Source organism: Coregonus clupeaformis, chromosome 33 (assembly GCF_020615455.1).
Source record: "Coregonus clupeaformis isolate EN_2021a chromosome 33, ASM2061545v1, whole genome shotgun sequence".
Classification (NCBI taxonomy): domain Eukaryota; kingdom Metazoa; phylum Chordata; class Actinopteri; order Salmoniformes; family Salmonidae; genus Coregonus; species Coregonus clupeaformis.
In genome coordinates, this window is record NC_059224.1 from 29,518,409 (window position 1) to 29,579,356 (window position 60,948).

Below are 60,948 nucleotides of genomic sequence, written 5' to 3' on the forward strand. Positions count from 1 at the left end.
GTTCTCTCAGGGCGCTGGGGTCATGGACAGAGGCTTGATCAAAAGTTAATAAGCAATGTCAATTGAAAGTATTTGCCTCAATGCAGAGTGTAATGGTTATCAACTGGAAATGAATTATTTACAATCTGAAAATTACTTTGCAGAGGAAGATTTATAGAACAGATTTAAAACTAACTGTATAGCATGCAAAGCTATCTTTATGTTAGTGCCTGTATACAAAATGAACTCTGGCCGCATATTGGTCCCGCAAAAACAATAACCAAACTTGAATTTATGTTCTCTTACTTATTCATCACGTTGTTTAATTATTACCCATCTCCAGTGTCTGACATCAACTGCAGGCTCCGTGGGTACCCTGAGTGCAATTTGAAGAATGTGTCATAAGAAAGGTTACAGAGCGCATAATATCCAGTAACCCACAAGTATTCCCAGTGACATAAAAACGTCACAGCTCAGAGGATGTGTTTATGTGTGTCCTGTGTTAGGTCTGTGTGACCCCTGCCCTGACCACCTCCTGGGGAGGCCACGTTTCCTGTGTGTGGCGGTGCGTGGTAGGTTGTCCCCGGTTACAGACGGGAGGAGAGGCTTCTGAGAGTGTACGGCGCCGACCCAGGTGAGCCACTTCAAAGACCCGGGGTTGTGACCTCCACCCTGGAGCCCCACTTCCACGTCCGGGTCGCACGCACGCATGACCCCTACTCTCCCCAGGAGCGTTGTCCTCTCTCTCTCAGACCTCCGCTGAGGGTCAGGAAACATTAGTCTTGGTCATGATGGGCACATTGGTTCACACAATAAACACACACACACACACACACACAACACACACATCATGGTGACAATGCCAAAACGGAGTGTAGTGTTACTGAAGAGTTATTTGACACTCTGGGGTGTTAATTTGTTTATATTGGGTTTACAGTTGAGTATTGAAAAGGTCAACTGAACACACATGTTCAATCTCATCTTTGTACAAATTCCCCACTGTTTCTTCTACAATTGTACTTTCTCACATAGTCTGTCTTCCAGTAGCACAGACATGGGTTGCAAACCAATCCATTTGGTCTGTATCTGACTGGTGTGACATCAACAAGTAGGACAGGAAATACACAGCATTAGATCAAATGACCAAAAAGCGTCTGTAACCCCATGTTCAGACGTTTTTCTCCCACACTTCTCAACATTGCCAATGTAAAAGAGGACATCTTCACAATAAATATATTCAGAGGTTCCTTTTGTCATTTTTCAGGACCTGATACAGTAAGTAGGTCTTAATAAGAAAGTGCTCTTGCTTTGTGCACAGAAAATGAGAAACAGTGAGAACACCAAAGTCCATTGGTAGAACAAAGAAGTAGGCTGGGACATAAAAGTGGCATTTCAGATGAGAGGAGTGTTGTTTCAGACATCAAACACTTAGTCTACAGTGTTACTTCAAATGGTACTTTTGGTCAAGGGCCCCTGATCTTAAAACATTAAAGCCATGCGCAGGCTGTGTGGGCGGTGTGTGTGTGTGTGTGTGTGTGTGTGTGGTGGCTACTGGCACCTGCTCTGCCAACACTACTGGCTCTCACCAAACCTGTCCTAATTTCCATCTCAAAGGGGCAAGTTGTGAGAGAAAAAACGTATTATCTGCTTTTTGGATCAGATCTTTGCTTGAAACCAAGAAGGGGCCCAGTTTTACCATTATACCAACCATTTTGACTACAGCCTCCAAACAGAGACAAAACCAGAGCCACAAGAGGAGGCTAGGTGAAAAAGAAAAAGTGTGATGGTGCTGGATGTGATGCAGGATATGAGGTCATGAATGTGTGGAAGCATCCACTCTGGGCCCAGTATAAACAGTCCTGTTCTGAGAAGTGCAGAAGCCATGAAACGTGTCAAGAGTCGGCTTCCGTTCCCCTCCATGGTCATTCATCTCAAACTGCAGTGGGTAGATATGACAGCCTTGACTTACCCCCCATTCCACCCTACTGGCCTCTCATCTCTGAGGGAAAGGGTTTAATTGAGGATAAATAGCCACAACAAACCTGAACACTGATGCCTCTACATTAGTCTTTTCTCAGCCAGGCCAGTGGAGTGGTCACATAGTGCCGGTGAGGAGGGGACCTTCTCTTAACCCCACATGGCCCGTTCCCTACAGGCCTTGGCTTGAGCTTGGCCGGGACCCGGAGCACACTGAGGCCCCTGTGTGTGGCGTGCCAGCGCTCTGTCACCGCCCGTTATTTACTCTGTCCCCTTGGCAGTCAGGCCCTGTCAGGTTACAGTCTGGGAGAGAGGAGAGGCTGTGGCTTCGTCTTCATCGGTGGACCTGAACCAAGACCAGCAACCAGATCCACGACAGGAAAACAAAGAGCGTGGTTACGAACAATGGCAGCGACGGCCATTGGCTTGGCGCCGGAGGCACACAGGGCTGCAGCACACCTCTGGGCAGCAAGCTTGGGTCCCATGGACTTCTCTCTACCAGTTAACCCTCCACAGATGTTTAGTCAATAAGAAGAATAGAGTGTGCCATTATGCCTCATAGATTTGTCAGCTTATCCTGTTGCCCGGTCTAACAATGGGCAGCCACTTCCAGGTCCATTCACTGCCCAAGTTTCACTGAGATCATGTAAATAGATTATTCCATGGGGCCACTAATCTTCTGGTCCCATATCCTTTTATGAGGTAAGCATTGCTGGTCAATACGTTCAACAGAAACAAATGAACAGATAAATCATTCATGCTATCTACAATCAAGCCAGTATTGTGTGAGTGGGCAATGTTGCTCTGGGGTTAGGGTCTTTTATATGATAAAACAGAACCAAGTCCTCTTTTAAAGCAACTTTAAAGACTTTTGAATATTCAAAAATGGCCTTGATGTCAAAGTAGTAAAACCTTAAATCATTGATTTTCTTTCCTTTCCCTCCCAGGTCGGTTTCTCATGCAGGATGATACACCCTCCTAGTCCAGGCACGTGATATACAGTGGGGAAAAAAAGTATTTAGTCAGCCACCAACTGTGCAAGTTCTCCCACTTAAAAAGATGAGAGAGGCCTGTAATTTTCATCATAGGTACATGTCAACTATGACAGACAAATTGAGGGAAAAAAATCCAGAAAATCACATTGTAGGATTTTTTATGAATTTATTTGCAAATTATGGTGGAAAATAAGTATTTGGTCACCTACAAACAAGCAAGATTTCTGGCTCTCACAGACCTGTAACTTCTTATTTAAGAGGCTCCTCTGTCCTCCACTCGTTACCTGTATTAATGGCACCTGTTTGAACTTGTTATCAGTATAAAAGACACCTGTCCACAACCTCAAACAGTCACACTCCAAACTCCACTATGGCCAAGACCAAAGAGCTGTCAAAGGACACCAGAAACAAAATTGTAGACCTGCACCAGGCTGGGAAGACTGAATCTGCAATAGGTAAGCAGCTTGGTTTGAAGATATCAACTGTGGGAGCAATTATTAGGAAATGGAAGACATACAAGACCACTGATAATCTCACTCGATCTGGGGCTCCACGCAAGATCTCACCTCGTGGGGTCAAAATGATCACAAGAACGGTGAGCAAAAATCCCAGAACCACACGGGGGGACCTAGTGAATGACCTGCAGAGAGCTGGGACCAAAGTAACAAAGCCTACCATCAGTAACACACTACGCCGCCAGGGACTCAAATCCTGCAGTGCCAGACGTGTCCCCCTGCTTAAGCCAGTACATGTCCAGGCCCGTCTGAAGTTTGCTAGAGTGCATTTGGATGATCCAGAAGAGGATTGGGAGAATGTCATATGGTCAGATGAAACCAAAATATAACTTTTTGGTAAAAACTCAACTCGTCGTGTTTGGAGGACAAAGAATGCTGAGTTGCATCCAAAGAACACCATACCTACTGTGAAGCATGGGGGTGGAAACATCATGCTTTGGGGCTGTTTTTCTGCAAAGGGACCAGGACGACTGATCCGTGTAAAGGAAAGAATGAATGGGGCCATGTATCGTGAGATTTTGAGTGAAAACCTCCTTCCATCAGCAAGGGCATTGAAGATGAAACGTGGCTGGGTCTTTCAGCATGACCATGATCCCAAACACACCGCCCGGGCAACGAAGGAGTGGCTTCGTAAGAAGCATTTCAAGGTCCTGGAGTGGCCTAGCCAGTCTCCAGATCTCAACCCCATAGAAAATCTTTGGAGGGAGTTGAAAGTCTGTGTTGCCCAGCGACAGCACCAAAACATCACTGCTCTAGAGGAGATCTGCATGGAGGAATGGGCCAAAATACCAGCAACAGTGTGTGAAAACCTTGTGAAGACTTACAGAAAACGTTTGACCGGTGTCATTGCCAACAAAGGGTATATAACAAAGTATTGAGAAACGTTTGTTATTGACCAAATACTTATTTTCCACCATAATTTGCAAATAAATTCATTAAAAATCCTACAATGTGATTTTCTGGAATTTATTTCCTCATTTTGTCTGTCATAGTTGACGTGTACCTATGATGAAAATTACAGGCCTCTCTCATCTTTTTAAGTGGGAGAACTTGCACAATTGGTGGCTGACTAAATACTTTTTTTCCCCACTGTATATCTGCCAGCCCATTGGGAAAGAGCAGAGCAGTGACTATCTGGGAGACGTCGTGGACACCTCTCCCTCTCCCTGTGTCTCTCTGTGGTGGTCAGTGTGAACAGCCTTAGATTCCTCTGGGTGATCCACAAGCCCGTTGATGACAGGTATTTTCCAGGCCTGGGCCTCTACAGCCACAGCTGCCCCTCCCAGTGTTTCCCGCGCTGAGTGTGTGAAGAGCCGCTGGACGTGTGGGTGATCAGGGCCTGCGAGCAACCAGCCACCCACCCTGGCCACCCCCCAGCTGCCCCCACGCACCCCGATAAGGGAGCTGACCCCTCTGTTGTCACATTCTCCAAGAGATTAGCCACGGTGGTTGGGGCAGATTGGACTGGGCTGCCTGGGAACAGAGAACCAGTGAGGAGAGGCAGGGGTCAAGCATGTGTGGTAGTAATGTTCTTCAGCTCTTATCTCTGATAAGGTGTAGAGCTGCCGTGTCTTCCCAAAAGTGATGGGGGACCGTGAAAAACTCGTCTTGAATTAGAATAGCGTTCATCTCAAGTCTGGCCTGAAATAGATGGCCATTCCCATGATGCAGCTGGGCTTCTAGAATTTTTGCTGTCATATGGAAATTGCTATTGCTTCTTATGATATTTATCATATTCTTGCATTTCATTAAACATCTGTAAAAGACAACTGAATGTATTCAGGTGCGTTTGCAGTCAATACAAGGCTTTATGTTTTTGGTTAGACTTTTCAGACTTCTTTGAGTGTTGGGCCAGTAACCGAAAGGTCGCTGTGTCCCCTGTAGCTCAGTTGGTAGAGCATGGCGCTTGCAACGCCAGGGTTGTGGGTTCGTTTCCCACGGGGGGCCAGTATGAAAAATGTATGCATTCACTAACTGTAAGTCGCTCTGGATAAGAGCGTCTGCTAAATGACTATAATGTAAAAATGGTTGGAATACCCAAGCCGACAAGGTGAAAAATCTGTCGATGCGCCCTTGAGCAAGGCACTTAACCCTAATTTGCTCCAGGGTTCCGTACTACTATGGCTGAACCTGGAAAACATCACATTTCACTGCACCTATCCGGTGAATGTGACAATAAACCTTTTTTTTTGACACATCAACGTCCACAGTTTCCATCCTTATCACTCATCACAAACCCTCAGCACTCGCCAGTGTGTGAACACTAGCTTATTGTAATTTCACAGGCATCCTTCAAAGTGAAAGAAAAGACAGTGATAGGACATTGGGGACACAGCCCATAACCACAATATTTAGCATTGTTTATCAGGAGCCAGTGACCGGCTGTATCAGTGTTGTGGCTCTAGCGGGTCATGCCCTGATATCGTCTGGCTGAAAGCTCCTTCCTGGACAGCCTTGTCGCTCCTCAGGGCCAGGTCAAGAGGGCCCAGACCCACCCCAAGGAGAGATGGCCTGTCTGGGGCTGGGGCTGGGCGCTGGAGGGGAGAGGTCAGGCGATTGTCTGGAGACCCTGAACATAGACGTCCTAGTGAAAACACTGTCTATGTAAAACCACTTGCATGACAAAAGTTAGCTATTATATTCTGTACTAATGGTCTTGGTTATTTTTTACTTTCTGAAGATCAAGCAAAGTGTAAGAGAAGCACGTGTGTGTGTTGTTTGGGTGGTGGGGAGGGGGGGTCCAAATGTACTGCTGCAGTGTCTGTAACTCTTACTGCTTTCTTGGTTTGTTTTCTCCTGTGAACCACAGTAGTAGACTATAATATTATTGGGAAGGTAGTTTCATTGGCTAAAGCGTGTCTTTTTACCAGACCACTGCTGTATCCTGCAGGCCGGGGCCGTGATTTCACAGTGGTCAGGTCATTTTATGCGTGGCTGATGACTTCCTCACTCCCAGCTGATAATTGGTTTTACACATTTACCACGGGAGTCCCTCCAGTGTAAATAGCGCATGTTGTGTGTGTGTGTGTGTGTGTGTGTGTGTGTGCATCCCCATGGGGCAACCATCACCAGGATCATTAAACATCGTAGTGGGTCTGGTTATAGGTTATGTGAACAGAAATCATCAATTTGTTGTTCCTTTCCTTCTTTTAGAGGCAAACACAACAATCAGTCACTCTCCATGTTTAACTGATTATTTTTTTACGTTTGAAAGAACATCGTAAACGTTTAATTTGGCAAGGGATGCCACTGCAATTCAAAGGTGAAATGGACAATGGGGTCTGGAGGTCTTGACAATGGGGTCTGGAGACATAGTAGGGAGACCCAATACTTCCTAAAGCATATATCCTGACAGGAAACTCAGGTCACTAGACAGGAAATAGAAACAGTGGAGTGGAGCACCTGTCTGTAATATGTCTATAAATATGTTCTATACCACTTCTTCCACTGGGATACCAAAGCTCTCTCACTGCTAAAAAACATTCTGCCACCAGAGGAGTGAATGTGCCCGTCCTCAAGCATTAGAGTTCTCTTGGTTTTATGAACATGCATTCCTACCCTATGGAATGATGCAATCTGGACACACCTTATCTGGACTAGGAGATGTCAATCCAGAATGGGGGATGATTTGTGGGCTGCTGAACAGAGCCTCTGAGCGTGTGCCTGCGAGGGGGAACTCCAGACGTGTTGCTTTTAAAAAGGACTGACAGAAATACAGCAGCGTGACAGGGTGAATGGCAGGAAGGGACCTATTATTCTGTGCCGTTTTGTTCCAGCGTTGGCCTGTACGACGCCTGGACCCCGTCTGCCATGTTCTCGTTTCCCAGGATATCCGACTCACGGCCGCCGCTCCGGCTAAAAGCCAAATATTTCACTCCTGAGACCCACAGCACTTCCTGATATAGGATGCACTTGCTTGTCTCTCTGTGACCTTAAACACTAATAAAGGGCCTATAATATGACTCTGGAGTCAAGAGGTTTGGAGTCCGCCCGCCCAGGGCATTGTCACAGTGACCGCTCGTTCCCACTCTCAGGGAAAATAAACAGAGGGTCGTTTGTCTCTGACAACTTGGACAACAATGAGGAAGAGTCTGGATTATTTGGATAGGACAGGATTGTTGTTTTAGCTAACCTGTTGTAATGATATACACTAATGTTTTGATTTTAAATGTGACGGATTCATTTATTGGTCTCAGATTGTTCTAAACACCCAGAACAGAAGTCTAGAAGACATTTAAATATTAAGTAGACAATTTATGGGGCTGAATCAATAACGATACAAGGAACCCAATATAGGGTTTTAACAGGCACAGCTCTAAGTTCCCTTCATAAGTAATGGATTTACTCATATTGGGAGTGGCGAGAGGGGACGTCCTTGTCGGAGCCCAAGAAAAGAGAGCGCAGGAAGTGGAGGTCCCGGTAACGGCTTATGTTACCATGAAGCAGTTAACTTGGTTTAAAGAACGCAACTCGCAGGTGACTAAGGGCAGCCTTGTGTTAGGAGGAGGGCTTGATACTGTGGCTGTTGCTGTTGTTTTCATTGTGTGCTGGGGACTCTGGGAGGGTAAGAACAATAATGCATGTAATGCTGATTTTGGAACGACTCCACACAGCCTTTCCCAGGCTGGGCAGCCTTGGGAACCACTGATACCATGGCACATCGGGCCGGGGCTGGGGCCGGGCCCCCATCACATAGCACAGGGGCAGGGGCTGGAGCATGGGGCAGGGCGGAGGACAGAGCAAGTATGTTTGGGATGACGAGAATCCTTCCTCCTGCATGGGAATGGACGACTCACACACACACACACTCTCTCACACACACTGACACACACATGTACACACTGTCTCCACACACACTCTCTCTCTTTCACACACAAACACACAGTCTCTCCCTCTCACACACACGCATGCACGTGCACACACACAGTACATTATGCCCTTGCGCACGTCACTCAAGGCTGGATCAGCCTCATGCTCAGACTATTCTAAGAGGTGACACCAGACATACTGTTTCAAGACACCGTCAAGGAGACTCGACGATGGCAGACATATTTCAACTAATATTTTCAAGTCATGTCTTGGGTTTTTATCAGTGGCACTTGTTTTCTATCTCCCAAGGATGGAACGTGAAAACAAACAGATAAAGGAGGAGGAGATGGAAGTTTTATCCCCCTTTTGGCAAATTAAATGTTCAACAATGTACACTGTTTTGGAGGATCTGGAGGACACGTGAAATGAATTGTCTAATACTTTGCCACTTGTGTTGCAAATGATAATATCAAAACTGCCTATGATATAATGTTCAATGGTCTTTGTGACCTGATATTGTTATAGATTTCCTTAGATAAATGTGGTCAGTTGATTACAACTAGTCATTAAACATGTTAAACATTTCCAGTAACACTGATTTGAAATCCCTTGTACGGATAACTTTCATCATGGGAGGGATTGGTAGGCTAAGTCCCAGTAGGACTACATGTTTTAATTACTACTCTATTCCCTGGGTCACACCTGAGAGAGCTTGTGCAGGGCACTGGGCTATGAGGGGGTGTTGACAGGTCAATTGGCCTATCTTCAGCAGGAGGTGGGTGTGGAGGAGTGAGGTGGGGGAGTAGAGACCAGCCTCTCAGACCCAGGAGGAAGAGAAGAGGGTAAAGAGTGTGCACGCTATGGACACAGTGCAAACCCACTGTAGCATTTTAATCACTGATGGTGATAGAAATAAAAACAAAGTTTGCAATATATTTAATCACACTTTTTTTTTCAATAACTATAAATAATTTTGAGTAATCTGTTTTTTTACTATTTTACTAAGATACAGTACTTTCCCTCTAGTAGTGAGGTTTGACTTGAAGTTGAAGTTATTTATTAACATATTTAACAAACAGGAATAAAAACAACCTGTTTACTAAAGATCTCACCAAAGAGATCACCTCTCTGTTGAAGCGAAGTTCTGAAAAAGAAATGAATGTGTGAAAGGTCAAAAGTTGCCCTCGCCCATTATGGAAGTGGTGCATTTATAAGCTTTTAGATCATGTGGGTTCAATTGGGCATACAACAAACACAAACAATGTGAAGAATAGGGTTACGAGCAGCGGTGTCGGCAGTGGGGGGGGGGAGCTTGGCTAGTGGTAACCTCCCTGTCGCACCAGCCCAGCCTGTGTTCCTGGCTGCATCTCACACGACGATTGGGTTTCACTGCAGTGTGGTGAGTTGTGGGAACGAGTCATCACACTGGCAGGCTGCCTGGGAGACTGTGCTACCCTCCACCAGGGGTTAGGCAGGAGTTACCTTTCTCATACAAACTGCAATGTGTTTAAAACAAGAAGCAAAATGTCTTTGATTCAATATTTCATTTTTTCTTTTGGATCCTCAATTATATTTACAACGTAATAATTTTGTTCAAGTTGTGTTTTTATTTGATCTTTATCCCAATGTATTTTATTCAGTTCCAAACAGCACTCCCTCTCTGTTGCAACTCTGCTTTGGGTCATAGGCTGCATGGCAGGCAGCCCAATTCTGAATATTTTTTCACTAATTGGCCTTTTGACCAATCAGATCAGCTCTGAAAAAGATCTGGTCATAAGACCAATTAGTGGAAAAAATATCAGAATTGAGCTGCCTATGTAAATGCAGCCATAGTGGCATGTCTCTAAACAGACTCAGTTCAGATGTGTGAAAATCTCTTTCCCCAAAACTCACATCAAATGTTCTTGGCTCCTCCATGTCTCCACTTACTATTTTTATAGTCCTTGATGTTGAGTAGACATTTTCAGTTCAAGACCAGGTGTAGACTCTTGACATTCTCCATGCAAGTCCATGATGTCATACACACTACAGACAGATAGACATTCCTTCCTTCCCCTCCCTGGGGGCAGATTAGGATTGCTGATGGTCTGGATGTTCAGTTCCACCATTTTAAACGTTCATATGATTATCTAACTTCTCTCAAACACACCATCCCTTTGTCAGCCATGTCATAGACTAATGTGATCAATTATGAAAAAGTATATCACTATATCTTTCCACATAGGCCTATAACTAGGTAAGGGATATGGCCTCTTTTTATGTAGGGAAGGACTTGGTCATGGTGAATAGGTTTCAGGAGGTGGAGTAGTTGCTCAGAGGAATTAATTTCTCACTGAAGATGAATGATTTCACCAACATTAACACAGACTATATATTTATTAATAATTATGTTGTTTTTATTGTTATCATCTTTTTTAGATGTATTATATTAAGCTCTCATTCACTATTTTTTCTTTGCTTTTTCAAGTTCATCTAACGGTTTTGCCACTGTAGTCTAATTGATTATTCCCTGCCATACACATCTGTTCTGTTATGGTTGACACAGTGCGCTATGTCCTGTGTATGTTTTGTCACAGTCCGCGTTGCTGTAAACAGTTTCTCACGCTTTTCGCAGCCCGCGGGTGTTTTAAAACAGTAGGCCTACTAATACTGGGCAGAGCCAATTATCTAGGGAACTTGGTCCAGCGCCGCGGCACAAACCTCTCTCTCTCGTCATTGCTCAGTAGCTCGGGGCGTGTTTTTTCTTCTGTGGGTGTTCCCAAGCAGGACGTGGGCGGCTACGCTGCCCTGCATCTGTGATTGAGGCTCCAACGGTTCGTGGGAAAGCTGTACAGAGGGAATTGTATAGGCACGGTCACCAGTCTACCTGGACGCGCACCCATCCACGGAGACGTTAGTAAAGACATACACTCGCCATCACCATGAAGAGGCCTTGTGAGGATAGTACTTCTGACAGCGACATGGATGAAACTATTGATGTCGGCAGTGAGAATAATTATTCTGGGTAAGTTCATTGAAATGATTTGGGTTAAATAATGGGTAAATATAAATCACAAATTGGTTAGGTTAGCCTTCATTTTCCGCGTGTGCGCCACAGGGGAAATGATGATGAAACTTTCAGTTGAGAAAAATTTAGCAAAAGTGCATGCAGAAAAAGTTTCATTCTGGTGTAAACCTTCAGGTGACAAGTGCAAATTCTCACCTTGTGTGGTTCGTGAACACATGCAGGCAATTTTGGAGAATTCTCTCCAAGGTATTTTGAATATAGAGGAGACTCTTGCTTGATCAGTGCATGCTACATGAGTGTTATCAAACGATGTATTGATGCATAAATTAGACATACTAAACTGTGTGGTTTTGGATAATTGCTCATCCGGAAAAAACTTCAACATATAGATTATGTTTGTCCCATGCAGACACAGCAATGGGTCATTTATTAGATGTGGCTCCCCAACAACAACAACCCAAGTTATGGCAAGAAAAAAACGAAGAGGGGTAATTATCTATTGAGTAGTTTATTACCATCATTATTATTATGTATTACTTATTATTCAATACTGTAGTATAAATGGCTTATTATTTAAACATGTATTTAATTATTGTCACATTATTGTTAACATTATTAGTAGTAGTATTATTAATAGGCCTTGAATTGTTATATTTCAAAGTATGCAATAATATAATTGTCTATCCTAGATCATTGAGAAGAGAAGGAGGGATCGAATCAATAATAGTTTATCAGAGTTACGTCGACTTGTCCCAACTGCATTTGAAAAACAAGTGAGTTTAAATTATATCCTCTCTGATTTCTAAATGGAACTTACACAAAAGTTTCATTTTCATCAAAACAATAACAGATAATTACATTTTGTGGGTCTTTTATTCGTAAAAAGTGATGAGAGTTCTAAGCTTCATACATCCTATTGCTCATTGCAGGGTTCTGCCAAATTAGAGAAAGCTGAAATATTGCAGATGACAGTGGATCACCTAAAGATGCTGCAGACCACTGGCGGTAAAGGTATGGAGTTCATTTGCTGCTTCTCTCTGCTTTCTGCTATACTGTGTAGTGAAATCCTTGCAAGCAGACCCCTTTGACAAGATTAAAAGAGTGGAAATCAATGCTAATGGCAGGGTTGAACTCGTGGGAAAGCGATGCTGGGACAAAAGGAGCACTTGACCCTGCATTGTGTTTGCTTTCATAAATCCGTGGGAGGGGAGAAGGTTGCATTCACAGGCTGCCCTGTTGGTGGTTTGTTTGGGGTTTCCAGTGAGCGTAAAAACGGGTGCACTGGGGAGACAAAACAAACATACAATCCTCCCAGCACAATCCAAGACTGTTAAGCTTATGCCTGGAGGCATAGCCAGAGCCCTAATGGTCAGCCTGAGAGACCAGCGTGTATCCATCCCACACCATTTAGTCTTCACTCCCATCAGCAGCTGCTGGCTACATTACAGCTCGTTAGAGGGACTGTCAGTATTTATCGTTGCTTGGCATTCACATTTTCACTGTCCCTCCTCTGTCTGTTTGTCTCTCTAGGGTATTTTGATGCCAATTCCCTGGCTATGGACTTCATGAGCGTGGGCTTCAGGGAGTGTCTGACAGAGGTGGCCAGGTACCTGAGCTCTGTAGAGGGATTAGACAGCATTGACCCCCTGCGCGTGCGCCTGGTCTCCCACCTCAGCACCTGCGCGTCCCAGAGGGAGGCGGCTGCCATGACCTCATCCATGGCACACCACCAGCAGGTGCTCCACCCTCACCACTGGGCCACCGCCTTCCACCCCCTCCCCGCCGCCTTCCTCCAGCACAGTGGACTGCCCTCCTCAGACAGCACCGCCAGCAGACTGTCTGTGGAGGTGCCCCAGCGCGGCTCGGCCCTCCTAACGGCCACCTTCTCCCACACTGACTCTTCTCACAGGGCGCCCTCTAATGGCAGCGTGGCACCCTGCGTCCCCCCACTCTCCACCTCCCTCCTGTCTCTCTCCGCCACCGTTCACGCGGCGGCCGCTGCTGCTGCGGCCCAGACTTTCCCCCTGTCCTTTCCCGGAGGATTCCCCATCTTCACACCTCACAGTGTGAGCAGTACAGCGTCTATGGTAGCTTCAGCTGTGAGCCCCTCCATATCCACCTCATCCACTTCACAGCAGAGCAGAGACCGAGAGAGCAGCAGCAGCAAACCATACAGACCTTGGGGAACAGAAGTGGGAGCCTTTTAAGTGTTTGACTTTTACAAGGTCTCAGTGTGGCTGGAGGCCTTCCACACTATACAGATAAAGGGACAAGATTGTTTTATTAACTATGGCTTTTTTTGTGTCCATAGACTTTTATTCCACCAGCTTATTTCATTTCTGGCTGTGTGCAAATTCAGAGAGAGAGAGAGCGAGAGAGAGAGAGAGAGAGAGAGAGAGGATAATTAGATCCACTTAAAATGTACTAATGTTTTATTTTATTAAAGAACAGCACTCAAATTAGACCTCTCTAGCCTCCATTTTCTCCCTCTTCAGTGTCAATTTGTTTTCATAATTTTCTTCACTGTCACTATTGCTTTAGTGCATTTGTTTCTCCAAAATTGGCTATTTTCAAAATCAGTGAAATGGAAACTAAATCCAGCAGAAGTTTTGTTTTGCTTTGATCTCAACTCTTGGTGGAAAATAGTGGGATTAACAATCACAAAGCAGTGTCTTTAGTTTGGAGTTGCTCTAATCAATCAAATGAAGAACGTTGGAGGAAGAACCAAAGGTTTTGGAGATAATAAGTCAACGCATGAATCAATGCAGTGTGTATCTAATCAAATCCATGAACTAACAAGTTTGTAAATATGTATAAATATTAGATTAACTAGAAGCAATATTGAAGATAGAGGAAGACATATTTGGTATGATGCACTTCAATTTGCTGCTGGAAAGACATGACAGGAGCTTTTTTCTTTATAAAGTACAAAAACAACACATCGCATATAGTGCTTCCAACTGCAGTTCAATGATACTACTGTAACTTGTTTGTCTTTTTATATAACCGGTTTCTATGCAAACAGCCCTCTATGGATGTCACTGATTAAACATTTTGTTGAATATTTGGCCACTCAGAGCATATTCTTCTTTGTTTTCACCACAGATCACAGTGTGTGTGCCACTGCCAATACTGTAATACCATATTAAAAGCTATTTTTTTACAAGTCACAAATTGAAGACCACAAAGTATATGTTTAATCTATTTTGGTGAGGGAAAATATTCATCTTTCCTGTTATGTGTTGTTGAGAGGATGGGAAAAACAAAACTCCCTAAGAGAGACACACATAAGTACAATTGCATAACTGGCACTGTCTGGCACTGCCTATACACAGTTGTAAATCAGTCACCAAAATGTCTCTAGCCTTTCCCATCAAAACTCACCCTGTTCTGTAATTATATCTACTATAGGGACCTATAGACCTTGACGTTTTAAAAGATATCCATTTCATGTGTCTATTGTGCCACTTTTAGACTGCACCTCTAGTTGATTGCATTGGTTAGCCTATGTCAATGCTTAATGGCATTCAAAGGGGAAAAAAGAGAATCTGTAAAGAGTCTGGTTCTGTTATTTTCTCCCTTGGAGAAAGAACTTGTCAACGCAAATGCAGGGTATCAACAGCCCTGACAAACCGCTGGTTTGGAACAGAAGTATAAAGGCAAAACAACTTTGGTCACTCCTCCCAAGATGGATCTTTATGCTGGCCTAATCCAGTCTCTTTATCCTGGGTCTGTTAGAAAGATTTACATTAGTAAATCACTGTCACACCATTAAATTCCTTAAAAGAAAAAGTATCAGCATTTCCAAGTGAATGGGGATTACGACAAACAGTGCCTGCTGCCCACCGACAATCATGGGAACAGCGCTCGGTCATAAATCCGCGGGTTATCTGCTTTGCTCCGGACTGGTTCTCACGCCGGCGCGAGCGCTTTGAAGTGCCAGTCATAAATCAAAGGCGCACATGATCCACAGAAACGTCAAATGGCCAATGCTGTGGGCTAGCCTGGGCTGGTCTGCACACCTTTTAGTAGGCTTCATCATCATCGTTTATCATTTGTTAAATCTAATGTTTATCGAGTCCATATGATTATGGTTATTTTGTGAAATAGTTTTAATCAACTTAATGCGGCAAAAATAAAAATCACATTGATAACTCAACGGATTTCATGTTCTTACTTAGATTTAAGACTGATTAAATATCAAGCCTAGGTAAGTAGGCCTAAATACCTAACTTTGTACTTCAAACTTTAATTGCCAAACACTCAACAATATGATCTAAGTCATACAATTATTATTATTTTAAACATTTGTGATGAAGTTGCAAAAAGTGATTTTTATTTAATTTAAAATAGTTATTGTGATTAGTTTTATCCCACCATATAAAGTTACCTAACGAAAAACAATAACTAGACCAAGACTAAAGAAACCTAACAATCTTAAATTGGACACTACAGGTGACCAATGAGATTCTTTAAGTTACATAAAGTAGAAGATGGTTGATACGTTCAAGTGAGTGATTGCAGACACCCATGGCAATGTCGCCACCTTGTGATGAAATTTATTAAACCATTGGATACCCATTATCCAATCCATAGACATGAATTTGGACCATAGAGAACCCAGATAATAAAATATCTATGACTGGGTTCTATACGATGATCAAAGTGGTAGCCTCAGTACCTGGTCAGCCTATTGCTCATAATGGGCAGATTCGATTATGATGAGCCGCGAGGCACCAAAGAAAGGCCCGTTATATCATAGGGCGAAAGTGGGTAGGGAGGGTCTCCCTCTCAAATCGAACAACAAGGCAGCATGTTGCATCGTCCAGAAACATAAGCTACATCTCTTTTCCATAAAATACATGTTTGAATATAAAGCTAAAAAGCAATCACTTTTGCATGTGAAAACAGAATCCTACTCATTACTCCACATGCTCCTACGTCACTTTGTTTTGTGTCGAATTCGCTATGGGCTTTGAACGGGGCACATGGCTCACGCTTGGGAGTAAGCCCTGTTCCAAAATGAATGCAATCAACTTTCACTCGGTGCAAAACATGCCTACACGGGCGATATTGATCGAACCCCCTCAATGATAACACAAGGGCTGTTTTGGGTTCAGTAAATCAGCGCTCAAAGGCATTCGGCCAATGAGGTGCTTGCAAGAAATCACTCACCAATCAGAAAGCTTGTGATCTTTGTTCTTCCGTGATGATCTCGCAAAACAAGGAAGTGTGGAGACCGTGCAGAAGAGATTAATGTTTATTAACAATATATATTTACGTTCCTGATGAATAAAGCTTTGTTACATTGTAGCCTATTGTATTTTCATAAAAGTATGCGCACACACAGCTATTTTGGGCAGGTTAAACATTACAACCAAGTGTTGCTCTGTTTGATGACGCAGTGACATAGTAGCTAGTACAACCCACCAAACGACTTGAAAGGTTATGAAGACGTTCAAATTCCCAGCTCGACACGGCTATGCAGTGGAGATATCACCGTTTATTCCAACACGATTGGCGTGTGCGACATCCCAGTATTATGGAATTGCAGGTGATTAAGCTGTGTAAACTATTCAATAAATTAGTCTCGTCACGAAGAAATCGAGTAGCGGGGCTCGGGAAAATGTCACATTGTGATTGACAGGTTGATAGGTGCTAGACTGCCAGTGTGTATTTATTGTGGATTACTGTTGGAGATTACAATATGACAGCCATTGTTTTTAGCTAGGTTCCATAGTGTTATCATGAAACCAAGACAAATTGTTGCAAATGAATGCAATTCTTACTTGCATTTATTCTAATTAAGTGTGTGTGTACAAGGATCTGGGACACTGCTTGTGCTGGAGCAGACCGAGACAGGGATCTCTCTTGTGAAAAGGTAATCAACTTTCCAAGTTGCATTTCTCATACTGACAGTTTGACAACAATACATCACACAGTCAACAGTCACTGAAACAACTCCGCTGGTGCATCCTCTCACCGTATTGCTACCTCTGTTTCATGTAGTTTTGACTGGAATGATGGTCTATTTGACGTGACGTGGAGTGAGAGTAATGAGCATATGCTGGTAACGGGAGGAGGAGACGGGTCTCTGCAGGTCTGGGACACAGCCAACCCCCAGCCCGGGCCACTGCAGGTGCTCAAAGAGCACACACAGGAGGTGGGCTTGTTACCTTGCATGAGTTTATCATCGTATTACCAATGTAACTATTATAAGCATACAATTTTAGGATCCCATCTTACAATGCGTTATTGTAATACTGTTGTAAGTACAGTATAATTACTAAATGACAATGTTATCACTGTAGCCTACTGGTCCATGCATTATCAATGTGTGAATTTTTTTGTTGTTGCTTTGCTGCTAGTGTAGTTTGAGTTGATGGACTTCCTGTTCTCCCAGGTCTATTCTGTGGACTGGAGTCAGACCCGGGAGGAGAACCTGGTGGTGTCAGGTTCGTGGGACCGCACAGCCAAAGTGGTGCGTTTCAACATGGTGGTGGTAGTAGTGGCTTCACACACACGCACTCATAGTCAAACTGGATTGGATGAAAAATAGCATGGCTTAATTTTTTTATGAGTGGAGTTGTTGTTCCAACAGTGGGATCTCAGCCATGGCGGCCAGTCGCTCTGCACCCTCCAGGGTCATGAAGGGGTCATCTACAGCACACTGTGGTCTCCTCACATCCCAGGGTGCTTTGCTTCAGCATCAGGTGAGTACAGTTATACTTCCCTTGGTCACTAATGCTTCGGATATTACATTAGTTAAAGTATAATTTAAATTCTCTAGGTTGATCGAGGTTTACAAAATCAAATACTAAGGAAGTCTCTAGGTTTTGCTCGCCTGAGGTAGAGTACCTTATGATAAGCTGTAGACCACACTATTTACCAAGAGAGTTTTCAACTATATTTTTCATAGCTGTCTATTTACCACCACAAACCAATGCTGGCATTAAGATTGCACTCAATGAGCTGTATAAGGCCATAACTAAACAGGAAAATGCTCATCCAGAGGCAGCGCTCCTAGTGGCCAGGGACTTTAATGCAGGGAAACTTAAATCCGTTCTACCTCATTTCTACCAGCATGTTAAATGTGCAACCAGAGGGGAAAAAACTCTAGACCACCTTTACTCCACACACAGAGACGCATACAAAGCTCTCCTTTGCCCTCCATTTGGCAAATCTGACCATAACTCTATCCTCCTGATTCCTGCTTATAAGCAAAAACTAAAGCAGGAAGCACCAGTGACTCGGTAAATAAAAAAGTGGTCAGATGATGCAGATGCTAAGCTACAGGACTGTTTTGCTAGCACAGACTGGAACATGTTCCGGGATTCTTCAGATAGCATTGAGGAGTACACCACATCAGTCACTGGCTTCATCAATAAGTGCATCGATGACGTCGTCCCCACAGTGACCGTACGTACATACCCCAACCAGGAGCCATGGATTACAGGCAACATCCGCACTGAGCTAAAGGGTAGAGCTGCCGCTTTCAAGGAGCGGGACTCTAACCCGAACGCTTATAAGAAATCCCGCTATTCCCTCCGACGAAACATCAAACAGGCAAAGAATCAATACAGGACTAAGATTGAATCGTACTACACCGGCTCTGACGCTCGTCGGATGTGGCAGGGCTTGAAAACTATTACAGACTACAGAGGGAAGCACAGCCGCGAGCTGCCCAGTGACACAAGCCTACCAGACGAGCTAAACCACTTCTATGCTCGCTTCAAGGCAAGCAACACTGAAGCATGCATGAGAGCACCAGCTGTTTCGGATGACTATGTGATCACGCTCTCCGTAGCCGATGTGAGTAAGACCTTTAAGCAGGTCAACATTCACAAGGCCGCAGGGCCAGATGGATTACCAGGACGTGTACTTCGAGCATGTGCTGACCAACTGGCAAGTGTCTTCACCGACATTTTCAACATGTCCCTGACTGAGTCTGTAATACCAACATGTTTCAAGCAGACCACCATAGTCCCCGTGCCCAAGGACACTAAGATAACCTGCCTAAATGACTACCGACCCGTAGCACTGACGTCCGTAGCCATGAAGTGCTTTGAAAGGCTGGTCATGGCTCACATCAACACCATTATCCCAGAAACCCTAGACCCACTCCAATTTGCATACCGCCCCAACAGATCCACAGATGATGCAATCTCTCTTGCACTCCACACTGCCGTTTCCCACCTGGACAAGAGGAACACCTACGTGAGAATGCTATTCATTGACTACAGCTCAGCGTTCAACACCATAGTGCCCTCAAAGCTCATCACTAAGCTAAGGATCCTGGGACTAAACACCTCCCTCTGCAACTGGATCCTGGACTTCCTGACGGGCCGCCCCCAGGTGGTAAGGGTAGGTAACAACACATCTGCCACGCTGATCCTCAACACGGGGGCCCCTCAGGGGTGCGTGCTCAGTCCCCTCCTGTAATCCCTGTTCACCCATGACTGCATGGCCAGGCACGACTCCAACACCATCATTAAGTTTGCCGACGACACAACAGTGGTAAGCCTGATCGCCGACAACGATGAGACAGCCTATAGGGAGGAGGTCAGAGACCTGGCCGTGTGGTGCCAGGATAACAACCTCTCCCTCAACGTGACCAAGACAAAGGAGATGATTGTGGACTACAGGAAAAAAAAGAGGACTGTGCACACCCCCATTCTCATCGACGGGGCTGTAGTGGAACAGGTTGAGAGCTTCAAGTTCCTTGGTGTCCACATCACCAATGAACTATCATGGTCCAAACACACCAAGACAGTCGTGAAGAGGGCACGACAAAGCCTATTCCCCCTCAGGAGACTGAAAAGATTTGGCATGGGTCCTCAGATCCTCAAAAAATTATACAGCTGTACCATCGAGAGCATCCTGACTGGTTGCATCACCGCCTGGTATGGCAACTGCTCGGCCTCCGACCACAAGGCACTACAGAGGGTAGTGCGTACGGCCCAGTACATCACTGGGGCCAAGCTTCCTGCCATCCAGGACCTCTATACCAGGCGGTGTCAGAGGAAGGCCCTCAAAATTGTCAAAGACTCCAACCACCCTAGTCATAGACTGTTCTCTCTGCTACTGCATGGCAAGCGGTACCAGAGCGCCAAGTCTAGGTCCAAAAGGCTTCTCAACAGCTTCTACCCCCAAGCCATAAGACTCCTGAACAGCTAATCATGGCTACCCGGACTATTTGCACCCCCACCCCATCTTTTTACGCTGCTGCTCCTGTTAATTATTTATGCATAGTCACTTTAACTCTACCCACATGTACATATTACCTCATCTACCTCAACTAGCCGGTGCCCCCGCACATTGACTCTGCACCGGTACCCCCCTGTATATAGCCTCCCTACTGTTTATTTTATTTTACTTCTGCTCTTTTTTTCTCAACACTTTTTTGTTGTTGTTGTTTTATTTTACTTTTTATTAAGAAATAAATACATTGTTGGTTAATGGCTGTAAGTAAGCATTTCACGGTAATGTCTACACCTGTTGTATTCGGCGCATGTGGCAAATAAAATTTGATTTGATTTGTTTATGTGACTGTGATCATGGGGGAAAAATACAGCAATTAATTGTAATGCCGTATCATCACCACATGGTGTCACTAAAGCTCTAGTTCTGATACACTGGTCTTTGGTGCTCTGCCTCTGAAGTGGTGTACTACTGCTGCTAATCAGTACAAATGGAGCCTTTCATATTAAGTATTTTCTTATTGTTCAGTTCTGAATTATAGAGTAGAATATAGTAACTTATGCTTCTAAAAGGTTAAGGCCTACACTCATTATTATTGCTGTTTATGTTATGCTAGAGGGCCAATCAAGCACTATCCACAGTTTCTGTGCTCTTGAAACGTTCAAAGAAAAGAGGTTTGGTATTTTACAACATAACAAATTGACTTTAACAAAAGATCAATGGATTTACCTGCATTTAGCGTGAGTGCTTATCTCCATCAGTTATCTGGATCATGTGACCTACAGTGCTCTTGTGCTGCTTGTGAACATGACATTGTTTCTATTAGAAAACAGACACATGCTCCTCTGCTCACAGGCAGCTGCCACACTGTGATCTCATCTAAACATGAGCCGTTTAGCCTACAGCGTCCTCCCTCTCCCTCCCACAGTCAGTTCCCAGTCGCAGCACTCTAGGGCCGGGTGCTAACAGGGTTTGTCACCGCCGATAAGTCTTGGGCCCTGATGGGTATCAGAGCCTCTCTGTGGAGACCATATCAGAATTAACCAGGCTCTGTTTGCGCTGCCATAACTTTATTTTAAGTGGCTGTCTTGTAATAGCCTACAGTCTGTGTTCCAGTGTTCAGACAGTGTTCAGCCAGGGAAAAGTGCAGTAGTCACAAGAGAAGATGTGAAGTCATTGTACTATCCCAGCGTGCAAAAATAGGCATGGGACGTCATAAGGACGTTGTTTTTGAGTGTAAATCATGTTTTCTTGTTAAAGGAACATCCAATTTTTCAAGTGTTCAAATATTGTCCAAAATATTCCCACTGGGTTGAGTGGGTTCATGTATCAATGTAAAGACAAATCTGTGTGCGAAACTGTGAAATGTAATACACAAAACATTAAACCAGGGTATTTATTGGTTTATGAATCTACTCTTACCCATATCGGGGGTCTCTCTCTTTTTACAGATGTATCAGTAAAATATGTAGGTTTATAAGGGAATGCCATAGGCCTATTACTAGACAGATACGTGTCAAAGATCATGAATAACAATTATTTGATAGAGGGGATAGTTACCTTTGTAAGAGCTGGGGGAATTATACTGAACAAAAATATAAACACAACATGTAAAGTGTTGGTCCCATTTTTCATGAGTTGATTGAAAAGATCCCAGAAATGTTCCATACGCACAAAAAGCTTATTTCTCAAAAATGTTGTGAACAAATTTGTTTACATCCCTGTTAGTGAGCATTTCTCCTTTGCCAAGCTAATCCATCCACCTGACAGGTGTGGCATATCAAGAAGCTGATTAAACAGCATGATCATTACACAGGTGCACCTTGTGCTGGGGACAATCAAAGGCCACTCTAAAATGTGCAGTTTTGTCACACAACACAATGCCAAAGATGTCTCAAGTTTTTTGGGAGCAATCAATTGGCATGCTGACTGCAGGAATGTCCACCAGAGCTGTCGCCAGATAATTGAATATTCATTTCTCTACGTCGTTTTAGTGAATTTGGCAGTACGTCCAACCGGCCTCACAACCGCAGACCACGTGTAACCACGCCAGCCCAGGATCTCCACATCAGTCTTCTTCACCTGCGGGATGGTCTGAGACCAGCCACCCGGACAGCTGATGAAACTGTGGGTTTGCACAACCGAAGAGTTTCTGCACAAACTGTCAGAAACTGTCTCAGGGAAGCTCATCTGTGTGCTCGTCATCCTCACCAAGGTCTTGACCTGACTGCAGTTTGGCGTCATAACCGACTTCAGTTGGCAAATGCACACCTTCGATGGCCACTGGCATACTGGAGAAGTGTGCTCTTAACGGATTAATCTCGGTTTCAACTGTACCGGGCAGATGGCAGACAGCGTGTATGGTGTCATGTGGGTGAGCGGTTTGCTGATGTCAACGTTGTGAACAGAGTGCCCATGGTGGCAGTGGGGTTATGGTATGGGCAGGCATAAGCTACAGACAATGAACACAATTGCATTTTATCAATGGCAATTTGAATGCACAGAGATACCGTGACGAGATCCTGAGGCCCATTGTCGTGCCATTCATCTGCCACCATCAAATCAATTCAAATTGTATTGGCCACATGCGCTGAATACAACAGGTGCAGACATTACAGTGAAATGCTTACTTACAGCCCTTAACTAACAGTGCATTTATTTTTAATAAAAAAGTAAAATAAAACAACAACAAAAAAGTGTTGAGAAAAAAAGAGCAGAAGTAAAATAAAATAACAGTAGGGAGGCTATATATACAGGGGGGTACCGGTGCAGAGTCAATGTGCGGGGGCACCAGCTAGTTGAGGTAGTTGAAGTAATATGTACATGTGGGTAGAGTTAAAGTGACTATGCATAAATAATTAACAGAGTAGCAGCAGCGTAGAAAGATGGAGTGGGGGGTGGGGGTGGGGGGGCAGTGCAAATAGTTTCAGCATGATAATGCACGGCCCCATGTTGTAAGGATCTGTACACAATTCCTGGAAGCTGAAAATGTCCCAGTTCTTCCATGGCTTGCATACTCACCAGACATGTCACCCACTGAGCATGTTTGGGATGCTCTGGATCGACGTGTACGACAGCGTGTTCCAGTTCCCGCCAGCAACTTGGCCCAGCAACTTGGCCCAGCCGTTGAAGAGGATTGGGACAACATTCCACAGGCCACAATCAACAGCCTAATCAACTCTATGCAATGTGTCATGCTACATGAGGCAAATAGTGGTCACACCAGATACTGACTGGTTTTCTGATCCACGCCCCTACCTTTTTTTTAAAGGTATCTGTGACCAACAAATACATATCTGTATTCCCAGTCATGTGAAATCCATAGATTAGGGCCTAATGAATTCATGTCAATTGATTGATTTCCTTATATGAACTGTAACTCAGTAAACATTTTGAAATTGTTGCATGTTGTGTTTATATTTTTGTTCAGTGTATGTGAAGATTGACTGAAATCACATAATCATATCTGTTCTGGTGTTCAGTGATCGCTGCTGGCTTGATATCAAAATATGATATACAGTGGGGAAAAAAAGTATTTAGTCAGCCACCAATTGTGCAAGTTCTCCCACTTAAAAAGATGAGAGAGGCCTGTAATTTTCATCATAGGTACACATCAACTATGACAGACAAATTGAGGAAAAAAAATCCAGAAAATCACATTGTAGGATTTTTAATGAATTTATTTGCAAATTATGGTGGAAAATAAGTATTTGGTCACCTACAAACAAGCAAGATTTCTGGCTCTCACAGACCTGTAACTTCTTCTTTAAGAGGCTCCTCTGTCCTCCACTCGTTACCTGTATTAATGGCACCTGTTTGAACTTGTTATCAGTATAAAAGACACCTGTCCACAACCTCAAACAGTCACACTCCAAACTCCACTATGGCCAAGACCAAAGAGCTGTCAAAAGACACCAGAAACAAAATTGTAGACCTGCACCAGGCTGGGAAGACTGAATCTGCAATAGGTAAGCAGCTTGGTTTGAAGAAATCAACTGTGGGAGCAATTATTAGGAAATGGAAGACATACAAGACCACTGATAATCTCCCTCGATCTGGGGCTCCACGCAAGATCTCACCCCGTGGGGTCAAAATGATCACAAGAACGGTGAGCAAAAATCCCAGAACCACACGGGGGGACCTAGTGAATGACCTGCAGAGAGCTGGGACCAAAGTAACAAAGCCTACCATCAGTAACACACTACGCTGCCAGGGACTCAAATCCTGCAGTGCCAGACGTGTCCCCCTGCTTAAGCCAGTACATGTCCAGGCCCGTCTGAAGTTTACTAGAGTGCATTTGGATGATCCAGAAGAGGATTGGGAGAATGTCATATGGTCAGATGAAACCAAAATAGAACTTCTTGGTAAAAACTCAACTCGTCGTGTTTGGAGGACAAAGAATGCTGAGTTGCATCCAATGCACCATACCTACTGTGAAGCATGGGGGTGGAAACATCATGCTTTGGGGCTGTTTTTCTGCAAAGGGACCAGGACGACTGATCCGTGTAAAGGAAATAATGAATGGGGCCATGTATCGTGAGATTTTGAGTGAAAACCTCCTTCTATCAGCAAGGGCATTGAAGATGAAACGTGGCTGGGTCTTTCAGCATGACAATGATCCCAAACACACCGCCCGGGCAATGAAGGAGTGGCTTCGTAAGAAGCATTTCAAGGTCCTGGAGTGGCCTAGCCAGTCTCCAGATCTCAACCCCATAGAAAATCTTTGGAGGGAGTTGAAAGTCCGTGTTGCCCAGCGACAGCCCCAAAACATCACTGCTCTAGAGGAGATCTGCATGGAGGAATGGGCCAAAATACCAGCAACAGTGTGTGAAAACCTTGTGAAGACTTACAGAAAACGTTTGACCTGTGTCATTGCCAACAAAGGGTATATAACAAAGTATTGAGAAACTTTTGTTATTGACCAAATACTTATTTTCCACCATAATTTGCAAATAAATTCATTAAAAATCCTACAATGTGATTTTCTGGATTGTTTTTTCTCATTTTGTCTGTCATAGTTGACGTGTACCTATGATGAAAATTACAGGCCTCTCTCATCTTTTTAAGTGGGAGAACTTGCACAATTGGTGGCTGACTAAATACTTTTTTCCCCCACTGTATCTGGTACAAAACCCCATGATGATGTGTATTTCTTCCTTAATATACACTTCCCGTGATCCCCCAATGACCTGCCATGAAGGGGGTACAGTAGAACAGTATAATAATTGTGATGACAATGGTTTTAGTGTGTGAGACATTTTATACATAGCTTCAGGGGCTAGCCATTGACGTTTATTACCCTGGTGCATGTCCACCCCCCACCACACACACACACACTCAAACACACACACACACACACACACACACACACACACACACACACACCCTAGTAGGCTATCTATGCTTCTCTCTCTGCATCTCGCTCAGTAAGGCAGCATACCCCGAGAGCCATTAGCTATGATAACACAGCGAAGTGTTGATGGAAGATCCCCCTTTTCCTATTAAAACCTTGACACTGAAGGCGTTACCAAGCAGGTAATGAGAAGTGGGTGAAAATCAATAGGAGGGCTGTGAGGCATGCACACAGATCCCACAGCACAGCTGTATTTGTCCATGAGAGCGATAGGAGAGGGGAGAGAGAGGTTTGCAGGATGCTGCCTCAGCAGGGGTACACAGTAATAGATGCGATGTGAGTGAGATCTGGTGGTAACCCCACAACAGCAGAGGCCAGAAAACCTGCAGTCAGACACTTGATCCAGAACTGCGCATTGTCAAAGCTGCCTTACAGCCTTCCAAAATGACAGTATCTCAGTTCCGCAAACTCTGTATTGGCTAGGTTTGTTAGAGATATATCAGTGCCATATAAATGAATGATTGCATTTTCTGTTCCTAAACAGCAGCCGCATTTAGGTAAGTGATGTGCAGTTCACGAACAATTCGTTTTACTCACTCGATAGTCATGATTTGTTTTTCTGAGTGACTCGTTATTTTTTGGGCGTTCGTTTCACGTGCTGGCCATAATGAATTCTACTGCAGGATTAATACGCGCTCTTTCGGTGACTCCGGACACGTGCTCCGACCAACAACTGTCTGTCATATGCGCGCAGGCAAAATAGATCATGCTGCACACAATGCTGGCACTTGCTGATTAGTGCTTATCGGGAACTCCCATATTCTCTCTCTCGCTCCTCCAAGATGGGCCACGGCGACAAGGCCTGCCTGCTTGCAGCATCTTGGCAGGGATGAAGCAGAGCTTTACAGACAAGTGGCTTTGTGAGGCTGCAATCTCCACCAGGGATCCATTTCACTGTAATTAAAAATGTGAGCAGAGCCCTGAGCGAACCACAAATCAATGTTGCTATTAAACACCAGCATCTAGGTCATCCCAGCCACTGAATATTGACCTAACTAATCTCTCAAAAACTCTGGAACAATGTTCATTCATCTCCTCCTTCCCTTCGCCGTGATTAATAAGCCGCTTTCATAATTGGCTAAGGTTTTTTTTCCCGGTCCATTCTGAAAAGCCATGAAGGAATTCATTTTCTTCAGTGGTTTCAGTCAATAGGAGTGACAGTGGGAGTTAGTCTGTGAGGTTGCTGGCTCTCTTCGTTAATGGGAACGTAAGGCACTCTGGACAGGAGATATGAGGAATTCAATTGTACTGCTGTACATTTCTATTGTGCCACTGTATTAAGAAATGCTGTTTCCCCTTCCACTGGGCCATAAAACCATTCAAAATAAATCAAATTGTATTGGTTGCAAACACATACACTATATTTACAAAAGTATGTGGACAACCCTTCAAATTAGTGGATTCGGCTATTTCAGCCACACCCGTTGCTGACAGGTGTATTAAACCGAGCACACAGCCATGCAAACATTGGCAGTAGAATAGCCTTACTGAAGAGCTCAATGACTTTCAACGTCGCACCGTCATAGGATGCCTCCTTTGCAACAAGTCAGTTCATCAAATTTCTGCCCTGCTAGAGCTGCCCCGGTCAACTGTAAGTGCTGTTATTGTAAAGTGGAAACGTCTAGGAGCAACAACGGCTCAGCTGCGAAGTGGTAGGCCACACAAGCTCACAGAACGGGACCGCCGAGTGCTGAAGCACGTAGCGCGTAAAGATTGTCTGTCCTCGGTTGTAACACTCAATACCGAGTTCCAAACTGCCTATGGAGGCAACGTCAGCACAAGAACTCTTCGTCGGGAGCTTCATGAAATGGGTTTCCATGGCCGAGCAGCCGCAACACAAGCCTAAGATCACCATGCGCAATGCCAAGCGTCGGCTGGAGTGGTGTAAAGCTCGCTGCCATTGGACTCTGGAGCAGTGGAAACGTGTTCTCTGGAGTCATGAATCACGCTTCACCATCTGGCAGTCTGACGGACAAATCTCTGTTTGGCGGATGCCAGTAGAACGCTACCTGCTCCAATCCGTAGCGCCAACTGTAAAGTTTGTTGGAGGAAGAATAATGGTCTGGGGCTGTTTTTCACGGTTTGGGCTAGGCCCCTTAGTTCCAGTGAAGGGAAATCTTAATGCTCACGATTCTGCCAAACTGAGCAATTGGGGGGAGAAGGGCCTTGGTCAGGGAGGTGACCAAGAACCCGATGGTCACTTTGACAGAGCTTTAGAGTTCCTCTGTGGATGCTGTGAGGATGTTTTTCAGCGGTAGGCACTGGGAGACTAATCAGGATCGAGGGAAAGATGAACGGAGCAGAGTACAGAGAGATCCTTGATGAAAACCTGCTCCAGAGCGCTCAGGACCTCAGACTGGGGTGAAGGTTCATCTTCTAACAGGACAATGACCCTAAGCACACAGCCAAGACAACGCAGGAGTCTCTGAATGTCCTTGAGTGGCCCAGCCAGACCCCAGACTTGAACCTGATCAAACATCTCTGGAGAGACCTGAAAATAGCTGTGTAGCGAAGCTCCCCATCCAACCTGACAGAGCTTGAGAGGATCTGCAGAGAAGAATGGGAGAAACTCCCCAAATACAGGTGTGCCAAGAAGACTCGAGGCTGTAATCTCTGCCAAAGGTGCTTCAACAAAGTACTGAGTAAAGGGTCTGAATACCTATGTAAATTTGATATTTCAGTTTATGGATTTCACATGACTGGGCAGGGGCGCAGCCATGGGTGGAGCCAAGGCTACCCACTGGCGAGCCAGGCCCAGTCAATCAGAATGGCTTATGGTAGTGGAATTAACATTCAATTATCTGGCAAAAGCTCTGGTGGACATTCCTGCAGTCAGCATGCAAATTGCACGCTCCCTCAAAACTTGAGACATCTGTGGCATTGTGTTGTGTGACAAAACTGCACATTTTAGAGTGGCCTTTTATTGTCCCCAACACAAGGTACACCTGTGTAATGATCATGCTGTTTGATCAGTTTTTGATATGCCACACCTGTCAGGTGGATGGATTATCTTGGCAAAGGAGAAATGCTCACTAACCGGGATGTAAACAAATTTGTTCACAACATTTGAGAGAAATAAGCTTTTTGTGCGTATGGAACATTTCTGGGATATTTTATTTCAGCTCATGAAACATGGTACCAACACTTTACATGTTGCGTTTATATTTCTGTTCAGTGTAGTATATCTGTAGAATACGTAGGATAGAATGGTATATGTACAGCAATAGTGAAATAGGATAGGCCTTGACTAGAATACAGTATATACATACAGTTGAAGTCGGAAGTTTACATACACCTTAGCCAAATACATTTAAACTCAGTTTTTCACAATTCCTGACATTTAATTCATTCATTTTTCAACCACTCCACAAATTTCTTGTTAACAAACTATAGTTTTGGCAAGTCGGTTAGGACATCTACTTTGTGCATAACACAAGTAATTTTTCCAACAATTGTTTACAGACAGATTATTTCACTTATAATTCACTGTATCACAATTCCAATGGGTCAGAAGTTTACATACACTAAGTTGACTGTGCCTTTAAACAGCTTGGAAAATTCCAGAAAATGATGTCATGGCTTTAGAAGCTTCTGATAGGCTAATTGACATAATTTGAGTCAATTGGAGGTGTACTTGTGGATGTATTTCAAAGCCTACCTTCAAACTCAGTGCCTCTTTGCTTGACATCATGGGAAAATCAAAAGAAATCAGCCAAGACCTCAGAAAAAAAATTCAAGTCTGGTTCATCCTTGGGAGCAATTTCCAAACGCCTGAAGGTACCACGTTCATCTGTACAAACAATAGTACGCAAGTATAAACACCATGGGACCATGCAGCCGTCATACTGCTCAGGAAGGAGACGCGTTCTGTCTCATAGAGATGAACATACTTTGGTGCGAAAAGTGCAAATCAATCCCAGAACAACAGCAAAGGACCTTGTGAAGACGCTGGAGGAAACAGGTACAAAAGTATCTATATCCACAGTAAAACAAGTCCTATAATGACGTAACCTGAAAGGCCGCTTAGCAAGGAAGAAGGCACTGCTCCAAAACCGCCATAAAAAAGCCAGACTACGGTTTGCAACTTCACATGGGGACAAAGATCAAACTTTTTGGAGAAATGTCCTCTAGTCTGATGAAACAAAAATATAACTTTTTGGCCATAATGACCATCGTTATGTTTGGAGGAAAAAGGGGGTTGCTTGCAAGCCGAAGAACACCATCCCAACCGTGAAGCAGGGGGGTGGCAGCATCATGCTGTGGGGGTGCTTTGCTGCAGGAGGGACTGGTGCACTTCACAAAATAGATGGCATATTGAGGAAGGAGAATTATGTGGATATATTGAAGCAACATCTCAAGACATCACCCAGGAAGTTAAAGTTTGGTCGCAAATGGGTCTTCCAAATGGACAATGACCCCAAGCATACTTCCGAAGTTGTGGCAAAATGGCTTAAGGACAACAAAGTCAAGGTATTGGAGTGGCCATCACAAAGCCCTGACCTCAATCCTATAGAAAATGTGTGGGCAGAACTGAAAAGGCGTATGTGAGCAAGGAGGCCTACAAACCTGACTCAGTTACACCAGGAGGAATGGGCCAAAATTCACCCAACTTATTGTGGGAAGCTTGTGGAAGGCTACCCGAAACGTTTGACCCAAGTTAAACCATTTAAAGGCAATGCTACCAAATACTAATTGAGTGTATGTAAACTTCTGACCCACTGGGAATGTGATGAAAGAAATAAAAGCTGAAATAAATAATTCTCTCTACTATTATTCAGACATTTCACATTCTTAAATTAAAGTGGTGATCCTAACTGACCTAAAACAGGGAATTTTTACCAGGATTATATGTCAGGAATTGTGTAAAACTGAGTTTAAATGTATTTGGCTAAGGTGTATGTAAACTTCCGACTTCAACTGTATTTTTGCTTTGATATTACCTCTTTTTGCTTTGATATTATGGGGTATTGTGTGTAGATTGCTGAGGATTTTTATTTATTTAATCCATTTTAGAATAAGGTTGTAACGTAACATAATGTGGAAAAAGTCAAGGGGTCTGAATACTTTCCAAAGTTCCATGGAAATGACCTTGGGCTGTAGAAGTGTTTTGCTTTGAATAGACCACCTATTCATTATAGAATGTCTAGAGTTAATTTTTTTTTTCAAACCACATGAATCCAGTGCTGATACAGTATGTAAACATATTTCCAATGGAAATGGCAGAGTTAAAAAATAAGTCTTAGTTTCAAATATCACAAATGAATAGACAGTAATAACATACTATTTAAGCCTGTAGATTCATATTTAAGCTGTAGATTTAGGACTAGATGGAGAAACGCTAAAAAAATAGAAATGTAAACCTTGATTTTGCAGTATTGTAGCATGCTGTGGTGTAGTATTGTAAAGGGTGAAATGGTGTGAAGTTGGCATTAGGCTGTGGAGCTGACGCAGCAGGTTTCCACTGAGACGTGTAATAGACACTGAACAGCCTGCCAAGGTCATTCACTGCAGACTGCAAAGGGAGTGGCCTAAAAACCCATTGTTAGAATCTCACCAGGAAGCCCCTTCCAGCTTGGGTCTGAGTGTGCGTGGTAAAGAAAGAGGAAAGAGAGAGGGAGGGAGGATGGAGAGAGGCTAGAGGTAGGGTGGAGGTAGGGAGGGTAGTGAGAGCAGGGGAGAAAGAGAGAGAGAGAGCGGTTGGGGAGCATCTTGTCCAGACCTTCTTAAAATGCTTCCATCTGGCTGTGGTTGTGCCGATAAGTGTCGCAGTCCCTTGGCAGGCAGGGCCACATTCCCCTGTCCCTGATCCTGTATCTGATCCAGGATGAACCAGGGGGAATGGGGGCTGCTGCCTGCCTGCCTTCCTTCTGCTGCGGAGGGAGAACTGGCCCTTGAAATGAGCGTCATGGTCCAAAACCCTATGGTAGATTGTGGGAGGGAGGCTGAGTGTAGGTACAGTTGACTGTGGAACTGTGAGTCATGACTAGAACAACATGGCTACCTGTATCTGTGACCCTTCAACCCTGAATCTAGTCTTGTCTTTGTCACCAGGGGACGGGACGCTGAGAGTGTGGGATGTGAAGACCGGGAGGTGCAGGCTGGCTATCCCAGCCCACAAGGCAGAGATCCTCAGCTGTGACTGGTGCAAATACGATCAGGTACCGTGGTACTTTACTGCAGTACAGCCCCCAACTGTTAAAACCTCAGCACAAAACATTTAATTTGACGCTTGGAAGCAGGAGTTTATGAAGTGGACCTAAAGACATTTAGGTTTAAAATGCCAACGCTTCAATCCATTAATAAAACCCATCCTGGGATTGAGAACAGAGATACTGTACAATCACCTCTGCCACATCCTAGCCTCACTGTCATTGTTATTATTGATATTGCATATTTATATGTGAAAAGACCTCTATAGGTTGAAAAAGGTCTTGTTTCAGCATTTCTTGCCATAAAGATTAATATGTATTTCCCCTAATCATAATTATTGTTGATAAATGCCTGTGTTAGTACAGTATGTACCTTTGGGGCTCCCGAGTGGCGCAGCGGTCTAAGGCACTGCATCTCAGTGTTTGAGGCGTCACTACAGACCCCCTGGTTCGATTCCAGGCTGTATCACAACCGGCCGTGATTGGGAGTCCCATAGGGCGGCGCACAATTGGCCCAGCGTCGTCCGGGTTTGGCCGGTGTAGGCCTTCATTGTAAATAAGAATTTGTTCTTAACTGCCTTGCCTAGTTAAATAAAGGTTAAATATATATATATATATATATTTTTTTATGTACCTTTGGGGGAAAGAAATGACACTGTCTGGGCTGTCCTCAGAATGTGATAGTAACTGGAGCAGTGGACTGTAGCCTGTGTGTGTGGGACCTACGGAATGTCCGGCAGCCTCTGTCACATCTGCTAGGCCATTCCTACGCCATACGAAGAGTAAAGGTAATGTAGCATCCCTTCTCACCCATACACCATCCTAGGGCTGGGCAGTAAACCATATTTTACTATATAACGGTATTGATGCACGGACCGGTTTGGATTTTTACTTTACCTTACATAACGGTATTTCAATATTTGGTTTGTTAGTTTCAAGTTTTAATGTCACATGCACAAGTACAGTGAAATGCCTTTCTTGCAAACTCAATACCCAACAATGTGATAATCAAATCAATGTATTACTAGAACAAAAACACGAGAAATATGAAATACACAATAAAGTTAGTAAGTAAGTAAGCATACTATATACAGGAAATGTTGAAAAAGTCAGATCCAATACCATATTTACATGTGCAGGGATACTGGAGTGATGGAGGTAGATATGTAGAGGTAAGGGGACTAGGCAGCAGGATATAAGATAAACAGAGTAGCAGCAGCTTGTACGTGAGTGGGTGTGTAGAGTCAGTATAAATGTATGTGCATGTTATGTTTGAGTGAGTAAATGATGGAGTGAGTGTTTGTGTGTGTGTAGGGCCCTGTCAGTGTGCATAGAGACAGTGCAAAGATTGAAATAAAAGGTCAATAAAGATACAAGGTAAACTCAGATAGTCCGTGTAGCTATTTATCAGTCGTATTGCTTGGATATAGAAGCTGTTCAAGAGCCTGTTGGTGTCGGACTTGATGCACCGGTACCTCTTGCCGTGCGGCAGCAGAGAAAATAGTCTATGGCTTGAGTGGTTGGGTTCTTTGACGATTTTCCAGGCCTTCTTTTCACACCGCCTGATATAGAGGTCCTGGATGGCAGGGAGCTTGGCCTCAGTGATGTACTGGGCTGTCCGCACCACCCTCTGTAGCGCCATGCGATCGAGGGTGGTGCTATTGCCATACCAAGCAGTGATGCAGCCAGTCAATATGCTCTCAATGGTACAGCTGTAGAACCTTTTCAGGATTTGAGGGCCCATACTAAACTTTTTCAACCTCCTGAGGGGGAAAAGGAACTGTTGCACCTTCTTCACGTGCGTGTATGTTTGGACCATTTTAAGTCTTTAGTGATTTGGACACCGAGGAACTTGGTGCTGTTAAATGTATGAATGTAATAACTGAGTGATGAAACTCGAAAAATGATGCCAATTGTCCGTTCTGTCAGTAAGAGACTGCTAACCGAATGTGCGCATAATGCACTTTTTTGCCATGATTCTTGCCTGTGATGCAGTGCTGGTGCCAAAAGAATTGTGGTGAAAGTAAGAACTGCCATTGAATCCATTGAAAATACTTGGTCATAGACGGGTTGTTTGTTTAGCAACAAAACCGACGCGTGCGCGACTAGGGGGCAAAACAGACAGGGTTGGCTTAGATTGTTGACAAAATGAAAACTTTATTTTGTTTCCGAATGTTTATTGAAAACATAAATACACTTGCACAATGAGCACTTGTTGTCTCTCAAATACATTGTTACAGTTGTTGGTTAGCTAGCTAGCAAAGTTGAGCCATATTAACATTGACATGAAATCAGTCAAAACACCTCAAAACAAGACATGGTATCAAGAACAAGATAAAACTTGCTGAAACGAGCCACCTACGATTCCCCGCATGTCAGCTTCGTCATCGTTGCTAGCTTATGATTCAGAATCATAACAAAGCACGGCTTCCATCCCCATTGATGCGTGCGCATAATTTCCGTGACATTGTCAGACAACTCATCTATAGAGGAGAATAATTATTCTGATAAAGGAAAAGGGACTTTTTCACAAAATAGATGCATACAAAGACAAAACAAATGTGGTACAGTGTGGAAATGATAACACATGAGTGAAGGAAATGCAGAAATAGATGAAAATGCAAAAAAAAGTATTTGTGTTTGAAGTTTGATTAAACATTGTAAAACAATCAGAAGAGAGAAAGCCCTGTTTAAAACCACTTAGAATGTATTTGTTGCCACCCCAGGATCATGCACTACTCATGAAGCATATTTAGAACACATAAAATACTTTCATACCGTCAAAAATGAGAAAGATATCATGATATTATATTCTGCCATATCGTCCAGCCCTACACCATCCTCTCAGTTCCAAGAAAAGGCTTTTCCACTGTGTTAAATTATGTTAGCGAATTGCCAGCTGTTGGAAGCAGGAAACAACTCAGCAATACTCGACAGCACTCCCTCCCTCTTTTTTTCACCTGTCTGCCTAGCAACCTGTTCTGGAAAGATGGTTCTGGTGTGATCAAAGCACTCAGCTGAATGGAGTTAACAAGCGCAGTACAGTACGGTCTGATGGGATCCTAGGCAGCTTTGCAGTACACTGGGCCAGCTCACAGGCCCTGCTGTGGTGACAGCTATAGATTCTCCCCTCCAAGATTTGTTTAATGGATTTTGAGAGAAAGGTGGTGGGTTGGATGGGTCGGTCGACGGGCCCTAGCTACCGTGTCCATCTAACAACCACCAATTAGTCCGATTAAACAGAATTGACTTTACTCTGCCCCCCGACAGATGGACCAGCAAGTGTCTAGACCTCATCGGCCCTCATCACATGATCCATGTGATTCTCACTCCTCTTAACAATGGGGAATCACCCTGCCACACACTTGAACATCACATAATCAGCTAGAGCTAGCTACAACACTATCAGTTGGAAGTCAGGTGTTTTCAGGACAGCTTTTTAGCAGGCGTGGGTAATCAATAGATGCAGGGTGTTCATAGGGGACCTTATCTTGAGGTTTCCAGTGTGTTTGTAAACCTGCCATCAGGTATAGATTTTCTTAAGGCAGCAAGTCTATATGATGTTACAAATATAGCATATCAGCAAGTCTGGGAGGACACTGAAAAGAGTGCTCAAAGTAAATGAAAAAGTGCTTGGCAAATCCCTTGTGCTTACATCATGGAAAGATAATATACTGTAGATACAAGCAGATATTTGATTACTTTCATTTAACTACATCAAAGCCCAAACTGAAAGATGTGTAAAGGTAAAAGTGTTTAGTCATGGTTGTGTGTGTGCCAGCCAATTTCCCCCTCACTAGGGTGACCACATGTCCCGGATTGTGCGGGACAGTCCCGCATTTTGGCCCTTTTTCACCCAACCAAACCAGACTCCCCATTAATTTGATGAGAATTGGCTTTCCAACCTATTTCTTTCGCAGTCACGTTGCGTTTATGACAAGATATATACTCAGTTTATTAGGTACACCTATCTAGTACCGGGTTGGACCCCCCTTTGCCTCCAGAACAGCCTGAATTCTTCAGGGCATGGAAACATTGCTCAATTGGTATCAAGGGACCTAACATGTGCCAGGAAAGATTCCCCACACCATTACACCACTGCCACCAGCCTTTACCGTTGACACCAGGCATGATGGGGCCATGGACTCATGCTGCTTACGCCAAATCCTGACTCTGCCATCAGCATGACGCAACAGGAACCGGGATTTGTCGGACCAGGCAATGTTTTTCCACTCCTCAATTGTCCAGTGTTGGTGATGCGTGCCCACTGGAGCCGCTTCTTCTTGTTTTTAGCTGATAGCAGTGGAACCCGGTGTGGTCGTCTGCTGCAATAGCCCATCCGTGACAAGGACCGACGAGTTGTGCGTTCTGAGATGCGGTTCTGCACACCACTGTTGTACTGCGCTGTTATTTTTTCTGTTTGTGGCCCGCCTGTTAGCTTGCACGATTCTTGCCATTCTCCTTCGACCTCTCATCAACAAGCTGTTTTCGCCCACAGGACTGCCGCTGACTGGATGTTTTTTGTTTGTCGCACCATTCTCAGTAAACCGGCCGTTTCTGAGATACTGGAAACGGCACGCCTGGCACCGACGATCATTCCACACTCAAAGTCGCTTAGCTCACTCGTTTTGCCATTTCTAACATTCAATCGAACAGTAACTGAATGCCTCGATGCCTGTCTCCCTGCTTTATATAGCAAGCCACGGCCACGTGACTCACTGTCTGTAGGAACAAACCATTGTCGTGAACAGGGTGATGTACGTAATAAACTGGCAACTGAGTGTATATCATAAGGATGTGGTACTGGTGATGTTAAACACTTCTCCAATCGTTGTTGATATTTTGCGCAGCGCAAGACGAGACGTAGGCCAATGTCATATCGTCAGCCAATCACATTTGTCAAATCCTTTCGGGCTACATTTCAGCTAAACTTGGAGAGGACAGTTAACTACTTACAAAAAGCATGCTTGTAACGAAGAGCTAACAAAATAAGTAAATAGCCATATTAGAATTAGGTAATTTAGCTATTCAACATATTTGCTGCCACTTAATCCTGTTTTAAAAGTCCCTTCCTGATTGTTTTACATTCCCTGAGACCAACCAGAAATGTTTCCTTGGCCAAATATTCCCAGATTTTCATAAAACAGCCACAAGTGATCTCTCGTTTCTGCATCACCAAATTTTGTGCGAGGCAGAAGAGCAGGCTAAGTGTGCTTCAATCAGGTTGCTCAATGGAGAGGGATTTTTGTTTGTGTGTGTTTATTCATGTAGGCTACACTGTCCGGCAAATGTCCCGCAAAATCATCCAGTTGTCCCGCATGATTGTTTATTTATTTATTTATTTATCCCCTTTTCTTCTCCCCAATTTCATCATATCCAATTACGATCTTGTCTCATCGCTGCAACTCCCCAACGGGCTCAGGAGAGGCGAAGGTCAAGTCTTGCGTCTTCCGAAACATGACCCGCCAAACCGTGCTCCTTAACACCCGCCCGCTTAACCCGGAAGCCAGCCGCTCCAATGTGTCGGAGGAAACACAGTTCAACTGATGACCGAAGTCAGCCTGCAGGCACCCGGCCTGTCACAATAAGTCGCTAGAGCGCGATGAGCCAAGTAAAGCCCCTTCGGCCAAACCCTCCCCTAACCTGGACGACGCTTGGCCAATTGTGCACCGCCCTATGGGACTCCCGGTCACGGCTGGTTGTGACACAGCCTGGGATCGAACTCGGGTCTGTAGTGACGCCTCAAGCACTGCAATGCTGTGCCTTAGACCGCTGCGCCACTCGGGAGGCGCATTTGGGTATTTTAAATGTCACCCTACCCCTCACCTGTTATTTTAAAAAATGACTGTCAAATTTTGCACGTTTATATCGTACTCTTATGGCTTTTCCCACAGTTCTCTCCATTCAACCAGACAGTGTTGGCCTCGTGTTCCTATGACTTCACAGTCAGGTAAGACATTCTAATCATGATTCTGTAATTCTTGTTCAGCTTGTAATGCACACTGAGCCATAATATCCCACTGAATGAACAATGTTTAAAGACAAATGCCGCATTAAAACAAGATTTCATTTGTGACACACATTCAACTATGCAGTGTCAGACCTTTACTAAAACCCATTGGAGTCAGTGAAGCATGATCACTAGATGATACTGTTTCCTGGAAGAAGGGCAATCTCCTGGAACTATTTTTTTTTAAATTACCTCCAGGAACACTCGTGTTTGAGGGGTCTGTAGAAATATGTGTAAAATATGCATGCAAGCAATGGGAAGACCAACTACAATCGTACTATGTTGAGTAGGGTCATAAAATCTGTAATTTCAAGGTAGACTGGTTTATTGTTATTTGGCAATGCATATTCTCAGTCTCAGAGTTTGAATATGTGAGCCTAATTCCCAAACAATGCAGTCAGTCAAGGGTGAGTTGTTTAGTGTCATGCCTCCACCAACAGAACCCCACATAATCAGAGCAGGCATCCCCAGTGCAGCAACAACATGCTAGTCAATCATGACCCATAAATCACTTTTGTGTACCCTGTCGTCTTTTAGAATCATTCCTTGAGACAGAATAAAAAAATCATCCTATGCTATTCTGTACTGAGATCTTATTCTATTCCTCCCGTTTTTTCCAACCTTAGATCTATTTGAATAATGGCAATGATGCCTGTTGAGGTTGATACAGAAAGTTGGGTTTTAAGGTACCCAAGCTGTCTCCTGTTCACAAAGTAATGCGTCTGTATCGGCCATTAAGATCTAGGTATCGCTGGTCGTCCAAAGGGAGGGAAGGTTGTCTTGTAGGGATGGGGGGAAAAAATCGATACATTTTACATATCGGGATATTATTTGTAATTATATTTCGTATCGTTTGGACTATCGCAATATTATTTTTGCGCTAGTTGGCTGTACCTGCACCAAAGCTCATACTATATTTCCCTCATAGCTTGTTCTCCATCTTTTTTTAAATATGGAGCCAATTTGTTGTCTCCACTTTTATTTCCATGTCTGATCAAAACTTGTTTTCTCATGGCTCTCTCTTGTCCTTCTGCAGCAGACATATGGTGAGCAATATGTTTGGAACATCGAATCGCATTAAAATCACAATACATATAGAATTGTGAGAATCGCATTCGGAAAGTATGCAGACCCCTTGACTTTTTCCCCATTTTGTTACGTTACAGCCTTATTCTAAAATTGATTAAATCGTTTTTTTTCCCTCATCAATCTACACACAATACCCCATAATGACAAAGCAAAAACAGGTTTTTAGAACTTTTTGCAAAAAAACAGAGGAAAAAAATAACTGAAATATGACATTTTCATAACTATTCAGACCCTATACTTTGTTGAAGCACCTTTGGCAGCGATTACAGCCTTGAGTCTTCTTGGGTATGACGCTACAAGCTTGGCACACCTTTATTTGGGGGAGTTTCTCCCATTCTTCTCTGCAGATCCTCTCAAGCTCTGTCAGGTTGGATGGGGAGCGTCGCTGCACAGCTATTTTCAGGTCTCTCCAGAGATGTTCGATCGGGTTCAAGTCCGGGCTCTGGCTGGGCCACTCAAGGACATTCAGAGACTTGTCCCGAAGCCACTCCTGCGTTGTCTTGGCTGTGTGCTTAGGGTCGTTGTCCTATTGGAAGGTGAACCTTCGCCCCAGTTTCAGGTCCTGAGCGCTCTTTAGCAGGTTTTCATCAAGGATCTCTCTGTACTTTGCTCCGCTCATCTTTCCCTCGATCCTGACTAGTCTCCCAGTCCCTGCCGCTGAAAAACATCCCCACAGCATGATGCTGCCACCACCATGCTTCACCGTAGGGATGGTGCCAAGTTTCCTCCAGACGTGACGCTTGGCATTCAGGCCAAAGAGTTCAATCTTGGTTTCATAAGACCAGATAATCTTGTTTCTCATGGTCTGAGAGTCCTTTAGGTGCCTTTTGGCAAACTCCAAGCGGGTCATGTGCCTTTTACTAAGTAGTGGCTTCCGTCTGGCCACTCTACCATAAAGGCCTGATTGGTGGAGTGCTGCAGAGATGGTTGTCCTTCTGGAAGGTTCTCCCATCTCCACAGAGGAACTCTGGAGCTCTTTCAGAGTGACCATCGGGTTCTTGGTCACCTCCCTGACCAAGGCCCTTCTCCCCCGATTGCTTAGTTTGGAAGAGTCTTGGTGGTTCCAAACTTCTTCCATTTAAGAATGATGGAGGCCACTGTGTTCTTGGGGTCCTTCAACGCTGCAGACATTTTTTGGTACCCTTCCCCAGATCTGTGCCTGGACACAATCCTGTCTCGGAGCTCTACGGACAATTATTTCGACCTCATGGCTTGGTTTTTGCGCTGACATGCACTGTCAACTGTGGGACCTTATATAGACAGGTGTGTGCCTTACCAAATCATGTCCAATCAATTGAATTTACCACAGGTGGACTCCAATCAAGATGTAGAAACATCTCAAGGATGATCAATGGAAACAGGATGCACCTGAGCTCAATTTCGAGTCTCATAGCAAAGGGTCTGAATACTTATGTAAATAAGGTATTTCCGTGCTTTGATATTATGGAGTATTGCACTGTATGTGTTCCATAGAAATGGCCTTGGGCAGTAGAAGTGTTTTGCTTTGAATAGACCACCTATTCATTATAGAATGTCTAGTTTTTTTTTTGTTTTGTTTTTTTGTTTTTTTTACCACATGAATGTCATTATGGGGTATTGTGTGTAGATTAATGAGGGGGAAAAAATATTGACAAAATTTTCGAATAAGGCTGTAACATAACAAAATGTGGAGAAAGGGAAGGGATCTCAGTACTTTCCGAATGCACTGTATCGTATCGGCACCTAAGTATCGTGATCGTATAGTGAGGTCCCTGGCAATTCCCAGCCCTATTGTCTTGTGTATCTGGTGGGGAAAAGTTGTATTGTCACATACACTGCAGTGAAATGTGTTGTTTTACAGGGTCAGCCATTGTAGTATGGCACGGTAGTGGAACAAAGTAGGGTTAAGTGCCTTGCTCAAGGGCACATCGACAGAGTTTTCACGTTGTCGGCTCGGGTATTCGAAACAGCAACCTTTCGATTACTGGCCCAATGCTCTAACCGCTAGGCTACCTGCCGCCGTGTACAGTGCAGTGTTCAGTGGGCTGGTTGGCTGGTTGGCTGCTGAGGTTTGGACCAGCGCCAGCCTGACTTTTATTGATCTGGTCTGGGCCAAGACTGCCTTGTTTAATTCAGGCAGATTACTGTGGTGGTGTATTTCATTACAAAAATCACTCTAACTCTCCCTCACTACACAAATACATTTTATGCGACACCAGTCTTCTTCATGCCCATCCAAAACCAGCCTTAACTTGTTGTTTGATGTCCGAATCGAGTCAATTGCTCTCGTGTGAAAAAACTAAAAGAATTTTTTTTTTGGGGGGTGGAGGATAAACACAGTTTTTCTCTCTCTCTGATTGTGTGGAAAACTTGGTCTCTTTGTTGACGACTTGGTTGCATCTGTCTGACAGAAAGTTATGCCATGTTACTCAAGTGCCCTTAGGTAAAACATAAGTAACACACTTGCCACTGATCGGGCTTACCAAATAAAAACTTCCCACCCAGGAATTAGTCGTTTTTGGGAGGTTTTCTTCGGTATGCCATCACTGGATTACTGTCATACTGTTTGGTGAAGGCCTACCTGAACTACACTCTAAAAAGTAAAGGTTCCTGGAGGATCCTTTAGGGGTTCTTCCAATTGAAACTGTGGGGGAACCCCTATAAGTTATTGAGAGTGTGGACAGGTGTCTTTTATACAGGTAACGAGTTCAAACAGGTGCAGTTAATACAGGTAATGAGTGGAGAACAGGAGGGCTTCTTAAAGAAAAACTAACAGGTCTGTGAGAGCCGGAATTCTTACTTGTTGGTAGGTGATCAAATACTTATGTCATGCAATAAAATGCAAATTAATTACTTAAAAATTATACAATGTGATTTCCTGGATTTTTGTTTTAGATTCCGTCTCTCACAGTTGAAGTGTACCTATGATAAAAATTACAGACCTCTACATGCTTTGTACAGTGGGGAAAAAAAGTATTTAGTCAGCCACCAATTGTGCAAGTTCTCCCACTTAAAAAGATGAGAGATGCCTGTAATTTTCATCATAGGTACACGTCAACTATGACAGACAAAATAAGAAAAAAATATCCAGAAAATCACATTGTAGGATTTTTAATGAATTTATTTGCAAATGATGGTGGAAAATAAGTATTTGGTCAATAACAAAAGTTTCTCAATACTTTGTTATATACCCTTTGTTGGCAATGACACAGGTCAAACGTTTTCTGTAAGTCTTCACAAGGTTTTCACACACTGTTGCAGGTATTTTGGCCCATTCCTCCATGCAGATCTCCTCTAGAGCAGTTATGTTTTGGGGCTGTCGCTGGGCAACACGGACTTTTAACTCCCTCCAAAGATTTTCTATGGGGTTGAGATCTGGAGACTGGCTAGGCCACTCCAGGACCTTGAAATGCTTCTTACGAAGCCACTCCTTCATTGCCCGGGCGGTGTGTTTGGGATCATTGTCATGCTGAAAGACCCAGCCACGTTTCATCTTCAATGCCCTTGCTGATGGAAGGAGGTTTTCACTCAAAATCTCACGATACATGGCCCCATTCATTCTTTCCTTTACACAGATCAGTCGTCCTGGTCCCTTTGCAGAAAAACAGCCCCAAAGCATGATGTTTCCACCCCCATGCTTCACAGTAGGTATGGTGTTCTTTGGATGCAACTCAGCATTCTTTGTCCTCCAAACACGACGAGTTGAGTTTTTACCAAAAAGTTATATTTTGGTTTCATCTGACCATTTGACATTCTCCCAATCCTCTTCTGGATCATCCAAATGCACTCTAGCAAACTTCAGACGGGCCTGGACATGTACTGGCTTAAGCAGGGGGACACGTCTGGCACTGCAGGATTTGAGTCCCTGGCGGCATAGTGTGTTACTGATGGTAGGCTTTGTTACTTTGGTCCCAGCTCTCTGCAGGTCATTCACTAGGTCCCCCCGTGTGGTTCTGGGATTTTTGCTCACCGTTCTTGTGATCATTTTGACCCCACGGGGTGAGATCTTGCGTGGAGCCCCAGATCGAGGGAGATTATCAGTGGTCTTGTATGTCTTCCATTTCCTAATAATTGCTCCCACAGTTGATTTCTTCAAACCAAGCTGCTTACCTATTGCAGATTCAGTCTTCCCAGCCTGGTGCAGGTCTACAATTTTGTTTCTGGTGTCTTTTGACAGGTCTTTGGTCTTGGCCATAGTGGAGTTTGGAGTGTGACTGTTTGAGGTTGTGGACAGGTGTCTTTTATACTGATAACAAGTTCAAACAGGTGCCATTAATACAGGTAACGAGTGGAGGACAGAGGAGCCTCTTAAAGAAGAAGTTACAGGTCTGTGAGAGCCAGAAATCTTGCTTGTTTGTAGGTGACCAAATACTTATTTTCCACCATAATTTGCAAATAAATTCATTAAAAATCCTACAATGTGATTTTCTGGGAAAAAAATTCTCAATTTCTCTGTCATAGTTGACGTGTACCTATGATGAAAATTACAGGCCTCTCTCATCTTTTTAAGTGGGAGAACTTGCACAATTGGTGGCTGACTAAATACTTTTTTTCCCCACTGTAAGTAGGAAAACCTGCAAAATCGGCATTGTATCAAATACTTGTTCTCCCCACTGTATGCACGCAACACTTTTTCGTTGTTTATTTTTTTGAATTTTTTTAAACAAGTTATTTTTTCATTTCACTTCACCAATTTCGACTATTTTGTGTATGTCCATTACATGAAATCCAAATAAAAATCAATTTAAATGACAGTTTGTAATGCAACAAATAGGAAAAACGCCAAGGGGGATGAATACTTTTGCAAGGCACTGTACATATTCTTAACTCTTTGTTGATTGATATCCATTGAATTGTATCCATTTTCTGTTTTAGAAAGATTTGCACAAATATGAAAAGATAGATGGTATCATCATAAAACAATATCAATTTAGATCATACAAGGGACAAACCTTACCTTTAAATTTAGGAGATCTTGACATTTGTCAGTTAAGTGCCTGCACCTGCAGTCCTTTCAAATTCAAATCCAAATGTTTCGGTTGGGCAGTTAGGTTCCTGCAAGAACCCCACCAACTATTGAGGTTCCTCGATGAACCCCACCTCCTATGGGGTTCTTGGAAGAACCTTTTGGGGGCAATTTTCAGTGCCAAGAACCCTAAGGTTCTTCGAAGAACTTTGAGGATCTTAGAAGAACCCTTGTTGAACCCCTAAACTATTCTATCTGCTATTCACTCTTCACTTCCCTTGACTTGGCTTTTTGTTTCCCATGTCACGTGAAAGTCAGTGGCTATGGGAAAGCCCCTCCATATTTGATTACCCCTTGTCCCACACTGGTGCCTCTGTGCTCCTATAGCTCTAGACACACAGAGCAGGATCATGAGTCTCTCACTGAATTTCAGTCTCAAGACTCAGTTATAATAATTAGGTCATTCCACCAATTCGGTGCCTTTTGAGAATTGTAACTTTGTCCAAATAAACTTTAGATTTCACCTAATTTTTACATTCTGTCATAAAGAGCGCATGTTTAACTTACTTAAAAACACTTTTTCCCAGCTCAAGAGGTTCTAGAAAAAAAATACCAGTAAGTGCCAAATAAAGTAACAGTGTTGACAGTAACAGAGTTGATGATTTCTTCTTAAATCAGCCATAAATCCCATTGTGACAAGGGGAATGGAAGCGTATTGTGTGCAACGTGGAGTGGCAATTGAATGCAAGCTTGACAAAAAAAAGTTCAAAACAATTTTTTGCCTGTCTATCTATGGGTAACAGAGTTGTGTTATGCTCGACCCACTCAGTTTTCCACCACAAAATACCAGAACATGGCCAAAAAAGGGTAGAACCAGCTCACCTGCTTTTACACTATGATTTGACTATTAGAGGTTCAATGTTTTTTTTGTTTTTTTAAGGAATCGTTTCACCATATTCAATCGAAAATTAAGTTCCTTAAAATGAGGGACAGACGTAAATTAATCACTAATCACATGAAATAAATAAGCATCTCCAGAAATGACTTTGTCAAAGCAACAAAATAACAATTTACAATGATGGTAAAACTTGGAGCATTTTGAGATTGTGGTTTAAAATCTTCCTAGAAGTGACACATGGTTGGGGGACATGTCAAAATGCAGAATTTTGGCACTTTACCAAGCCTTTATTCATATTACAAATCCGATTCATAGAATCTTCCATATTGTCTATATTAAAAGGCACTTCATTTAATATAACAGGCTTTTAAAATGCAATATGGTGCACAATTTCTACTTAAAATATCAAAGGGACGCAAAGGGCACTTTTTTTGTGTAACAACCCAATTGTGTTGTGCTGGCCTGTACACGTGTGGGAGAAATTATCAGTTATCATTCAGATTTATATATGATATGGGTTACTGACCGGATATTTAACCAGAATTGTCAGTGTAACTCAAGACCACGTTAGCCTACAGAGCTAATAAATAAATATAGCCTAAGTCTACGTACATATGACTGGGTAAACTCATAGATCAATACTGTTTAATGCAGAGCGTGTTAAGCCATGGGAACATGTTGTTGTGTCATATTCAGGGAAGAAACCAGGTAATTATTTCTGGCACTGCACTGCATCGATCACCTATACTTTAAAGGTAATTAACAGAAATGATTTTCCTTAGAACGTCATCGCACTGCTGAACAAAAGGTTTGTTTTGCTATAGATTAAAAAAACACGGCCATGCCTTGTGTGTCATGTATGTACTGTCCATTCATTACAGGCATGGGACTGGGTAGAGGCGATGGCACCTGTTGTAACGTAGACCTCATCCCAGGCCTCTGTTTACTCACCACAAGTCATGTTTGGGTGTCTTTAGAATTCTGCCAGGTCCTGGTGTTTACATGAGATTAGGTGTCCTGTTTGACTCACAGCATTAGGTGAGGTAGGGTTGCCATGGTGGGCTCTGTTCATTCAGGAGTGTTGGGACAGAAGGTAAATGATGCGCTGGCCGCTGCCTCCTGTTATTGTAGGGCTAATTAGAGCAGGATATTGCCTCACCTGAATTAGCCTGAACGCTGGCTGGATATTGTGGGAGGAACGAGAAGGAGAGCCATCTACAGTACCTGAGCTAGAACGCGTCGCCACTGGGCCTGGATCTGACTAACTGTTTGTTCCCACAGAAACGTAATGAGTGTGAGTTATGAAGATGGATCGTGTCGTCTTTTGAGTCCTACTGACACTACTCTCTTGAAGTGAATGGGGTGGTACACCTGCTCGTCGAACATTTCATTCCAAAATCATGGGCATTAATATGGAGTTGGCCCCCTCTCTGCTGCTATAACAGCCTGCACTCTGCTGGGAAGGCTTTCCACTAGATGTTGTAACATTGTTGCAGGGACTTGCTTCACTTCAGCCACAAGAGCATTAATGAGGTCGGGAACTGATGTCGGGCGATTAGGCCTGGCTCGCAGTCGGCGTTCCAATTCATTCCAAAAGTGTTTGATGGGGTTAAGGTCAGGGCTCTGTGCAGGCCAGTCAAGTTCTTCCACACTGATCTCGACAAACCATTTCTGTATGGACCTCACTTTGTGCACAGTGGCATTGTCATGCTGAAACAGGAAAGGGTCTTCCCCAAACTGTTGCCACAAAGTTGGAAGCACAGAATCGTCTAGAATGTCATTGTATGCTGTAGCGTTAAGATTCCCTTCACTGGAACTAAGGGGCCTAGCCCGAACCATGAAAAACAGCCCCAGACCATTATTCCTACTCCACCAAACTTTACAGTTGGCACTATGCATTCGGGCACGTAGCTTTCTCCTGGCATCCGCCAAACCCATATTCATCCGTCGGACTGCCAGATGGTGAAGAGTGATTCCTCACTCCAGAGAACGCGTTTCCACTGCTCTTAGGCTTGTGTGCTGCTGCTCGGCCATGGAAACTCATTTCATGAAGCTCCCGACGAACAGTTCTTGTGCTGATGTTGCTTTCAGAGGCAGTTTGGAACTCGGTAGTGAGTGTTGCAACCGAAGACAGACGATTTTTACGCGCTACGCTCTTCAGCACACGGCGGTCCGTTCTGTGAGCTTGTGTGGCCTACCACTTCGCGACTGAGCCGTTGTTGCTCCTAGACGTTTCCACTTCACAAAACAGCACTTACAGTTGACCGGGGCAGCTCTAGCAGGGCAGAAATTTGATGAACTGACTTGTTGGAAAGGTGGCATCCTATGACGGTGCCACGTTGAAAGTCACTGAGCTCTTGAGTAAGGCCATTCTACTGCCAATGTGTGTCTATGGAGATTGCATGGCTGTGTGCTCGATTTTATACACCTGTCAGCAACGGGTGTGGCTGAAATAGCCGAATCCACTAATTTGAAAGGGTGTCCACATACTTTTGTAAATATAGTGTACGTACTGTAGACACTAAAAGGCGGAAGCCTTGTTCTCTTTGTGGATCTGTTTTATTCTTCTGTTGAACACCGATCTATCATTTAGACTAGAGAACACTCAACACATATTTTATTTTCCGAGGCTAATTTCCAAGTTTGTTTTCATCATCCGCATTGTTTTCACAAACCTCTTATTTCCTTTGACTCTAATGCTCTAAGTGTATTCTCTCTTGAATGCAATCCTACCTGTTAACATCCAATGGGCTCCAGTCCCACAGTGCAGTTACAGTATAGGAGAGGCCTAGTGCTGATTGACACTAACAGCTCTCTTTCTATAATAACTCTAAATGACTGACTCCCCTGGCACACATAAATAGGCCCGGAGTATTTTCAAAAGAAATAATTTAATTACATTTGCTAAGTGGATCAGTCTGGTGTGCGCTGCGTCAGGGCTTTGAGCCATCGCCCCGGCCGTCAGAAGGGGAATGAGGGAGAAACGGCCTTTCAATTAGTGTGATTGCCTCATGTTGTGTTGGGCTGCGTCTGCTTCCACAGGCTCTGGGACTACTCCAGGACAGAGCAGCCGCTGCTGGAGACGCTGGAGCACCACTCAGAGTTCGTCTGTGGCCTGGACTTCAACCTGCACATCCCCAACCAGGTAACACATGCCTGTCTGTCCCAGTATCGTTTAACTATCATCTCACTGGCCCATGCATTTATCTCAGCCACAGGGCTCAGCCATTGGACCCAACCTCTGTGGAAAAAATCGCTACTAGAGGTTCCGATGCAGCGACGTAACACCATAGCAGACACTTACCCCTGCAGGCCCAGCACTTTCACTTAGAGAAAAACTCTCAAACACTACTTCTGCCTTTTCCTGAGGTATATGTTGTACTGAAGAAAACTGTTGCGTAGAGTAAATGTATCCTTATACAGTACACTGCAATGCAGTTCTATCTATCAGTCTGTCTTACAGTAGCCAGCATCCATGAATTAAATTCTCCAGTCACATTCTCCCTCACAAATTGTTTGATATCAGTCCAGCTATCAATATAGCAGAGGAACCATATAATTGAAAACATCACTCTCACGTCTTCTTATTCCTACCCCGTACCTAGCCTCTAGTGTTGGGTCTCTCATGGCTGTTTACATTGTTCAGCCTGAGAGGACTGGAAAAATAGACTGATAGGATGTAATAAGCTCTATTGTAAAGGCTAGTCATTACTGGGGATGTCATTATTCACATGACGCTGATAGCCTGCCTGTATTATTCTCTGGAAAAAGCCTGTCACGCACAATCTGGCGTAAATACGACTGTGAGTGTGCAGTGTCCACGGAGGATGGGGATCTACACAAACCGAACAAACACACATTCCTGGAAACTTTTGAAGTTTACCAGTAAACTACCAGAATCCGGGTATCTTTCAAGGATTTGATGTAATCTATCACAAGACATCTATATTTAGGATCATGTTTTACAGCTTTGTCATTCTTAATTTTTTCTTATTTAATTATTTCATATATTTGATATGTGATAAAGCCACACAGAGGGCCAGAGATTATTACAGACACCTGTGGTCATCTGAAATACCCAAAAGGGCCACTTGATATCTTGTGATAACTTTGAAAGTTTCCAGGAACGTGTGTTTGTTCGGTTTGTGTAGATCCCCAGCCTCCGTGGACACTGCACACCCCACAGTCGTATTTACGCCAGATTGTGTGTGACAGGCTTTTTCGAGAGAATATATATATATTTAGTTGTTGGCTGCTAGTTGTTGGCTGCTTTTCCTTCACTCTGTGGTCCGACTCATCCCAAACCATCTCAATTGGGTTGAGGTCGGGTGATTGTGGAGGCCAGGTCATCTGATGCAGCACTCCATCACTCTCCTTCTTGGTAAAATATCCCTTACACAGCCTGGAGGTGTGTTTTGGGTCATTGTCCTGTTGAAACACAAATGATAGTCCCACTAAGCGCAAACCAGATGTGATGGCGTATTGCTGCAGAATGCTGTGGTAGCCATGCTGGTTAAGTGTGCCTTGAATTCTAAATAAATCACAGACAATGTCACCAGCAAAGCACCATCACACCTCCTCCTCCATGCTTCACGGTGGGAACCACACATGCAGAGATCATCCGTTCACCCACACCGCCTCTCACAAAGACACGGCGGTTGGAACCAAAAATCTCACATTTCGATTCCAGACCAAAGGACACATTTCCTCCGGTCTAATGTCCATTGCTCGTGTTTCTTGGCCCAAGCAAGTCTCTTATTATTATTGGTGTCCTTTAGTAGTGGTTTCTTTGCAGCAATTCGACCATGAAGGCCTGATTCACACGGTCTCCTCTGAACAGTTGATGTTGGGATGTGTCTGTTACTTGAACTCTGTGAAGCATTTATTTGGGCTGCAATTTCTGAGGCTGGTAACTCTAATGAACTTATCCTCTGCAGCAGAGGTAACTCTGGGTCTTCCTCATGAGAGCCAGTTTCATCATAACGCTTGATGGTTTTTGTGACTGTACTTGAAGAAACTTTCAAAGTTCTTGATTCCATATGTGTTATTTCATAGTCATCTGGCTTCTTCACCTGCGGGATCGTCTGAGGGGGGTGGGGGTGGGGGGTGGGGGATGCTGAGGAGTATTTCTGTCTGTAATAAAACCCTTTTGTGGGGAAAAACTCATTCTCATTGGCTGTGCCTGGCTCCCCAGTGGGTGGGCCTATGCCCTGCAAGGCCCCACCCATGGCTGCACCCCTGCCCAGTCATGTGAAATCTGTAGATTAGGGCCTAATGAATTTATTTAAATTGACTGATTTCCTTATATGAACTATAACTCTTTTAAAATATTTTAAATTGTTGCATGTTGCGTTTATATTTTTGTTCAGTATATTATAGTAAAAATTAAAATAAATTTAAAAAATCTACTTAGTGAATACCATTGGTGTTTATAAGGGTTTCAGCATGAAATGGCCTTAATATATATTTTTTTACATACTTCGATTTATTTTACTATGTCAATGTGTTCAATGTTTTGGCGTCAAACTGGTGCCAGTTGTGAACACAGTCAATAGTTGGAAGAGCTGCAGAGTTCATTGAAAATAATGCGATTGTTGATTAGATGCTTTTTTTATTAATTAGGCTATTTTCTCTTGAACCATATGGTCTATCTACTAGAAAAAGTTATTCAAGTATAAATTACCAAAGTTACGATAAACGATTGTCATACATTTTCTGTTAATTACCAAATTTCCTGAAGATTCTGGTAACTTTAGTAAATTACCAGTAGCTTTGTAACCTTACACACACACAGGGGCCTGCCTGTGGTGCAGTATGCAGGGTCTGGACTGTGGGGAGTTCACAGTCAGGCCTGACGTCAGCACTCAGAGTGATGGATGAAAGACAGCAGGTCAGAACTGTCAATGAGACATCACAGCCAGGCTGTGACTCAGATAACAGCAATCAACTACTGCACAGTTCACTTCTCCACCTACTTCACACTAATACAGGATACCTCAACTGTGCATATATTAGTAAAGGAATTAGACTAAGACTTCTATATTTTAAAAGTTTGTGTCAGCATATCCTTTTGGATTACCTTGAGGATAATCTTGAGGAGCCAAGCAAAAGGTATTTTTTCCCTTCTGGCAGAAGTAGATTTCGTAGAAAAGTAGATAGCGTTTAACATTCCTTTTTTAAGCAGTGGGAATGGCATCTCAGTCATCCATTTAGGTCTTGCACTTTACATAATTTCAGTTACCCGTAAAGTTTGTAAATGTAAACACTTTTTTAAGGATATGCCTGCACTTGGAACAGTAATCAAAATTACTCAGATGCCTTGCTTCTAATTGTTTTGAATGATGACGTCCCCCGAGCCAAACTCGTCTGGGGGCTGAAAATCTCTTTCTGGCAGATGTGTGCCAGTTGCACATCTACGGCTGCCAATGGAAGTCGTGCCTACCCAGCGCAGCTATACAAAAGCTTGCTTGGCACTCCAACCAATTTGTTGGGGTAAGTGTGTTTTTTCAACCATACATTCTTCCTAATTTACTCTTGTCAGGCGCAGGTTTGTCTGTTGCCAACCTGCGGGGGTGCAGAAGGGTACGGTTACCTGTGCCAGGAAGAGGGGGCATGCAGTATTGAGCCGGGGAAAAACTCCTACAGCAATGTTTCTCCCCCCATCAGTGGAGAGAATAAACCGCAGGCTAACGCACATAGCCGCCAAACCTCTATCTCAACATGCCAAGAAGATACAGCCTTTACACACCCCACTACCCTCTCCAGTCTCCACATGACTGGAAGTCTCCTACAGTACAGCCCCCAACCTTATCCCTGTATGAACACACAGCGTGTCACTGCCCACCCACCATCCCCTTGCCCTCTCCCCAGCTAATGTGCAGAGTGGTCCCCCTCCCTCCCCCAAGGCAATGCTGCATGCAGTCACACGTGTCTGATTGATCTCCAGGTTGTGCTAGCCTTTGACCAGCTTATAGTCGTTGTGCTGTGAAGGACACCACACCACACAGCACAACAGCCTCCCCTACATAGACCCTCCAAACTGCAGCAATTACATGTTAACAAGTCCTTACGGAAGAGCAGGAGTTAAGCTGCTTGGAATGCAGGCTGGGGTAATACATCACAGAGGGGAGAATATGACAGCTATTCTAACAGAGGAAATTCAGGGAGAGCCTCTCATAGTTTTCGTCCCTTAAAATAGTTTGGAGAAATCCGGTTTTGGAGAAAGTTGAAGTATGGGATTGGACCGCTCCGCTCTCTGCCACCCAGCAGGGACTGGGGACAGGGACACCCCTCAGGGGTCATTCTTCTTCCTCTTCCTCCTTTACCCTCCAGACTGCTGCAGCGCTGGCTTTCACTTTATGTTTTGCAGTAAAGTAATTAATGGAGGCCATTTTTTCCTTCAATGGCTGAGTCACGGGCTGGTCTGCTTGGCAGTGAGGCAGATTCTCCTCTCTGTAGTACTCAAGAATAATGAATTCCCCCCTCCCACCAAGATACGGAGAGGAGAGGAAAGAGCTAAATGAAGTATGGAGCTCTATTGGAGACATATTTCTTCAGGGCTAAATCATACTGGCAGAATTCTATAGCACCATGCTTGTTATTTTATGACCCTTCATACTTCATTGTTCATCAAATATATGTTTTTCTTTATTTTTACAATTTTCTACATTGTAGAATAATAGTGAAGACATCAAAACTATGAAATAACACATATGGAATCATGTAGTAACCAAAAAAGTGTTAAACAAATCAGCTTTGCACACTCTTGGCATTCTCTCAACCAGCTTCATGAGGTAGTCACCTGGAATGCATTTCAATTAACAGGTGTGCGTTCTTAAAAGTTAATTTGTGGAATTCCTTTCCTTCTTAATGCGTTTGAGCCAATCAGTTGTGTTGTGACAAGGTAGGGTTGGTATACAGAAGATAGCCCTATTTGGTAAAATACCATATTATGGCAAGAATAGCTCAAATAAGCAAAGTGAAACGACAGTCCATCATTACTTTAAGACATGAAGGTCAGTCAATACGGGTAATTTCAAGAACTTTGAAAGTTTCTTCAAGTGCAGTCGCAAAAACCATCAAGCGCTATGATTAAACTGGCTCTCATGAGGACCGCCACAGGAATGGAAGACCCAGAGTTCATTAGAGTTACCAGCCTCAGAAATTGCAACCCAAATAAATGCTTCACAGAGTTCAAGCAACAGACACATCTCAACATCAACTGTTCAAATCAAATCAAATCAAATTGTATTGGTCACATGCGCCGAATACAACAGGTGCAGACATTACAGTGAAATGCTTACTTACAGCCCTTAACCAACAGTGCATTTATTTTTAACAAAAAAAGTACAAATAAAACAACAACAAAAAAAGTGTTGAGAAAAAAAGAGCAGAAGTAAAATAAAATAACAGTAGGGAGGCTATATATATACAGGGGGGTACCGGTGCAGAGTCAATGTGCGGGGGCACCGGCTAGTTGAGATAGTTGAAGTAATATGTACATGTGGGTAGAGTTAAAGTGACTATGCATAAATAATTAACAGAGTAGCAGCAGCGTAAAAAGGATGGGGTGGGGGGGCAGTGCAAATAGTCCGGGTAGCCATGATTAGCTGTTCAGGAGTCTTATGGCTTGGGGGTAGAAGCTGTTGAGAAGTCTTTTGGACCTAGACTTGGCACTCCGGTACCGCTTGCCCGTGCGGTAGCAGGGAGAACAGTCTATGACTAGGGTGGCTGGAGTCTTTGACAATTTTGAGGGCCTTCCTCTGACACCGCCTGGTATAGAGGTCCTGGATGGCAGGAAGCTTGGCCCCAGTGATGTACTGGGCCGTACGCACTACCCTCTGTAGTGCCTTGCGGTCGGAGGCCAAGCAGTTGCCATACCAGGCGGTGATGCAACCAGTCAGGATGCTCTCGATGGTGCAGCTGTAGAATTTTTTGAGGATCTGAGGACCCATGCCAAATCTTTTCAGTCTCCTGAGGGGGCTGTGTGAATCAGGCCTTCATGGTCGATTTGCTGCAAAGAAACCACTGCTAAAGGACACAAATATGAAGAAGAGACCTGCTTGGGCCAAGAAACATGAGCAATGGACATTAGACCAGTGGAAATCTGTCCTTTGGTCTGTGTGAAGACTTTTGACTGCTGTGACATGGAGCTTTTTGTCTTTGGAGCTAAAAAGCCCTGATCAATTTGCCATGCTATTGAATAGCATTTTCATTGTCTTTAAAAAGACTAAATGAAAGTGGACAGTGTGTAATTGAGTTGATAACCATGACATTCTGTACTTCTGATAGAGTTCAAACTAATAACGAACCCCACTAAGGCTCAAAAACATATTTGTCTCCACATTGTTGAAAATACACTTTGATGCCTTTGAGGCTTCAAAGCAATGACTCTGCTTGAATTGCCAATCTCCACCCAGACACTGTACCCGCAGTATATATAATAATATTGAAAATGTCTAAACAGTGTGTGCAATTCTGTCTGAACAACAAAAATATGTGTCCTAACACTAAGACACTATAAAATGTTCAATGCTATTATAGGAACAGCGGACAATTGTGTACCAAAACTACCCTCAACGCTTCCCATCCAGCTCTGAAATCCCACCCATTGTATGAATGTGACCGACCATACAACAAGTCACATGCATCCTAATATATCATAGTCCTCTGTCTGACACCAGTTTGAAACCCAACAAATATTTATTTTCTTGTCATGTGAAATCACATGAGGACCTCATCTCCATCACTCGGTCACGTGGAGTCTCATTTTGATTAGTGCAATCTGTCTTTGTGTCCACAGGTGGTGGACTGCTCCTGGGATGAGACTGTAAAAATCTACACACCTCCATGCCTGGCTGCCCCGCCGCCTAGCGCACCGTAGAGAGCTCATAATTGCCCTGCCGCAAGGAACGGGAGAGAGGACTTTTAGGACGGCGGTGGGTTACGATCACTGCCGTGGCGTTTGCCAAAGCTTCACTGCGGCTTTCATAATGATGCTATTAAAAGGGACACGTCATCATAGCCCACACACACAACAGAGTCCGAATACAGATGGGATAGCAGGGATTCCTCCCCATCTGTCCATCAGAGAGAGAGATATGGGGATCTGAAGGTTGCTCAACCAAACACGTGCCAACAAAGTGCCTGATGATCTGCTGTTTGTCCTTATTGTTGGTAGAATGCTTGTCCTTATTGTTAGTAGAATGTATGCTCATATTGGTGTATTTAGTGATTTTTACTGATTTAGTAAGTGGTTGAAATTATTTGATTACTTACTTAATTTCTCTGGGTCCTCTACCAAGGAGGACTAGAATTAACAAACCTGTCCATATAGCTCAACACACAGGCTTGAACTCTATCGATGATCTTGTCAGACTTTCCATTGCATTAAAATGTTCATTCTACGGATATGAAAGTAAATGTCATGAATCTGACAGGTTCTCTGTGCCCTGGTGGTGAGGGGAGAGAGCCATCATTTAGCCCTCAGATATCCCAGCTTTATGCTGCTTAATGCGCATGAGTTACGCTGCTGAGGCCTGAACCAAATGTTCTCTGGAGACCGTTTTTCTTTTTCTGTGTGAGTAAATTTCATAATAGAAGTGACTGCACACATACTCTGCGGGCACTCTGTCCCTTTCAATGTCTTACATGAAGCAGAGTCACTGGTGAGCTGTCTGGCATTGCACTGATCTGAAATAGGCTCCTAATTTGCTCTAACTCTCTTGGAATTAGTATTTTACCATCTTCTTTGCAATTGCTTCTTTTTTTACATATAGACTAAATTAATTGTCTTTCACCACTTTATTCTGTTGCCTATAGGCCTATGTTTGTTTGTTTTAGTTTCTTTATGTTTGTCTTATCAAGATTTGCTTAGCGCTATGGACTAAATGTCAATCACACAGGATGCATTTGTATCACTCTTAATTCCTAGAGGCGATATGGGAAAACTAACAGGGGAAATATGATATAAACAGAATGTGCCTTTCTTTGCTTAAAATGTGAAATAATCATGAAACATACTAATTATTATTGTTAATGTTTTTGTTATGCCTATTGTATTTTAATGATTCTCCAACATTTTGATTTTTCACACTGGAAGCTGAATTGTCGTGGGAAACATCAATCTACAGAGATAGTTAATAAAGACATCGGAGACAGTAATGCGTGGTTGAGATAACACTATAGAGAGGGTTCCCCTCAAAGCTTTATGTCCCTTGAAGAAAATTAACTGGGTCCATGTGCCCTGTTCCCCGTTCATCATGGCACTACAACTGAGCAGTCTAATTTACGCCGATTTCATGCGTTTGCAAAGCGTTGCAATTGGTCCGAGGACTGCAATATGTAAATAAAACAGCCTGGTAAAGTCCATCAAAGTAAGTGGGCTGGTTCCTAAGTCCGTTACCGTGGGTAAAGGGCAACCAACCAGTGTTGCGGCAAATGTATTATTCAACGTGGCAACTTACGCGCTCTAGTGTTGCGCCCATGCACCTCTGTGCTAGAGGGAATATACTGGCGGGTTTACCCATATGCACTGTAGTTTAGTTCTTTCACAACAGCTCACCTCGCTGCTGTATCCAACAGCATGTGACGTAAAAGTAAGAAAGCTAGAACCTCACGAGCAGAAAAGGTGATTTAATTGATGAAAACCTAATATTCAAACATATGCGTCAACATTCCCAAGCTTTTTTTTCTCTTCAACGTTTTGGGACCATCCTCTATTTGTTTTACGGGACCCTTTTATATTGAAAGGTCCTGCTTGTAATCGATTTTTTTCTTGACATTAATAACTTGGACATTTACAGCTGTGCTCTCCAGGAGAAAGGCTGTACAGTGTACACTTTATTCAAAGGGACTGAGCACACAATAAGGACTCACCGTTATTTCCCCTTTCTTGCACTTGCGTTTAAGGGAAATTCAAGGCAACCATGGAAGTTTGTAAAGGTCGTTTACTTGGTATCTCCGTCGCTGTTGCTCATGGATTTTTCTCAGGATCGTTGAACATTTTGCTAAAATTTCTCATCACGACTTATAACTTCAACTACCTCACTCTCATCCAGTGCCTCACCAGCACATTGGCGGCGATTACACTTGAGATATTAAGGAGACTGGGAAAAGTAGACATTCCCCCGTTCAGCCTTCAACTAGCCAAAGTCTTCGGAAGTGTTTGTATTCTGTCCACATTACAGTCCACTCTAACTCTTTGGTCTCTCAGAGGACTGAGTCTACCCATGTATGTGGTTTTCAAACGGTGTCTACCGTTGGCCACCCTGGGCATCGGCGTGTGCATCCTGAAGAACGGTAACCCGTCGGTGGGGGTCATAACGGCGGTGCTCATCACTACTGGAGGAGCAGCTTTAGCTGGTAAAATTACACGTATTATTATATTCTACTTATACATCAAGTGAAGTAGGAACGAAACATTATGATTTATTCTAAATTGCCGATCAATATGGTGCGTATTACGCAGTATATTGTGGTGAGTGTATGGGCTTCAAACTACTGCATACAAGCAATAATCCATCCTAGAATAATATTACAAATACACTAGCGGGCCCATTAGGCACAGGCGTCATTTCAAGGTTTAGTTTTGATTTACACCTGCTTGAGCTCAAGTAATGTGAGTTCAAGTAAAACATAAGTCACCATGATGTTGGATTTAGGTATAATACACATTTTCGAAATTCCCTAATATTGATTACTTTTTGCAAATCCAATCCGTTTTCCACTTGATTCAATGTCAACACATATGTATATTGTTTTTTTAAATGACGTGGAAACAATGTTGATTCAACCAGTTTTTGCCCACTGGGGGATTACAAAAAAAAAAAAAAAGTGATTACTGTTTTCTAGAAAGGTCCCATTGTAAAGTATACAGATGCAACAGTTCTGAATGTTGCTGATACTGTGAGGAAAGTTCAACACCATGCTCTGTCCCCATTATACCATCATATGGATAGGATGTGTGTTAAAGATGTGTCTCCACACTACTTTATAATAACTTTCAGAGCCATTACATCCGCACAGTAAATTGGCCAGTGTTACCTAGTGCTGATTTTTCAGTGTAACATTTCTAGAGTTGATTCAAGAGTTAAATTAAGTCTGTAGAGTTGGACTTATCGCACCCGTTACTGAGATGGTTGTTCCAGTTTAAATGGTTTAGGTAGTCTCATTGAGCAATCATCCTTACCTTGGCAGTCATTCTGAATGCAGATTTCGGGTGATTTGAAGTTCAAATTGAATCAGCCACTCTGGATAGATTCCAATAGGAATTACATATCACTTTGCAAGCCAGTATAAACTTGCCTGATTTGGCCTCCAAACAAGGAGTTTCAGACCACTGGAAAGGCACACTGGGAAATATGTAAGTAAGGCTTTACACCAGGGTTCTTCAATTCCGGTCCTGGAGGGTCGAAACACCTCTGTTTTTCATCCTCTCCTTCTAATCAGGGGCTAATTCAGACCTGGGACACCAGGTGAGTGCAATTAACTACCAGGTAGAAATAAAAAACAGAAGTGTTTCGGCCCTCCAGGACCAGAATTGAAGAACCCTGCTTTACACCCTACAGTGTTAAAGCAACACCCCAAAACAAGTTACTGCAACACTACAGGGGTTAATTCTCTAACACTGAGAAAGTGTAACAGCATTAGCTCTAAGCAAAGTGTTAATAAAAGCGTGGACCCATATAGACTGAAAAAGTGTTACATTTAACACTCTCAGAGAGCTGATTAAACACTGGATAATTTTTTGTGTGGATACCTTACAATAGGGAAGTTTCGAGAAACTTTACTGTTCTCTCACCACTGCTGTTGTTATTGTGACACGGTGTCTGTGTTTACTCAGGGTCTGGTGACGTGATGGGTGACCCGTATGGCTACGTGACGGGCGTCCTGGCTGTGATCATCCACGCCTCCTACCTGGTCCTGATCCAGAAGACCAGCATAGACAGTGAATATGGCCCCCTCACAGCCCAGTACTCCATCGCCATCATGGCTTCCCCAGTTCTCTTAATCTGCTCCATAGTCAGCATGGACTCCATCAACATGTGGAGCTACACAGGCTGGAGTAACCCCTTCATCTCTGGCATCTTCTCCATCTGCATCCTCATCGGCTGTGCCATGAACTTCACCACGCTGCAATGCACCTACATCAACTCGGCCGTCACCACCAGCTTCGTGGGCGTGGTGAAGAGCATCGCCACCATCACAGTGGGCATGCTGGCCTTTAGCGATGTGGAGCCCACAAGGCTGTTTGTGGCCGGCGTGGTGGTCAACACGGTGGGTTCCATCACCTACTGTATCGTCAAGTACTTTGAGACCAGGAAGAAGACCCTCTACCAGGACCTGGAGGAGCAAAGCAAGGACGATAGCCTGCCTGGACAGCCTTACATCGAGAAGAAGCCACCCAACGGAGACCTGGAGCCCCTGCCCAATGGTCACACAGGGTCCGACGGAGGATCGATCGAAGGATCTTTCCCCACACAGGAGCACCTACTCAATAATCAGAGCCGCAGTGACCTCCCACCTCAAGATACCAGCAACAGCATGGAGTTTGTAGATCTCCAGAGAGAGGCCTTCCATAGCGAGAACCGGGTCAACCAGGCCAACCAGTCTGTGAGTGACAGTTACGTGGGGGTGTGGAGGTCCATCCGTAACCTGCAGTTCTTGAAGAAAGACACCTTAATAGATCATATGGAGGTGCAGAGCCCTTGATGGGGAATCTCTGTTTTCAAAGGGTGCATGTTTTGTCAGTCATTTATGATTGTATCTTTTTTCTGTTTGTTTGTAAGACTGCGTTGACATTGCGCACTGATGAATGTTTTGAGATCTGTTTTTTTCTGGCGACATGCTCTTATGGAAGCAAAAAAATATTTTTAAGAAGAAATAATATACTGACTATTCATAAAAAACATTTACGTTTAAATGTTTTGTATTGATTTTATCAGTCATATTAATAACAGGTGAATAATTGATAGTAAATCGGGTAAGGTTGAAATTGATATGTTATGACATGTTATAGAAATATACATTATTTTATTTGCACGTAATGTTACTGCCTGTCCAGATTCTGTATGGTCCATGAATTGTGATATTTGGCAAGTGAAGAGCAATAGCAACTTCCATTTGCATGTACAATGCAAAGTCAATTTAAACAATTTTTATGAAACTGTTCTACTGTGATGTTGGCCTCTTCTTTATGATAAAACCATTAGAGTGAAATGCATGGTAATTGTTTTAGCCATATTGTCTTTCCATTGAGAAATATTTTTAGAATTCCCAACAATAGATAGCTGTTGTGATAAGGTTCACTTAACATCAACACAATATAGGCTTACTGAAAGCTTCTCCCAGGGGCAGATAGATATGATTGTATTTGTGAGGAGAACATTATGAGCAGACCACATAGATCCTTAATGTCAACATTAGATTGGAAAGATAATGACTTCTGTCTCTACAGAACACATCACTTCTCTTATTGGCTCATTGGTCAAAGTAAACCACAACAATTCCCATAGAGAAGGTCTCAGCTGTTGAAGAAAACGCAGCTATTTCACATTACACCCAAGAAGGATTCCTGTGTCGTGATTCAAAGTAATACTGTATACATATCTGAAAGCTAATGCATTTTCCAGCATGTTTTAGAATATGTCCTTATCTAAATGCATGCAGTGAGAGAATGTGTGTGTCCTTCCAGAGTACCTGCAGGGCGAGGGAGACACGTGAGCAATCTGTCCCCTTACCAACCAGAAAGAGAGAGGCCTGCAGTCAGCACTTTAGCTGCAGGAAAATCCATCCCAAAGTGCCTTTGAAATTCTTCAGTGGGACTCTGAAAGTGCAGATAGACCAGGAACTCTGAGTTTTGATAACAGAAGACTTCAATAAACAGGAACAGAAAAAATAACTGGACTTGGAAAAGAAAACAAAATAGGGGATTCTGATTGAGAAAGAGGAATTTTATCAC

At 43.6% G+C, this 60,948-nt stretch overlaps 3 protein-coding genes across 3 annotated transcripts; all 3 read left to right on the forward strand.

Annotated features, from left to right (window-relative positions):
* The first annotated feature begins 11,035 nt into the window (after positions 1 to 11,035).
* LOC121548968 (hairy/enhancer-of-split related with YRPW motif protein 2-like) lies at positions 11,036 to 14,344 on the forward strand. Its single transcript, XM_041860676.2, has 5 exons — positions 11,036 to 11,279; positions 11,692 to 11,770; positions 11,972 to 12,055; positions 12,212 to 12,293; positions 12,813 to 14,344. Exons 1-5 carry the CDS (start codon positions 11,197 to 11,199, stop codon positions 13,487 to 13,489), a joined length of 1,005 nt encoding a protein of 334 aa, XP_041716610.1. The 5' UTR covers positions 11,036 to 11,196; the 3' UTR covers positions 13,490 to 14,344.
* A 2,143-nt stretch (positions 14,345 to 16,487) lies between these two features.
* pex7 (peroxisomal biogenesis factor 7) lies at positions 16,488 to 56,150 on the forward strand. Its single transcript, XM_041860679.2, has 10 exons — positions 16,488 to 16,836; positions 17,106 to 17,163; positions 17,292 to 17,445; positions 17,686 to 17,763; positions 17,884 to 17,995; positions 31,948 to 32,054; positions 32,720 to 32,833; positions 37,940 to 37,995; positions 48,030 to 48,132; positions 54,790 to 56,150. The coding sequence occupies exons 1-10, from the start codon at positions 16,731 to 16,733 to the stop codon at positions 54,868 to 54,870; spliced, it is 969 nt and encodes a 322-aa protein (XP_041716613.1). The 5' UTR covers positions 16,488 to 16,730; the 3' UTR covers positions 54,871 to 56,150.
* Positions 56,151 to 56,248: 98 nt separating this feature from the next.
* Positions 56,249 to 60,158, forward strand: LOC121548969 (solute carrier family 35 member D3-like). Its single transcript, XM_041860677.2, has 2 exons — positions 56,249 to 57,350; positions 58,831 to 60,158. Exons 1-2 carry the CDS (start codon positions 56,915 to 56,917, stop codon positions 59,697 to 59,699), a joined length of 1,305 nt encoding a protein of 434 aa, XP_041716611.1. The 5' UTR covers positions 56,249 to 56,914; the 3' UTR covers positions 59,700 to 60,158.
* The last annotated feature ends 790 nt before the right edge of the window (positions 60,159 to 60,948 follow it).

Bases quoted from the DNA above. Each gene is read 5' to 3' on its own strand.
- LOC121548968 (XM_041860676.2), top strand. From the start codon at position 11,197: ATGAAGAGGCCTTGTGAGGATAGTACTTCTGACAGCGACATGGATGAA. The intron at 11,771-11,971 runs GTAATTATCTAT...TGTCTATCCTAG, and splicing joins CAAGAAAAAAACGAAGAGGG to ATCATTGAGAAGAGAAGGAG. The intron at 12,294-12,812 runs GTATGGAGTTCA...TTGTCTCTCTAG, and splicing joins GCAGACCACTGGCGGTAAAG to GGTATTTTGATGCCAATTCC.
- pex7 (XM_041860679.2), top strand. From the start codon at position 16,731: ATGAAGACGTTCAAATTCCCAGCTCGACACGGCTATGCAGTGGAGATA. The intron at 32,834-37,939 runs GTAATGTAGCAT...CTTTTCCCACAG, and splicing joins ACGCCATACGAAGAGTAAAG to TTCTCTCCATTCAACCAGAC. The intron at 37,996-48,029 runs GTAAGACATTCT...CTGCTTCCACAG, and splicing joins TCCTATGACTTCACAGTCAG to GCTCTGGGACTACTCCAGGA.
- LOC121548969 (XM_041860677.2), top strand. From the start codon at position 56,915: ATGGAAGTTTGTAAAGGTCGTTTACTTGGTATCTCCGTCGCTGTTGCT. The intron at 57,351-58,830 runs GTAAAATTACAC...GTGTTTACTCAG, and splicing joins TGGAGGAGCAGCTTTAGCTG to GGTCTGGTGACGTGATGGGT.